We start from the raw sequence: 72,089 nt of genomic DNA, 5'->3' as shown, positions 1-72,089 counted from the left end.
GCCTAACCGCCTAACCTTACAAAGTTGTGGCGATTTGCTACGCGGCAGGCAAAACCCAAGTGGCACCAGCCAATCAGCCAAATGGGAAAATTCCTACTGGACCCCTGTCCCAAAAGCAGACAACCCATGACGGCATAGTAAGGTCATAGCAAGACCCTATATATAGGGAGGGTGGGCAGGTGATCCGATGTACGAGGCGCTAAGAGGAAGCTCGATGCAATGTGCAGTGATATAAATAGGTCCCCCGGCTGCAAATTCTTTCAACCCCATTGGCCAGAATTGCCCCAGCAACCGAGGGACCCAATCGGGTTGTTGTGGCTATCCAAACGATCCCACCCACACAGTGAGGTCAGTCTTGGTGATATCACCACAACACGTGCCCTCCGTGATGAGGACACGATCTTTCATTTACAAAAGGAGTGCTTGGGAGTCAAACCAGAGTTTTCGCAATACTAGGCAATGGTTACCTGGCACCCCAGCTATGAAATGAGCTCCTCCGCAAAATCAGGCAAGCTGACACATTATATGAGTTTTCAGTGACTGCAAGAATCATTTTTATTTCGTCAAGCCTTCGGGTAGTTGCAGGAGAAGGAAATTGCCTTTATCAAATCAGAAATGTACGTGTCTGCTTCACATATTGAATGTTTATACTTCTTCTTCCCTTTGCTTATAATCTGTTTTGATCCTACATGCTGCAACCCACCCTGTGACCTTAGGGTGAAGGTAATATAGGTGTTTGGTATTAAGAAACTGATAAGCCCAGGAGTTCTGTAAGATTGCCTGTCACAGGTCTAGGGAGGGATCATAGGAACACAAGGAGCTGAGTCAGATCTTTGGTTCATCCAGCTCAGTTCTCCTGATGCAAGTTGTTCCCAACCTTTTTAAAACACACACACACACACACACACACACACATCACAATTTCATAGACTTACAAAGGTTTCAAGACAAGCCTCCGCATCATTTGAGCCACCAGTGGCACAAACAGAATTAGGTGCTGTCTTAAAGTCCTTTGCAAAAGTTTGAAGGAGGGGGATAGGGACTTCAAAGACCACTTCTCCAAAGGGCCCTTCAAAGCAGCCATCTCCCCTTCTCCTTTAAACACTGGAATGAGCAGACAGACTGCAGGCGAGTCCTTAAAATCAATCTGTTGCCTAGGATGGAATGGATGCAGACTTCCCACCATGTTTAGAGCAGACCTACTGAAGCACTAAGTAATTTAAGTCCCAATAGCTCAGTTGGTTAGAGCATGGTGCTGATAATGCCAAGGTTGAAGGTTTGATCCCCATATGGGACAGCTGCATATTCCTGCATTGCAGGGAGTTGGATTACCGGTAAATGATTCTCAGGGTCCCTTTCAACTCTACAATTCTATGATTCTAGGCCTGATTTCAATGTGTTTACTCTAAGCATGGCTAAGTCTAGAGCCAGCAGCGAAGGAAGCCACTCGGGCACCTGGGGTGGCTTGCCCAGGGGTGGGGTGAGCTGCCTATAGGGGCAGGGTGCATGGCGGGACATCCAGAGTCTGCCTGCCTCCTTCCACTCAGCCGTCCTACAGCTGGGGGAGAGGCAACAGGCAGACCATTTGGGCAGCGTGGAGCCAGCACGTGCCCAAGCTACCGTATCTCTCCCAGGAGAGATGTGTGGCTCAGGTGCGCTGCAGGCCCCGCAGTGAGTGCCACCCAGCATTTTGTCACCCACCTCAGTGGTGACACCCGGGGCGGCCCTCACGCACCGCACCCCCCTTCTTCCGCCCCTGTCTAGAGCCAACCCATTGTGCTCCCTAATATACAGTGGTACCTTGGAAGTCAAATGGAATCCGTTCTGGAAGTCCATTTGACTTCCAAAACATTCGGAAACCAAGGCGCAGCTTCCGATTGGCTGCAGGAAGCTCCCGCAGCCAATCGGAAGCCACAGAAGTCGCATTTGACATTTGGGTTCAAAGAACATTCACCAACTGGAAAACTCACTTCCGGGTTTGCGGCATTTGGGAGCCAAAACATTCGACTTGCAAGGCATTCAGGATCCAAGGTACGACTGTACTGTTTTTTATACTTTCAGTGATTCTGAAAAGAGCGGGAGTTCTAGGTTTGTTTTTAACTGTAAATCAGTTTTATTCTTGGTTTTAGTACTGTTAATCTTTCATACTTGTAGTTGTTGTTTTTTTTAATTTCCTGTGAGCTGCTTTGGATTTGTTTTACCCAGAAAAGGACCATATAGATATTTAATAAAATAAATATTTCATGAAATAATATTTGATGTATATTGCGTTTGGTTGCATTTTAGATGAGTGTTTAATGCAACATGGATTGACAATGTGTTGATTGGTGTATTGCTTTTTTGTAACTGAAAAACTGTCAAACAAATAAGTTTTTGGGGGTTTTTTAAGGTGAGGTAAAATGAATATCAAGTGTTTCCATTTGTTCTGCGCATTTTGGGGAGTGTTCTACAGGTTGAGTTTTGTGAGGCAATTTCCCAGCCTTTCTAAAAGAACAAAAGCAAAAGCCAAATCTAATTTGTCCAAAAAAAGAAAACCCCGACTTCAGCAGAGTTCACTTGCAGATGTTATTTGCACCATTTATTTATCAAAAATAACTAGAAAATGTTTTTAAAGCATCATCCCAAATGGTACAAATAGAAATGTGACATGCTTGGCAAGGTTGTCTATTTTACTTATACTGCTTCACTGTTTCATATTCTGAGCAAACTGAGAGGCGATTTTCCCTCAAGGGTTCAGGAGGGCATATGGTTTCATTTCTTCAGAAAATTGTTTCTCGGGATTTCAATCTTTTTAGCTAGATATGACAAAACATAATATCAGGAACACTTATGCTTCTTATCAGTTCTGTTTTCGAACATAAATCATCGATCAGTATACATTTAAGTCAGGTGGCCAAGACAGATAAATGGACCCAAATATTTTAGCAAAACTGTTCCACCTCACATCCCTAGCATTAAGTGGCTGAACAAGCCTAATGTGTGAAATCTGAGCTAAGCTGAAAATATTCCCCCAATGTTGTTGTACTTTATTCAGATGGTGCAGAGTTGTTTTTTATATATATACATTTCTATGGCTGGTTTATGCATTGATCCACTTCATAAACTCTGTACGCATTAGGGTGCAAGGGGTATGGGCCAAACTAAATGTGACATTAATTGCGCATAAGCAATCACACACACACATATTCCATATAGAACCTGCTATGCAGTCAAGCACTTTTTTCACTCCTTGTGCAGTATGGACACCCTTCATTGCAGCAGACATATTGCGAGGCGAACTATATTCATGCACCAATGTAATCTCAAAGCCCCCCCCCCCCCCTTTTAGACTGGCAGCAGTCAACACAGAGATCGGCATAGTGGGGTAGGAGAGCTGAAAATAATGCCAATATATTTCATATCTGGCAACCAATAATATATATATATATATATCTGGCAACCAATGTGCCTCTTTGGTTTCAGGTAGTACATGGGTGTAAAAAGCCTGGGACACATGTTTTCACGGACCTCTGGTAGCTATGGTGGCTCATTTCCCAGCAATTTAGTGTTAACTCTGGAAGTGTACACTGGATTCTGACAAAATGTCTATTGTGCTCTCGGAGGCTTAATTTGGTCAGAATCAAGTCTACACTTCCAGAACTTTCAAACTGCGAGGTTGGCAAGAGCAGGGAGAGAGCAACAGGAGCTCACCCCGTCGTGGGGATTTGAACCACCGACCTTCTGCAAGCCCAAGATGCTCAGTGGTTTAGACCACAGCGCCACCCGCATGAAGGTAGGCAATGCTGTCACAATGAGCAGGTCTTTGGCCTGTTGTTGTTGTTGTTTTCCATCCAGAGGATGTGGCATGCCATGCGTGTACACAGTCTTTCTAATCTTTTCTCACGGGAAACCGTGGCAACACTTATTATGGATCAAATATGAAAATGGGTAATCTTATTTGAGTGTATAATTAGAACCCACTCCTTTATAGAGGTGACAGCTCTACAGTCAGGTACTACATAGGGAGCGGGTGGTGTTGTGGTCTCAACCACTGAGCCTCTTGGGCTTGCCGATCAGAAGGTCGGCAGTTCGAATCCCTGCAACGGAGTGAGCTCCTGTTGCTCTGTCCCAGCTCCTGCCAACCTAGCAGTTAGAAAGCACACCAGTAGATAAATAGTTCGAAAGCAGTTCGAAAGCACACCAGTAGATAAATAGGTACCACTGCAGCAGGAAGGTAAGCGGCATTTCCATGCACTCTGGTTTCCATCAGGGTGTTCCATTGCACCAGAAGCGGTTTACTCATGCTGGCAATGTGACTCGGAAAGCTGTCTGTGGACAAATGCCAGCTCCCTCAGCCTGAAAGCGAGATGAGTGCCACAACCCCATAGCTGCCTTTGACTGGACTTAACCGTCCAGGGGTCCTTTACTTTTTACCTGTATTACATAGGAAACTACCTTCTACTGAGACGGTCCGTCTAACTCAGCATTGTCTATGCTGACCAGCAGCAGATCTTCCAGAGGTCTATCTCAGATACTTTAACTGGAGGTGCCAGTTAATCAGCACATTCTGTCCCACTGAGAGAATGCCAGTGGTCCCTCAGGCTAGGATGCCAGTGCAAGCACAATGGCACATTGGGACACACCAGGATTGTTGCATCCACCTTTGAGTTTTACTTTGGGGGACACAGAATGGGGGATGGGGAGGACTGACCCATTGTGCAGAACAGCAATGGGCTTTGGCCAGTGCAATCCCAGTGGCTGGTTCTCCGGAGAGTTATCAGGAAGGAGGCATGCAGTGGGAGGGCTGAGAGCCAGCTAATTGTTGGCCCCAGGGGCAAGTTCAGTTAACTGATAAGGAATGGGGACTATAGCTCAGGGATAGAGAGCATGCTGCCTATGCTGAAGGTCTCCAACATCTCCATTTAAAAAAATAAAGGATCAGATTGTAAGAGATAGGAAAGAAAGTCTCTGCTGGTTGAAAGAGACAATATTAGCCTAGATGGAGAAATGTGTAGACCTGGTGCAAAGCGCTTCCTGTGTTCAAGGCCAGGATCACATGCAACTATACTCAAATCCAGACCCAGAGTGTACACGTGGTGATAAGGATGGGAAAATCTACCCATTTTGATTTCTTTCCATTTCTCATTTTTTTTCTAATCGTAAGTTCAGTCCTCCACATTTCCACAACAGTTTGCAAATTTATTTCTAAGCCATCATGAAAATTCATCAACATTTTAGTACGAATTTCTCCAAATATACATACTTCTGTATGCAGTTTTACCTAATACAGTATAAACATTTTTGCAAAGCCATTTCCCCTAATACAATGCACTTTGTATGTTAATTTCATGAATATATGCATTTCGATGCATACTTTACCCTAGTTTATACATTTTTGTACACATTACTTGGCTGGAGAACTGCATTTGGAGAATAAGGAATTCTGTAAGATGACTGTGTTTTGGTTCACTTTTTTGGGGCGGGGGGAAGCATGACTTAAGTAAGTTCACCTCCCAATGTAAACTATTTTATTTCCTTCCTACCCAATAAACCTTAAGGGTAGAAATGGAGCAGTTTGGCTGGTATCATTCTGAAGACTAAGTACAGGCATACATCTATTAACCTAGCATTTACATCAGGGCCAATCCAAATCACTTTAACTGCCTTCCAATCAGAGGAGCATTTATACATTTTGGAAAGTGGCTTGTCCGTTTGCTATGCATCTGGCAATCTCTTAAGTTGTTGTAACCAGATGAGCAGGGGTTTTTTTTTGCCTATGTTTGGATACTACCACTTTGAAACAAGACGGAACACTGATTTAAAAAACTGCACTGTTTTAGCTGGTTTGCTTGTTTCCTTAGAATTCCTGAGCAATGCCAGGTACAGTGGTGCCTCGCAAGACGAAATTAATTCGTTCTGCGAGTGCTGTCGTATAGCGAAAATTTCGTCTTGCGAAGCACCAACGGGGGAAGAGTGGTTTGACGGGGGGGGGGGATCACGAAAATTTTTCGACTTGCAAGGCAAGCCCATAGGAAAATTCGTCTTGCGAGTCAGCTTTTCGCTAGCGAATGCCTTTCGTCTAGCGAGTTTTTCGTCTAGCGAGGCATTCGGCTAGCGAGGTACCACTGTATGAGGATACAAGTGCCCCACAATATAGCTTGAACATGGTAGAATCTGATAGAGCTTCTTGGGTTAGGTCCCAGGCTCAGCTCCCAAGGCTCCTTAAGACTCACCGGCAGGAGCGTAGGAAGGGAGGGGCGGAGGGGGCGGTCCGCCCCGTGTTCCACTCTGGGAGGGATGACAAGATGGCCCCTGCCTCCCCCCAGCTGTAGAGTGGCTGAGGGCACACGCTCACACAGCAGCCTGTGTGGTCGCCATGCAAGTGGCAGGCCGTACAGAGTGCGCATGTGCGGCATTCCATACGGAGTGCGCACTCACGGGATGCCGCACATGCACAGTCCATACGGGATGCCGGAGAGGGTTCCTCCCCCACTGCTCCCCGGCACTTGTTCCTCCCTACTTCCCAAGCACAGGGTGTCCTTCAAATCTATTCTATCAATGTTAATGCTAATGCAAAAAGGATTGCTGTCAGCTACAGTGTTCTTTAGACAACTGCAGCAGCCATTTAAAATTGTACCATGTCTCAAAAATATTATTCCCTTTCTCACTATGGTGGTGGCAGTCTCCACAGAACAGAATTTCATAGGGGAACTATAATGCAACAAATGTCAAAACTGCAAAGGAGAACGTTCTTTTTCAACCAGGCCTTTGGCTGTTTAACATCCTATACCCTTTCAAAGGTGCTTGTGGGAGGGGTGAGGGTGGGGTTATTGTTTTGTTTTGGTTCTAGTTTTTATTATGTACTTTTAGGGTTGCCATATTTCCAGAGGTAAAAATCCAGACAAAGTTTTGCCCCACCCTCAGCCAGCCAGCCAGCCACTACCGCCAAGCCCGAAACAGAGCCAGGGCCTGAAACCCTAGTTGCCTGCGCACCCACACATTTTTTTTAACACCCCCCAAAAAAGTACATTTGCTTGCAATTGTAAAAATCCCCCTGGGTGGGCATGTATTTGTTGTTGTTCAGTCATTCAGTTGTGCCCGACTCTTCGTGACCCCATGGACCAGAGCATGCCAGGCACACCTATCTTTCACTGCCTCCCGCAGTTTGGCCAAACTCATGCTAGTCACTTCGAGAACACTGTCCAACCATCTCATCCTCTGTCGTCCCCTTCTCCTTGTGCCCTCCATCTTTCCCAACATCAGGGTCTTTTCTTGGGAGTCTTCTCTTCTCATGAGTTGGCCAAAGTACTGGAGCCTCAACTTCAGGATATTCCCACCCCACCCCCCAAAAAAAGAGGACGTGTCCAGGATTTCCCAGACTTGTGGCAACCCTAATTTTATGTCATGAATAGTCCTGAGATCCACAGATGAAGGGTGGCATGCAAATAATAATAATAATAATAATAATAATAATAATAATAATAATAATAATAGGAGTAGGAGTAGAAAAAACTCTTGTCCTTTTACTGAACTGTTAAGGAGAAAAATGTCTGCATGTGTTTCAAATAAGTGTGTAAATATGCAGAAAGAATATTCACGTCTGCAGTTTCATTATTTACATGCACAAAAACCCAAGACACATCCTTGTCTGTCTGTCTCTTACGTGTGTGTCTGTATATTACAGACACACACACACACACACACCACACACTTCTTTCCTTCTCCCTCTTTTTGGAAATAATTGCTTGCAAGATGGGAGCTAACACACAATCTCAACTTGTAGTAGAGGTAATTGCAGCACTTACTGCTCCTGTCATCTTGATGTATTACTATGTATCAAAGGTCACTGTTTTGTAGTCATACATTATCAAATTTGAAAGAGCAATATTTGATTCTGATCAGCCTTTAAACTGCCCGCAATGTACATGAAACGGATAGAGGAGTTTCTCAGCTTTAAGCATCACACAGCTGCAGCTGGTGGTAGCAGTGATGCTGGCGGCACCGGGAGATAAACCGATGTTTCGGAGGCTGAGGGGTCAATGAGCCGGCTTGACAGGGTTAGATGTCAGCACTATGAATCTAATGCAATGCATTGCAGTGATCACAAGCTAAAGTGGCTATACTAATGAAAATAAAACCACCTGAAAAATGACACGGGGCAGTACCAGGCGGGCAATAATGTAGAAATAAGGACATAAATCACCATTTAGAGACAATAAGCCTATAACAGCTCCCCTGAAATGTTTACATCTTCTACTGATAAGCTATCCCAGGACAAAAAGTCCACAGTTTCCCCATTTTGTGCACTTTTGTGAAGATGCAATTCTCAACATAAAACGAAGTAATCAAAATAGGATCCAACTACTGCCTGGTCTTGCCAGGCACCCTCCCCAGTACGACTTAATAGTCTTATTCCTTCTTGACCCTGGAGGACAGCTAGCTGCGCATACCATGATTTGAACATTTACGCAATCAGTTCCTCTATAGATAGGTTCTTATGTGCAGAGGAGGTGCAGACTGGATTCGTCTAATATGGGAGCTCGTGACATTAATTCAGTGATGGTTTCCACACCACCAGTATAACCTAAGTGGTAAAGGTAAAGGACCCCTGGACGGTTAGGTCCAGTCAAAGGCGACCATGGGGTTGCGGCGCTCATCTCGCCTTCAGGCCGAGGGAGCCGGCGTTTGTCCATAGACAGCTTTCTGGGTCATGTGGCCAGCATGACTAAACCGCTTCTGGCACAAAGCAACACCTTGACAATTGCCAGAGCGCACAGAAATGCCGTTTGCCGTCCCGCCACAGTGGTACCTGTTTATCTACTTGCACTTTGACGTGCTTTCAAACTGCTAGGTTCAGTTCCATATGTAGACAGAGGGCAAGGTTTTACCCCAGGTTTAACTTTAACAGAATTGTACACATTGCTATTTTTCTAGAAATAGAGGTGCCGGTACACTTATAATGTTCTCTTATAATGGTAATGGTGTCCATGTGAGAGGTGCCGGAACTGAGTTCCAGTTGAAAAAAAAAAGCCCTGGTTGTACATCGTTTCTGACTAAGAAAGTCCTGAAGTGACTCATGGTTGAAATGAATGAATGAATGAATGAATGAATGAATGAATGAATGAATGAATGATGCAATAATAAAATCATATAAGCATTTAGAAACAGATTGAACAATACAATCATGTCTACACCGAATGAAGCTGCACAGTACTCAGTTGGTTAAGTGTGTATGTATAAGATTGCAGCCTTAGTGTCATTGTCCCAGCTTCTGGGTAGCAAAAGAAAACAGACTGAGGCAGCTGGCAGGCAGGCAGGCTAAGTGTTCTCTCTCAGAGCAACTGTGCAGTGGCAGGCCTTAAGGTCTTAAATTTCAGCGGCACCCTGTGCAATGCCAAAATTCGCATCCCCACCTCTCGTGCTCCATTCTAAATCATAGTTGCGGCATCCCCTGCATCACACCCAAGGCTCCACGCCAGGGTGACTGAACCAGTCGTGCTCCTCTATATCTGCCTCTGCTGTGCCTCGCAGGGTGAAGTGGGGGAGCCAGTGTGCTGTAAGTGGTTAACATTAGTCTAGGACTCGGGAGACCAGAATTCGAATCCTCATTCATTCAAGAACTTCACTTGGGCTGATCACTGCCTCCCAGGCTATCCTAAGTTGTAAGGATAAAATGGAGAAGGGGAGTGGAGTGTACACCACTTTGGAGGAAGTGTGGACTGTATAAATGCACCACTTAATTTTGCAGGAGGTGGTGCTATTTATTTATTTATTTTACTGTTGGAGGGAGTGCTTTTGTGCAGGATAAGTAGAAAATGTGTGTGTCATGGGGGTAGGGCAGGTCCAACCCTAGCCTTATCTCTTCTGTGGTAATTTTGTTTGGTGCATTCCAAAAGCAAACATACCTAAAAGCAGGTTTTCCCCCATATATATATATATATATATATATATATATATATATATATTCTCATTTTCCTACTCATATTGAAATACTGCCCCTCAACGAGGCCAAACTTAGATTCACAAAATATTTTGGGGGTATGCGTACCCCTGCATCCCCCCAGGAAAAAAGCACTGCCTAAAATAGAATTTTAAAATGTAGTTAGAACTGATACTAGTGCTTTTTGGGGGTGGGGGAGGTGGGGAAACTCACCACGAAAGTTGTTTGTTGTTTATCGATTACAAATATGGGTGGATTTTTGGCTCAGGCATTGGGTGTATATCTGTTCCAGCCCCATCACCCCCGAAGCACACAAAAATAATTATTTAATTTTAAAAGGTAAGGGAACTCAGTTCCCCTGCGTTCCTGACGGACACTGCCCGTTTTCTACCCTTTCTTGTGTTACCTTTGCAGCACAGGGGCGATTGCAGCCAGTCCTGCACATTCCCACATGGCTCAGTCAGGTAGCACTGAGGAGCCCTGGACCACATGCAGTAATTGTGGCTCTAACCAGAGCTGTCAACCTTCCTTTTTTTTTGCAATGGGAAACGGCGCTGGAATAAGGGAATTTCCTGTAAAAAAAGGGAAAGTTGACAGCTATGGCTCTAACCCAGGCCACCATTGTCACGTTTTCTAGCAGGGATGATTTCAGCGTTGGGGGAAGATCTACCTTCCATTTCTTTCAATAGCCTGGAGCCTGACATTACCTTTGCAGTGTGGGAGCAGCTGTGCTGTGGCAGCTGCCCACCCAATGCTGTAAAGGTAATACACTCTAGCATTCGATGAACTTGTCACAGATTGTAAATCCCACTGGGGGGAAAAAACAGGGACAGGAGAAAAGCAGGAGAGGGGGGAAACAGAACCGGCAGACAACTGTTTATATAGGAGAGAGAGAAATATGCGGCTCTGTCACACAACCTGCGCTCCACAATAAATGTTACAGGTACACAACTGTGTGTTTCTAGAGGGGCATCCTTGTTAGATGTTGCAGCAAACACAGCAGCCTTGTGGCACCTTAAAAACTGCCATAAGCTTAGAGGTAAAGTGACCCCTGACCATTAGGTCCAGTCGTGTCCGACTCTGGGGTTGCGACGCTCATCTTGCTTTACTGGCTGAGGGAGCCGGCGTACAGCTTCCGGGTCATGTGGCCAGCATGACAAAGCCGCTTCTGGCGAACCAGAGCAGCACATGGAAACGCCGTTTACCTTCCTGCCAGAGTGGTACCTATTTATCTACTTGCACTTTGACGTGCTTTCAAACTGCTAGGTTGGCAGGAGCTGGGACCAAGCAACAGGAGCTCACCCCGTCGTGGGGATTCGAACCACCGACCTTCTAATCAGCAAGCCCTGGGTTCTGTGGTTTAACCCACAGCGCCACCCGCGTCCCATGCCATAAGCTTAAGGAGTAACAAATGTAGTCTTTTATTCAAGTGGGGATGTGTATCTGGTTTTGAGGGAGGGAGGGGAACTGGCATCTTGCCTTCACTCTTCCTCTTTTCCAAGACTCGCTTTTTATTCCGAGACACAGCCAAAGAAATTGGCCTCCGGAGGTCAAACACCTGTTAATTGACCTGCATGAAATGTGTGGACTTCAGCCAACTGCTGTTGGGCAAACCTCTGTCACCTCATCCATTTTGGTGAGGTCCAAATCTGACAGATCCTAGAAATAGAACCATCATAATCTTTCATGGATGTTATATCTCTATATCTACACACGTAGAGAAAGAGAAAAGTGAAAAATAAAATTATTGGGCTGTATCTAAATGGGGTCCCCCTCCACCGACGAAAAAAGTTATTTGATTCAACAGGTGCTTTTTTTCAGCATAATGGAGAAGGAGGCAATTTTGGCAAAACACCTCCTTCCTGCTGTCCTCTGTGTCCCAGGATTAGAATTACAGAATAGTTGGAAGGGACCACAAGGATCATCTAGTCCAACCTCCTGTAATGTAGGAATATTTCGCCCCACATGGATCCCTTGAAAATCTGCTTTGGGGCGTGGGGCTGTGGGGCTGAAGGGGGAGAAGGAATGTTCAAAAATCACCCTCCTTGACAGAAACTTCCACTAGTTCAAAAGGCATTCTATCTGCTGAGGGACACCAGGAGCATACAAACCATGGTTTTTATTTGTTGCAAAATGCCCAATTTTATTTATGTTCAGTATTTTTAAATGCCTGCCTTTCGGAGCAAAAGCCCTGTCAATGTGGCTCTCAGTCAAAACCATAAAACATGAATTACGCAGCAGGTAAGATGCACCCCAGTGCAGATAAACCAGATTAGGCAATTTAGCGTGCTTTAAAACACAGAAACGGCAACAATTTGCAGTCCAGCCTGGCACCATTAGCAAAAAAAAAAAAAAGGTTGCAATGATGAAGGTCTTTAAGGCCCGTTTGAAAGCAGATGAGGAAGGAGCCAAACATACATCCTTTGAGAGAGAATTCCACAAATACGAAGCCACCAACAAAAAGATCACATCTCTTATGCCTGCCAGTGTAATTTACTTTGGTGGCTGGCCTGCAAGTGAATCTTCTGCAACCAAGCAAGGGCTTATGAGTGCAGGTGGCCCTTCAGATAACCTGGCCCCAAAATGCTTAAGGCAAGCATCAGGAACTGGATCTGGCCAATGGGTTGGATCCTTAACTCCGCTCTGCCCCCAAAGGACAAGTTCAACAGGTTGGGTAAGGTTTAGTAGGAGTAACTGGAGGGTTTCGGAGGCGAGTGGAAAGAGGATGAATGAATTCAGCATTGTGCTATTGTAGACATTCTGCCTGTGCAAGAATGTTCTCCAGATCCCCTCTCCAGAGCCAATTTTGGGAGGTGAAGGCAGAGGAGAGGAGGGAGAATCCCTGTATCAGAAGCCCCTGAAAGCAGGGCTTCCACTGCTGCAATTTGTTAGGTGAATCTTAGCTGTTGTCTAGATGCCAAGTCTAACTGCGGATGGTGAGCAAGTCTAACCACTGATAGACAATGGATGGGTATGACCTTGGATACAAGTTTCCCAGAGGCCGTGTCTACCCAGGCCTCACAACTGGTCAGTCACTAGATCTACCAGAAATAATAGCTCTGCTCTCTAACACAGTGGAACCTCGGGTTACGTACCGTAACGAGCTCCGCTAACCCGGAAGTAGATGCCCCTAGTTGCGAACTTTGCCCCAGGATGTGAGCGGAAGTCACACGCCGGCGGCGCAGCAGCAGCAGGAGGCCCCATTAGTGAAAGTGCGCCTTATGTTAAGACGGTTTCGGCTTAAGAATGGACCTCCGGAACAAATTAAGTTCGTAACCGGAGGTACCACTGTACTAGCTATTTCTTATTTAGCAATAACAACAACAAAAAGGAGTGCTTACACTACTACTCCCCTGTAAAAATTACTGCGGATGCCTATGAGACCAAATGCTTTTCTCTCAACTCAAGTACACACCAGTACGCTTCCGGCGCCTGATGCAGTAGACCTTGCCCACAAAATCTTATGCCATAATAAATCTTAGTCTTTAAGGTGCCACAAGACTCTTCATTGCTTTGCTGCAAGAGATAAATGTGACTGCCACTCTGGAGGTTGTCATCATTTGGTTGTTATTCATATGGGCTGCAATCCTAAACACGCAATGGATTTAATGGGATTTATGCCTTAATTGCTAGGCACAGCTCCGAACTTTAGACAACCACTGGGAATAAAGGGAAACATGTCATCAGAGCAGACTTCCACTCATGCATTAAGACTTCCCCTCCCAATCCTCCCCTTAGCCCTCCTTTCACAGTAGATCTGCTCCAGAAGTTTTCCCAACCCTCCAAAGCAGATTTTGGAGTCTCCATTGTGCCAATGGTGTCTACCCCACTGGCCGATGAACGCCACTGGGTTTCAGCCAATGAGATCATGGCTCTCAGTTAAAACAACACTGGAACAGAGTTGCCGCCTTCTAATCTGGGAAAGTATGGACAACCTAGCAACTATTCATATCATCTATGAGCGCCTTGTGACCACAGAATAATCATGGATATCCAGTTGCCACCATTTAATGATTTGAATTATTAAATACGCAGTTGGAAAACAGGAACACTAATGGTCATTATAGCCCCTAATTAGCCGACACGGCAATTGGACATTTCCCAAGTGAGGTTGGTAAACAAAATGACTATTCTGCGGGTTAGATTTCTACAAAATGGTTACCCTTACAGTTTTTCAAACATACTTTTCAATGCTTTTGTTGCCTCCATGTATCCCACCCTGAACATAAAGTGGACAATCCAGTACCTTTCCTGTATGCAGTAATGAAGGGATAAACTCTGCACAATATTATGGAAAAAGCTGGAGAGCTCAGAGACTCACAATTGGGCTACGCTGGAGAAAGCCGATTACTCCAGTGCTGGTTCAACTGTACGGGCTGCCAGTTAATCTGGGCTCAGTCCACGGTGCTGGTTATTACTGATTATGAATTCAGTCTAGGTCTAGCATTCCTTAAGTAGAAGGTGCCTCCATCCATTCTCACACACAGGCTCCCCAGATTCTCTAACTGGAAAATCATACCTTTTTATCAGTCGCTGAATACTTAAAGCCAGATCCAACATTTGTGTCCATCTTCTGACAACCGCCACACACACACACACACATACACAGTTTCAGAACACAACATAAAAATGCTAAGCAGCCAAAGATGCCATAAGCTCCAGGTGGCCCTGACACACAAATTTAAATAAAAATTTATATACACAAATTTAAATAATACTAAATAATACTAATACACTCCACAGCACAGCATCCATGTGAATTTGTAGTCCTTTCAAAGGACACTGCCATTTAGGAGAGTGGTTCAGGGATGGGCTAGGCGGGTTACGGCTGAACCAAGTCCAAGAAGGATTAAGGGAGTGGAGTGGGATGGGAGAGGTCTTAATACGCAACTTAAGCTTATTAATCTCCCAAAGTTGGGTCTCCAGCTGTTTTTGGACTACAACTCCCATCATCCCTAGCTAGCAGGAGCAGTGGTCAGGGATGATGGGAACTGTAGTCGAAAAGCAGCTGGAGACTCAAGTTTGGCCAACACTGTTCCCAAAGTTCATTTTTTATTTAGGCTAAGACAGGGACACGGATGGCGCTGTGGTCTAAACCAGAGCCTAGGGCTTGCCGATCAGAAGGTCAGCGGTTCGAATCCCCGCGAAGGGGTGAGCTCCCATTGTTCTGTCAAAGCTCCTGCCCACCTAGCAGTTCGAAAGCACGTCAAAGTGCAAGCAGATAAATAGGTACCGCTCCGGCGGGAAGGTAAACGGCGCTTCCGTGCGCTGCTCTGGTTCGCCAGAAGCAGCTTAGTCATGGTGGCCACATGACCTGTAAGCTGTCTGCGGACAAACGGCAGCTCCCTCGGCCTATAGAGCGAGATGAGCGCTCAACTGCAGTGTCGTCCATGACTGGACCTACCATATTTTTCGCTCCATAGGACACTCCGGACCACAAGTCGCACTTACTGTAACGGCCAGGGGTACCTTTACCTTTTTAAGACAAGCCTAGCTACATCACCATTTCTCAGAAAGATGGAATTCTGTGGATCGCTATGTGCACCATAAGCAAGTCTTGTGCCATCATGTTACTCTTTTTCTCCTCCATCACCCCTTTATTTGTCGACAGTATTTATAGTTCACTCTATAAGTAGAGTTCAGGTCACACAGAGAGACAGATCTGCTAAGGGCGTGTATAGAGACAATGGGAGTAACAGAAATAAGGCTCAGAACAATGAGTAGTTAATTGTATTCCCCCAGGTAGCTACAAACAGGCAGAGATATGGCCACAATCAGCCCATGTTGTGAAGGCCTTTGACTGGCTACATGCCAACACAGAGAGAGAAGCAGTAGCCTTAACCCTGTGTTATAACATGTAGAGGACAGAGGACATCTCTAAAACAAAGAATGGCAATAATTAGTTAAACTAGTGATGGCTGCCGCATTAAACACTGCAGATGAGCACTGATCAATTTTGCATTTGCTTGCTTTTTGACATTTAAATTGCTTTTAATGTTCTGCTGCACTTAAATGTAGGTTTGTTTGCTTTTAACCAAGAGTATAAAATAATCCAGAAACAAGGGACCTGTCAACTGCCCCCATTGCTTGCTACGAATTGAGAGTGCAGCATCTGGAAAGCCACAGGTTTTTCTGTCCCCAGTGTAGACTGCCAGCGACAATGAGCTTTTCCCACAAACAGCTTCATATAAAGGGAAAAATCTGGTGTTGTTGTATTTATCCAAAGGTGTGGCATATACACACAAACCGTGTTGCTGTTTTGTTTTTTTTAATTCAGTGGTTTGTTTGGTTTTCTAAAATCGTTTTTATTAAAAGATTTTCATGGGTTACAAAATTACATGCATTGTCTCTATTTTCAGGTCGTTTTGAGCCAGCAGGTGAAGAAAGGAGGTAATATTGAGATATTTGAGATGCTGCTGTTTCATAACACTATTTATGTTGTGTTTATTAATCACTGCTAGGGATGGAAGGATCTGCTCATTTCAGTTTTCCAGTCTTAAATTCAGTTATCTGCAGAAATTTGAAATTTTTAAAGAAACCCACTGAAAATTCTTCAGCATTTTAGCACAAATTTCTCATTTTTTGTATTCAGTTTTGACTAATGTATACATTTTGGCAAGCTACTGGATGCACTTTTGTTTTCATTCGTTGTTATGCATATTTGCTCCTAAACAAAACAAAACAAAACAAAACAAAAATCCTTCCAGTAGCACCTTAGAGACCAACTACCGTAAGTTTGTTCTTGGTATGAGACCAACTAAGTTTGTTCTTGTTCTTTCGTGTGCATGCACTCGAAAGCTCATACCAAGAACAAACTTAGTTGGTCTCTAAGGTGCTACTGGAAGGATTTTTTTATTTTTTATTTTGTTTTGACTATGGCAGACCAACATGGCTACCTACCTGTAACTGGTTCCTTCAGGAAGTAAATATACCATTTGTATAGGTTTTGAAGAACTGAAATGAAGTTCTTTCTTTCCTCATTCTTTTATTTAAAAAAAGAAAAGTTAACTCCTTCACTAAACCCCCAGCTTCACAAAAACGTAAGTTTCCTCTGCACTGCAGCTGCATGTTAAACCAGCTTTGTTTTGTGGGATCCTGGCTTTATCTACTGCTCTGAAAGGCAAGAACATGCCACAAACATCCAGAAGTGATTTATGCATTGCTAAAGAACTAGTTAGAATGACAGCAACACAGGCACGAGGGTATCATGTAGCATTAGGACTTTTAACAGGAGATCTCATCTCGGGGCTCTTCTGCAGCTTAGCCAAAAATAAACCAGCATGGAACAAATACCAACCTTTGCATGGTATAAGGATCTTACAATGACTCCAGCAGTCCCACTGCACTTCAGCTACAAATCCTTCGGAAATAAAATAAAATAAAAATATTGTATTTCAAACACAAAGATGATCCAGCTCAATATAAGCCCTTTCAAGAATTGACTTTAATGAGGGAAATAATGAATTCTCTCATTACAAAAACAATGGAACTTCTAGTTTCCTTTTCCTGGTGGTGGGGTGGCTAAACAGTGGCCCCGCCAGATGATATTAAGGCTCCAATTTCTTCCCTCCCTCCTTTTTATTGCAAAATATTAAAACAATTACCAAGCATGAAGTGTTGTCTTCCAGGACAAATACATATACAGATGTTAAGTCTTGTATGTAGCCATCCACTTGGCATCAGGAGAGACTTGGAAAATCTTTTATGTTACAGATTAAGCTGTATCCACAGGGTATATTTCAATTCAGAGCGTTAAAATAATTTCTCCATAGTGGCTGCTGTGACTTCAGAGCAAATAGTGAGACGATTCATTCATTCATTCATTTATTGCATTCATTTCCCACCTGTGTCCATGGAGCATACATAGTTGTCCCCCTCCTCATTTAATCCCTGCAGCAACCCATAAGAGGCAGTGACTGGTCCAATGTCACCTATGAAGCTTCATGGCCGTCTTACGAAATGCTTGACTGCCGTAGTTGATTTGCTTACAGCATTCGCAACAGGACTTGGACTATTCACTGCCACATCTCAACATGAGAACCAGCCTTTAGGAAGAAATTTGCACCCATCTTTTTCATCGTCCAAATAACACCTGTGCCTTCCCCAAATGTACTGTACATCTATGTACAGCCTTCCCTTAGCTGGTACCCTCCAGGTGTTTTGTCCAAAACAACAGATTACCAGGCTGAAGAACGTTTGATCCAGACTGTAAACATAACCACACATACCAGGTTACAGATTCCGCTAACCCAGAAATAGTACCTCAGGTTAAGAACTTTCCTTCAGGATGAGAACAGAAATTGGGAGGCCCCATTAGCTAAAGTGGTACCTCAGGTTAAGAACAGTTTCAGGTTAAGAACGCACCTCCAGAACGAATTAAGTTCGTAACCCGAGGTACTACTGTATAAAGAGGGGTCTCAGTCTAAGCAAAGATATGAAACTTCTGCTTGTCAATCTTTCTTGAACCAAAGTGAGTTGGCACTAGGTTGCTCCCAACACTAGCATTTTTCTCTGGAATTGCCATCTGTTGTCTGCTCGCTCGCTTTGGAGGAAAATCTGGACAATGTTGCTAAATTACTGCAGGTCAGTGTTGCCTATGCTCTTCGTGCTGAACAGAAAAAGTGCTACTGAGGTTTTTTTTCCAGTTTCTGTGTCATTAACTAAAAGTTTCCTGTTTATGGGTCCTTCTCATTTTATTGCTTCCTCTTAATGATGAAGGGCTTCTATTGCCCCTTAGATAGCCTCTTTTAATTGCCCCATGTTAGCTTCTGTTCATTTAGGCCTATGGTAGGAGGAAAGCTTCAATTAGATTTCTTATTTTTCTTTTTCAAAAAAAAAGTATGGCAAAACAGCAGTATAACAATGAAAAGGGGAAAAAATGAACACAAGTAATTATTTAACACAGTGTTTTTCACATTTCTATACACATCCTTGAAACTGCCCGGTTTTTCACCCAAAAATTGAAACTGGCAAATATTTAGTACATCCCTAAACAGTTGTGCTTTAGTAATATTATAAACTAGAGTCTAACCACTATAATAATTTACTACTTTGGTGTTTCTGCTACTATGCACTCTGTAAAGATGGAAAAACAGGGGTTTGTATTTCAGATAATTGCATGAATCTTACAGGGATTCCTTGCTACTTATACTATTATGACGATTTCTGTTACTATTTGGACTACTGCAATGCGCTCTATGTGGGGCTACCTTTGAAGGTGACCCGGAAACTACAACTAATCCAGAATGCGGCAGCAAGACTGGTAACTGGGGGCAGCCGCTGAAACCATATAACACCAGTCCTGAAAGATCTCCATTGGCTCCCAGTACGTTTCCGAGCACAATTCAAAGTGTTGGTGTTGACCTTTAAAGCCCTTAACGGCCACGGTCCAGTATACCTGAAGGAGCGTCTCCACCCCCATCATTCTGCCCGGACACTGAGGTCCAGTGCCGAGGGCCTTCTGGCGGTTCCCTCACTGCGAGAAGCTAAACTACAGGGAACCAGGCAGAAGGCCTTCTCGGTAGTAGCACCCACCCTGTGGAACTCTCTCCCTTCAGATGTCAAAGAGATAGACAACTACCAGACATTTAGAGGACATCTGAAGGCAGCCCTGTTTAGGGAAGCTTTTAATGTGTGATATTTTAATGTATTTTGATTTTTGTTGGAAGCCACCCAGAGTGGCTGGGGAAATCCAGCCAGATGGGTGGGGTATAAATAATAAATATTATTATTATTATTTTGTATTTTGCTTGAACAGATGCACATAAAATATAAGTGACATAGCTCTTGTTTAGAGACCTTACAGTCCAAGAATCACTTTCCTTCCCCTATTTTATGTGGCCATTATTATTATTATTATTACCATTTTCAGCAAACCACCGCTTCTCAGCCTTTTGGCTGAGATCAAGTGACCATTTTCACCAAACCAATTAGGCAGCTGTCTTCAGCTGTGCTCTACTTTCTCAAGGATGCACAACCCCAATTGATTTGGTGGGCTTTGTTTTTTGTTTGAGTAAATACATAAAACCTTTAAAACATGTGATACTTTCCTTGGATGGCTTACGCTGAGAAGAAGCATGAGTCAGGGTTTGTTCCAAGCCATTGGCTTCTAACTGAAGTTTGTAACCTACACTAGTGCGCAACAAGAGCTGGGGTTACCCCCTTGGCAGCTGCGCAGGGCAGAATTTTTTCAGGAGCAGTATCCCTCTCCCTGCAGGACCTCTTCCCGATGGGGCAAAGCAATAAGGCAACAGCCCAGACCAGAGCCCCAAGCACAGGGGTGAGGAACCTGGTACCCTCCAGATGTTGCTGGAACTACAACCCCCATCATCCCTGACCATTTGGCAATGCTGGCTAGAGCCGATTGTGTTTATTGTAGTCCCTGGGAGCTTGGGAAAAGGACTCGTAAACAGGGGCATTGGCGAGAGCCTGGTGAAAGAGACTGAAAAGAGTGAGCTTGTGTCTTTTGGATTAAGGCTGCTTGCCTGTCTGGGCTATTTGGAGGCTTGATTGTGAGCTTGTCTGTGGATGTGGCCATGTTCTCTGCTGGAGCACATGGTCTGAAGGGGAGGAGCTACTGCTGGAAGGAAGCCAAGCTGACTGAAACACACATATTGCTAGGCAGAAGTTTTCCAATGAGTTATTAGTCCAGTAGAACTCACGCTTCCGTACATTAAAGCTATGGTTTTCCCAGTAGTAATGTACGGAAGTGAGAGCTGGACCATCAAGAAGGCTGATCGCCGAAGAATTGATGCTTTTGAATTATGGTGCTGGAGGAGACTCTTGAGAGTCCCATGGACTGCAAGAAGATCAAACCTATCCATTCTCAAGGAAATCGGCCCTGAGTGCTCACTAGAAGGACAGATCCTGAAGTTGAGGCTCCAGTACTTTGGCCACCTCATGAGAAGAGAAGACTCCCTGGAAAAGACCCTGATGTTGGGAAAGATGGAGGGCACAAGGAGAAGAGGACGACAAAGGATGAGATGGTTGGACAGTATTCTCGAAGCTACTAACATGAGTTTGGCCAAACTGCGGGAGGCAGTGAAGGATAGGCGTGCCTGGCGTGCTCTGGTCCAAGGGGTCACGAAGAGTCGGACACGACTGAACGACTGAACAACAACAACAAAGAACTCACGCTTTAGTAAGAAAAGGAAAAAAACAGGTAACATCTTTGATGTTGCTCAATGACAGGAACTGGTTTGCATATCATTTGAAGATGGGACACCAAGCAAACAAGCATGCCTGGATCCTTGCTCTAGTCTGAAATTGCCCCTGGCTGGATAAATTCTGTCTACAGTCTTCAGCACATGTGCCAGATGAAGTCTGAAGGATAGGTTTTCCATCATATTATGAGAGTCAAGCACATTACTTATTCATTATACTTATATTCTGTTCTTCTCATTAAGAAACTCGAATGATTTACACCTGGCACTGACTGGTGAGAGAGACTTTCTTAGATTTACGTAACACCTTTATGTGCTGTTGGCCTATTCTCCAGGCATATGTTCATAATGAAGTCTGCTGATGCACTGACCAGTTCTCAGGCGTTGTGAAAACCACCAAGCTTGAAAGGTTCACCGATCCTGAAAAGGTCTGGTTAAGTGCCAAAGAAATAATCCAGTACTCAGAAAGAGAAATCAAAGTAAATGCTTATATGAAAATAGTAACATGGACTGTCTAAACCTTAAAAGTACATGCAAAACAAGTACATAATGCTACAGTCTTTATTTTCCTTTAACAAAATACACAAAATTCACTTTTATAGTCATTATTGTACAGGTATAAATAATGCGCAGTATTCAAGTACAGTCAAGTGCGGATATTCCTACGCTTCATGTAAACACAAACTAGCTTTCTATTTCACATGCTGTTAGCTCATCTGCTGTGCATATAGCCCCAAAAGGATATATCATACTTTGGACAACCCTTTAACAACTTGCATTCTCTCAAAGGAAAATTAAAAAAGGGTTAGGAGTGACTAAGTTTTAGTTGTATTGACACTTTCGTACTGCTTATGATAAATACCTAAGCACCATTTGTCCTGTAAACATCTAGATATTCAAAATTCATTCAATACCTAAATATTACCCCCCCCAAAAAAAAACCTAAGTTTACTAAACCAAGAATTACACATCCTTTTAGTTATTTACAGCACTCTTTGTTCAATAACCAAATAATACTATATTTTAATTCACTTGTATGTAAAATACTCCGTTTAGGCATTTTAAGGTTGTCTTTTTAGAAAGTATGCAAAACCAAAAAAAAAGGAAGGAGACCTGTGCTTGGGTTTGACTTCAGCTAACTGGCACATTCTGAAGTACTTTCAACTTGCCCACACTCTTGCAACAAAATACCTCGTAGTACACTTAGCTTCAACATACAGTGGCAGTCTGAGCTCATGAGAGTGGCGACATTGCAGCTTTTGAAAGCAGCCCACCGGGGGGGGGGGGAAGTAACAGCTGAAAGAGCGTAGCTAAAAATAATTAGGCACTTTATTCTTCTGCTAGTGGTTCTTGTGGTTGGGAAGCTGGAACAGCAAACTCGGAGTCTGTAGTGTCCGTTTTGGCTTCGCTTCCTGGTTGCTCTTCAGCCACTGCCCCAACTACGTCACGGCTTTGGTCTTCAATCGTCAAAGCTTGGTCATCTTCCTGATTTGTCTCAGTAAGTTGGGTGGCTTCTTCCAAAGGGTCTGCATGAGACACAAAGTTTGATTACACTGATCATGTGATTCATTTCTGAGGAAAACAGCTTGTGGAATGTCAAGTTCACACAACTGATCCTTTCCCTCCTCCCCTCTGTAGCCCTTGAAAAGCCTCTCTGAAGACATCTCGACGGTGTACAATAAATGGTGGGCTGTGTCATACAGAGCTGCAGTGGGAAGGGAGAAATCACCCCAAATGAGACAATGGAATTTTGATTCCTCCTCCCTTCCTCCACATCCTCCCCCCTAAAAATCTACTCTTGGGGTCTGGGGGACTCTCTGGAAGAGGGTGGGATGAGGTGTTGCAGGGGGAAGGGGGGAAATTGGCAAACATCAGCCTCCTCCCCGCTTCTCCTAGTCAGATCCCTCTATTAAGATTGCTCTTTTGTTCACGGAAGGTAAAATCTGGATACATTGTGCTTTATTTTGTTTTCTTTTATTACAGGTAGCCTTGGAGACCTGTTACCAGGAAGAAAGGGTTATAAAAATAAAAGGAAAATTGATAACAGTTTGCATCAAATTGTAGAAGGTTACAAAGGTTTTCCACCACAAACCTTGTCATACGTGGGCATTACATGCCAGATTTGTTCATCTAAGAGCACTTGGTAGTATGATCATTTCTGGATATGCTCTCAAGAAATTTCTCTGTTTAGAGCCATCTACAAAAAGATGCTTTTACATACAACAAAATACTTTTAAGGAAATAAATACAGAGTGATAGTCTAAGCTACGTTCTTAGAATGCGGCATGCTCTTGTTAGCTGAACAGAAGGTGCTTACTGTATTTTCAAGCCTATAAACCATCTCAGAAGGAACTTTCTTAAATTAAAGTTGACAATTTGTCTTTGAACTACCCATTATTTTATTTATTTATTTTATTTTTTAAAGCCAAGTCAGTTTTACTAGATTTTCCTGCCCTGGGGAAAACAGCAAAACCAGCTTAACGAACAAAGGCAGGAACTTAAACCCCACCTCAACCCAATGACCTGGGGAAAACAATGAAATCTAACCATTCTGTGATCCAAATCCTTTAATTACACAGTGTAAATGCTAATATTGATACTAAAAAAAACCCTAAAAGTAGAAGAACCAGGGCTTTGTAAACAAAGAAAATTTAAGAGACCGATAGTCTTGCTAGATAGGATGGAAAGAATCTATTTTACAAAAAGAAAGTGAATTAAGTTTGGATTCTACTACAGCTGGGGGGGGGGGGCTGACTAAAAACAACCTTGGCAGCCAACTTCAAAAAACCAACAAGGCAAAATATACCATAGGATGGGCCCAAGATCATCCTATTCTTAGGAAATCAAGATGAGAAAAGATTTTCTGCACATGAGATATAGTATCGTAGTTGTTTTTGACTATGAGCAACCCTCTTCCTATCATATATAGCGAACATCCTCTGGCAAGATTGAATAAACAGCACTGCAAGGAAAAGCAAAATGCTTCAAATCCAATTGCCCCAATTACATTTTCTGGCAAATGTAGAGGACTCAATGCACACCTTCAGCCATTTGAATCTCTTCTAACTTTTCTTCCTCCGACAGCAGAGTTTCAGTCGTGCTCTGTACCTCTGTAGGCTGCTTCTTTTCAGCGCTGAAATCTGGAAGTCGCGGAGCTTGAGGTCTTGTTTTTCTTGCAGGATTCAGGAAAAAGCAGTAGGCACACCTAAATGCTGCAGAAAGGTTTTAATACAAGTGTATCCAGTTAGCTCACTGAACCTTAATGTGCTAACAGTGCAATGGCTGCAAGACGACTGAAGCATTAACTTGGAAAGGAAGAACAGCAAACTGATTTTTGTAGAAGCGGCACTGCACACTCTCACTTTCTCCCATTATCAATGACAACAACAAACAAAGAAGAGTGTCTTTCTTACAGTAGGGCAAGTCTTTTCTTGGATTTGAAATTTCTGATGCAGTTTTTCCAGAGAACTGTAGAGTTGGAAGGGACCCCAAGGGTCATCTAGTCCAACCCCCTGTAATGCAGGAATCTCAACACACAGTCCCATCATCCAAATTGAAACCATACAGGAGCCCGCTTAGCTTTGCAAAAGTGTTAGAAGTTCCATTGCTGCACCACTAGGAGGGCTATAATTTGAGTCTTCTGCTCAAAAATCTATGTGAATGTTCTTTTCTTTCACATTAAATTAATGCATAGGAGGCAAAAAAGACTGGAGAAGCTATATGTTTAAGGCAACATTTCTCTTTTTTATTATTGCAACTTCTGCAGCCTTCCTTTCCTCCAAGGAGCTCAAGGCAGTGTTCATGGTTATCCTCCTCCCTATTTTATCCTCACATTTTTATCAATAGTACTTCTCACTTTTGCCTCCCACTGGCTCCAGCTTTGGTGAAAGAAAGGTACAGGGGGAAAACATACAGGCTGCTGCAGCTGCAATTTATTTTACCATGTAGAAGTTGTGTAATAGGGAGTGCTGGTGAGGTTGGATATGCTTTGGGACCCACCAACAACACTGAAGAGGGAGAGAGGGCAGAGGGATAGGCCCAAACACCTGGTGCTTGGTTTGTGACTCCTTTGGCAACAGCAACTATCACCTGTTCCTTGCAGGTCAACCCCACTGCTTGTTCCTTGCTTACCTTGATCCACAAATTTGGGAAGAATGCCATGCTAAAAATCTGTATGGGGGGGGGAGAGATGGATAGCAACCCTACATGACGGGGTGTTTCCCTGAGTTTGGGAGCCTAGGTCTTAAGCAGTGAAAGCTTCACAGAACAAGTGCATCGATCCATCTTTAACTTTATTTTAACGATGGTCGGAAGTGCAAAAAGTGAAAGGCTAACATGCATCTCATGGGTTGTATCCAATGTTGTGTGAGCATAATTTTGCTTGTGCGGCAGAACTTTCCCTTCCTCACCCCCGTGCCACACACACACACCCCACCCAAATGCTCCAGGAGTCCTCCAGCTCTCTGGAGCAGATTTTGAAGGCATGTTGGGGATTGCAGAAGGGGAGAGGTTCCACTGAGCAGGACAGCAGTGTTGGATATGACCCTTGACTTTTAAGTGAACATTCAAAAACGGGAGTGAGATTTTGTTTCTCACTCAAATGTTTTGCATCACTCTTTGTAACTGACTCAAGTCAGTTGAGATTTTGTATTCTGAAAGAGAAAATATTCAGAAAAACTGCTTTCCTCCTTGCCAACCCTTTGCCGTTGCCTGAAGTCTGAAGAATCACCACTTCAACAGAGAGCACACGAACCCATTCTGTTTTCTTTGCAGGTCATTTAGTGCGTGTATGAATGGGGGAGGGGGGCAATCTATGCATGCGGATTTTGAACAGGCAAATTTAAGGATCAAAGTCACTGGTGTTACAAAAATTGTAATCCGTTTCCAAGAATTGCTATTGCACATTGTGGGTTACTATAGGCAGATGTAACAGTTTACATAGCAACCGGAGAGGGAAGGGAGAGAGAAAGAAGCATCCCATTGTATACTTCTGGAAAAGAGCTCAAAAGCTCTCTCCCTCATGCAGACACAAATCAAAGTGTCACAACACACAGGCAAACAACAGCCTATAAAATTTAGGCTACGTATCCAGTATAAACTTTCTGCCATTTATATGCAGTATGGCTACTGCCTCATGAATCGAGATCAATTTAGCTGGGGGCGGTGGGGAGGGGAGAGCTGTTCAGGAGAGATTAAACCAAACTTTGACCACACATGCGTAATACAGGTCTTGAAGGGTAAATGTATTAGCCCTCTGATAATACAAGAACACGTGAAAAAAATGGGTTATGGTGCCTCTCAGAGTCAAGAGCAAATGGGAAGACACGCCCAAATGTCTTGAGATAATTTCTCTCACATTACTTGCAGATTGATTTTTGTTTGCTGAGAGGCGGCAAAATAAACATCTGTGTTCAATGAAGAGCTGTGCCTGTCTTAAGTTATTGTCAGCCGTAAAACTCAAGAATAGCCCCCGGAGTTTGTTCCCACTTCATCTCCAATGTCTCCCACAGGTTTCTCTGTTACGATAAATTTTGTTGAAGTTCTGGTAAAGTGAGGATCCAGATTTAAAAACAAAAACAAAAACCTATTAGGGTGCAGTTTCCTAGCCAAGTGCAATCTTGAAAGCATGCAGAGAAAGCAGCTTATTTCTACAGCTCACTTTTGCACACATGTTCCTTGACCTGCATATTACAGAACTTTTTTTTTTAAGGATAATGGATTCTAAAAGGTATACATAAATGAATACCGTAACATATTATAAGTACACAAAATTGAATACAAAAAAAGAGTTATGAGTACTTAAAGCTTATTGATTTTAATGGCTCTGGCACTTTTAGGACACACTCCGATACAGAGTTAAGCAAGAACTAATATATTACATTCTGTAAATGCCTGAACGGACAATGGTGGCCAGGGAGACAGGAGGCTTTTTCAAGCAGCAGAATATATGCATTTGTTCTTACCAATATATTCAAATTCCTCCTTCAAAGCCATTCCATTATGTGAGGAACACTGTTGGCATATAAGTGCATATCTAAAGAAGATGAGATCAGAGGTTAAAAACATTGGTTTAGCCACTTAATTTTGGTCATTAATATAATTTAGTCGTACTACTGGATCACTTCAGGGACGCAGGTGGCGCTGTGGTCTAAACCACAGAGCCTAGGGCTTGCTGATCAGAAGGTCAGCAATTCGAATCCCTGCCACGGGGTGAGCTCCCGTTGCTCGGCCCCTGCTCCTGCCCACCTAGCAGTTCGAAAGCACGTCAAAATGCAAGTAGATAAATAGGTACCGCTCTGGCGGGAAGGTAAGTGGCATTTCTGTGCGCTGCTCTGGTTTCGCCAGAAGTGGCTTAGTCGTGCTGGCCACATGACCCGGAAGCTTCTGCGGACAAACGCCGGCTCCCTCAGCCAGTAAAGCGAGATGAGCGCCACAACTCCAGAGTCATCCGTGACTGGACTTAACAGTCAGGGGTCCCTTTACCGGATCACTTCAACTGGACTTGCACACCAGAAAGGGGGCATTGAAATACATGCAGTTTAAATGCATGGAGTGGGGAAGTGGACTGCTACTGCCCCTTTGGACATGATGTCATGCAGCCTTGCCCACATGCCCGGTGCAACATCAGAAAAGGGGAGCCCAGGCTTCCTCCCTGCACCCCCACAATGTGTTTAGCCTGCAAGCAGGCACCTGAGAGTATAACCTTTTATAAATTTATTTTCACAAACATACTTTACTGCAAATTTAAAAGCTGCCATCTGAGTATTTGGCTATTTGGTTTGAAGCAGCATCAATTTGAATTCAAATTACAGCTAGGTAAAGTTGGTAAGATTCAGAACGAGGCAAAGTACCAGTAATTGAAGAAGAAAAAATAGGAGGCAGAACATCTGAAAAGCCCGAAACAACTTAGGACCCAAATATCTGAAAGACCACCACAGACTGTCTTAGGTGCTGCGATCAGCAGTGAGGGCCCTCTTGGTAGTTCCTTCACCCTTAGAGAAGGGTGGTTGTGGCCCAGGAAAGGCATTCTCAGTGGTGGCCCCTACGCTGTAAAATTCCCTCCCTACAAAGCTGCATCTGGTACCTTCAATGTACAGCTTCTGGAGAATGCTGAAGACATTAACCTGGCTTTTGACACCTGAGGTGTGTATTTTTAGGATCCGTCTTATTTTTGTGATTGTAAGTTGTTTTAAGCAGTTTTTAATATTGTTTTTTAAATGCTCTAACCCACCCTGGGACCTGAGAGTAAAGGTTGGGTGAATGATGATAATAATGATAATAGCAGCTACAAATAACTCCTCCAATAAAACAATGCTTTATATAACTGATTTTATTCCAAGAACTGTCGGAAAGGCGCTTTAATTGACAGCCAATTAAAAGTGTGGTGATTAAGATTCTCTGAGCAATGACCGCTCACATAAGTTATTAGAAAGCTACAGTGTGGCTACAATCCTATACTTGCTCACATGGGAGTAAGTTCCACTGAACCTGGTGGGGCTTACTTCTAAGTAGACATGTATTGGATTGCACTGTAAGTGCTGCTTTTCACGTCACATTTATTACATGCCCCTCTTTCTGGAAGGAGCAATGCTACCAAGAGGAAAAGCAATAGCGTGGGCTCCTCCCATCTGGGTTTGGGTTTCCGCAATTACCAGAGTGATGCAAAGAAGAGACCGCAGGAAACCTGAGAAGCAACTCAGAGTTATAACTTCAGAATTCAACATAATAAGTAACGTTTAACCTGTTCTGTGGACCATCTCCAACTAAGTATTCAACAATTCTATCCAATGCTCCCCTTTCTCGAGGAAGAATAGGTCTTGCCAACGGAGGTCCTGGAGGATGAAGACCTGGAAGACCAAAATGGGATTGATAGCAACCTACTGACTTATTAAGGACATTTGCTTCCAGTCTGTTTGATACAAAATAGAATAAAGCACCCTAACATGTATTAGCAATTAGAATTATACTCTTGTGCATTTCAACCCCATTATCAGATTTAATTCCCTATGTCAGTTCCTCAGGGTTGTTTTTCTTGCGAACAAAAATACCACATGTAACAGGGAAATTGTCATCTTCTGTGAAGACAGACTTTGAAGGCTTTTTGCCTCCCTTGATAGCTGTTTACAGCAATGCTATTGCCCTGAGTATGCCATACTCTCTTTGTTTTGCCTGATATACACATTCCCTGAAACATACTGGATTTGTCACTTAGCAATCTACAAGTTATAACCTGTGCTTTGGTTCCCTCCAACCCAACCACGGAGCATGCAAAACCTATTTTTTTCGCCTCGATTTAGGACCTTAGTCAAATTTTAGATTTGTTATTTGAGACAAAACCAGGTGTCTATCTACACTGAGCACAGATTCACAGCACAAGCCTATACACATCTACTCACAAGTAAGTCCCACAGAATTCAATGTGACTTACTCCCAGGTAAGTTTGTATAGGATAGCAACCTACACTTTTTCTAGGGGCATGAACACTGTTGAGACTATTGTATTACTTTTTGATGTTCTTAATGCAATAGAGAACTAGCATGGGGCCATGGCTGGAATGCTGACTAGCACCAGAGAAACCAAGGTTCAAATCCATACTCATCATGAAGCTCAATGGGTGGCCTTACAGCTAGCCACTCTCTCAGCCTAAACTACCTAGCATGGAGGGCACATAATGGTTGTATGGAGAGGTCCCTGAAACACACAGGGAGGAGAGAAGGTGCTCTGCCTTAAATCATTATGGGCTGATTCACATAAACCATCGTTTTGCAATGTGTGAACCCTGCTGCACAGCATCTTAACTATAGTTTGCTGACTGCCAACAAATTACAGCATGAAGCCATGGTTTGTTGTTGGCTTACAAAGCCTTAAATGATGTGGCATTATGTGCGAGCACTTTTGCTTAACCATGGTTCGTTGGACCACCTCACCCTCATTGTTCACCAAAGGCGCAAAGCAAGAGCAGCCAGAAAACAAACCAAGCTTTGAAGAAACAAGCCAAGGTTTGCTTGATCACCTGTGGGACAACTTGCAGTTAACCTGTTGTTTGTTAAATCAACCATGGTCTAGCATTAAGGGCAAACCAGGCCTATGACAGGCATTCCAACAGTTCATATCTATATCATCATATTGTATAGGAGGTTTAGAACACTTGCACATATTATATATATTTTTGTCCCTTCTCTTCCTCCCCTCCCCAGCAAAAAAATACAATTCTGTGTGCTCAAATTCTCTCAGTACCATAGGACATATGATGCTCCAGATATTGGTGGACACCATCAACACCAGCCAGCATGGAAGATTGGAGTGGCCACAGATTGCTCACCCTACTTTTAAAAGTGTGGCAAATTGGGAGCTGGATACTGCAAAATTCATTAAGCTTTCAGTTCTATCCTAATTATCAGACATTTCAGATATTATTATTATTATTATTTGAATTTATATACAGTCGTACCTTGGAAGATGAACGGAATCCGTTCTGGAAGTCCGTTCGACTTCCAAAACGTTCAGAAACCAAAGCACGGCTTCTGATTGGGTGCAGGAAGTTCCAAGGTACGACTATACTGCCCTATACCCGGAGATTTTGGATGCAAACATATACACATTTTGCACAAGTAAATACATGACCTAAACAATTACTTTAAACCAATTACATGTAAAGGGAACACCATTACAAATAAGAAAGCCTTGGACTGGAATAAAACTGATTAAAAAAAAGATTACATGCAAAACAATCCAATGTCACATATAAATATTTTCAGTATAATTAAGCATGCACACTTAGGAGGCAATTTCAGTTCAAAACAACCATAGGGTCCATGGTAAAAGGGCTGCCTCACTAATCTTAAAGAAGCCTGAAACCTAAGACCATGTGCCCCAAGAACCTCTCCAATTACTTGGCACACTAACAATTCTCAAACCACGCATCTTATTCCTCATGCTGATATGGACAAGAGTAATTAATATGAACATCAAAAGCAATCATTGTGGGCAGACTGGCCATTTCTGCAAAGCTTGGCAAACTCTCAACTACCTGCTGGTTATTAATTTTTAGACATATGGAAGCTCTGTGGTAATACATGTTAAATTGATTCTCTTCCACAAAGTATAATGTAATGAAAAAATGAATTATCTTTTCCAGTTTAAAGATAATTAAGTGCAGTCATATGCACTTCGGCTGATGTTTCTCACAAGACAGGAAGAAATCTGCATAGCAAGAAACTTGACTTTTATATTCTATCATGTTGCTTGGAACTTCTAAGTAAGTTGCACTTGAAAGACTACACGGAGGCACACTGAAATTCCTGCACCAACAATAAACCTCCAAGTTTGTCATGACTTTTAACAGTATGCTACAGAACTGAATTAACACAGAGCGCTAGTTTCTTAATTAACATGTTATGGTTAAAAATTGCCACATTTGCCAAGAACTCTTAATTAAAATAAGTAACCACCATTAATTATGGTTTTAAAAGTGAATAATGAACCAAACATCTAGCCCTTGCCTCAAAATGTGCAGTACTATTTTCCCCCTCCCAAAAGCTATATAGCCTTCATATTTGCCTGAGACTGGTAAACACCTACACTGCAGGATCAAAATTTTAATACAAAACTGTAGTTATAATCCACACCTTTCTGAACTTTGGGAGACAGGTGTGAAGAGATTCTACACAGAAACGTATCAGCCATCCTGTTGCCTGAGAGTCCTACATGAAACTGCTACGCTGAGCACCCTAAAATGCACATGGTCATTCAGGATGAAGTTAAGGCCCTCTCATGCATCACAGTCGTACCTAGCTTTTTGAACGGAATCCGTTCCGGAAGTCCGTTTGACTTTCGATAATGCTTGAAAACCAAGAAGCAGCTTCTGATTGGCTGCAGGAGCTTCCTGCACTCAATCGGAAGCCGTGTTGGATGTTTGGCTTCCAAAAATAATTTGCAAACCGGAACACTCACTTCTGGGTTTGCGGTGCTCGGGATCCAATACGTTTGAGAACTAAGCTGTTCAAAAACCAAGGTACAACTGTATCTAGTAGCCTGCTCCTCCCTTGGAACCCAAGACTCCAACTCAGCCTAAGCCAGCATGACAATGGTCAGGATTGATCAGGCTGCTGCAAGGTCATAAGTGCCTTGTTCTCTCCATCCCTAACACAACACCAGGGTTTGCGGTTGCAGAGGGAACTCCAAATAGGTAATCATTTTAATGCAAGGAAAAGCAGGAAATTAAGACACAAGCTGAGTAAAAAAAGGCAGCTCCGACCTTCTCTCAAGAATCTGACCCTCCTATCTATAATTTCAACCCTAGGAGATTTGGAGGCAAAGGAAAGTGGGCAGGAGGCACAAAATGGCACACTGGGCACACGTGAAAAAAAAATTCATTAAGAGTTCGCTCACTACAGACTTTTACCACCCCATACACAACTGCACTGAAAAGTACATCTGTAAAACAGAAAATCAATCCAGCAATGAAAAGGGTTTAAAGTGCTTCTGAGTTTAGCTAGTTGTTTCAGCAGATACAAATTAGAAGTAAAATGTTTCAACAAGGTAACTGATGTTAACGCTCCCCCCATCCCTCGTTCATCAGCTTCCTACTTCAGAAAGCTATGCTATCTAATACGAAACCTCTTTAGTTATTAAATATTTTATGTTTTAATCTTTGCAGCGTGAACTTTTTGGGGGAGGGCTTAGAATAAGCATTTGAATAAATGTCACAATGAAAGTTAAAAAATATGTCCAGGGCTTTGTAAGAAGCATGAATGAATTCTAAAAGTGTTTTCTTATATACCTGATTTATCTAAGTCTGGAGGCTTGACTAAACCAAGAACATAAAAAGGTATGCTATATTGTTGACTACAGAATACTGCAAAGTTTTATTACCATTTAAACAAAGAAGCCATAACAGTTAAATGAGCTCAGGCAATAGGTTTCAGTATCATAAGGTGCCAGCTGTAAAGAGTTATGGCTAATTGAATATGGAACTCCTGCTTAATCAGATAACGGCTCCTCTACTTCCAAACAAAATGCCATTTCCATACTGTCTGAAAATGGCCTGTTTTATTGGTAACCAGAGGAAATAATATAAACTGTAAACAACATTAAGTGCTCTGTTTACCCATTCCAGGCACTGGAGTGGCACGGGACCCGGGATGTCTTGGTAGCACGTTTGGCTGCAAGGGTGATGTAACAGATCTCTCAGGAGGTCCGCCCGGTGCCGAAATCTCTCTCTGCAAGCCAGGAGTTGGAGGCGCTGGGCTTGGTCCTTTTGGAGATCCCTGTTTTGGTGAAACAGGGGTCGGGGGAGACACGTTGCCTCGCACTGGGGTCCGATGACGAAGTTCTGACAGAAGAGCCACACGTTAACACTTATTGCACCAAAATGACTCAAGACCTGGCAACATTGTAAGTTAACCAAGGTAAGGGAAGCATTTGTAAAGGCTACCCCCCACCCAACCACCCGCACACAAACCAGCTGAAGTGCAACAATACGTAGATCTGAGTTCTCAGATAGACCCCTTTCTTGTAATTTGAGCCTACCATCTGGTTTTTAAACTCCCTCAGAAGTGGCTCTCTCTTGAATGGCATTAATAAAACAGTTTAATTGTGTCTCTCAGCATTCTCTAACTAGCATAAAGGACCAGTTAATCTAGATTAGAATGTAAACAAATTAAATTATATTAGAACGTAAACAAAATGACCTTGAGGCCACTTATTAATTTTTCAAGCATTATCACACCATTCAGTCATTCTCATGCTATTAAGAACCACAGTTATTTTGCACAAGTCCCACACCATTTTGTTCCTTTATACTACATTACAATTTACTAAAGATTTGCATTTTCCAATAGGAAAATATGCAATGGGGTGGGTGTTTGAATGCACCACTTTCACTGGTTCATGGCTAGGCTTCCGTTGGAAAGAGTTGAATAGGTGTGCAAAAAGAACAGACACCTAGTTAGGAATGAGTTGTGTGTCATAAGAGTAGTTCAAGCCCAAAGGGAATTGTGAGTCTTGTTAAATCCTTCTCACATACACAGAACTGCCTTTGACTCTGGGGGAAATTGCCATAGGTAATGAGTACTGAAGTAGGCCTTAAGATGCTATCAATATGCTGATGGTGCCGCTCTGATCTGACCTTGATCCTGTAGTTTTTGCTGGTCGTGACTGGGGAACAGACATGAATGACCAACCCACTTGAAAAATATTCAGGACAACACTAAGATAATGATTGCTTGGCAGGCTCCAACCTCAAGATTGCATGCACACTTCTTATTGACTACCCACTCATTTATATTTGCAGGCTTCAGTGTACACCACTGTATCTAGAACCTTTCTGCTGAAAAAGCTGTAATTCACTCTCTCCATTTCAGATGCAGGGTTTTCATTCAGGTTCTCATAACCTGCAAGGTCCTAGCTGAAGAAAGCATCACTGGTTGCAGATTACGACAGCTGCCAATGAATGGTACGCAACACTAGTGCTCATAGGATCTGTGTGATTTTTATATCCTAATTCAAACAGGTAGCTCAGCCCTAAACACCTGAGAAACTGCTCTTTATCTACTTCCTTTAGGGGCCTCTTTAACAGTATTATCCATGCAGCATGGTCAAGCGGTAACAACACGTAGTAGGACAATCTTGACAGCCCAAAACTAAGAGCTTTCTTTTCCTGAAGATCTTCACAACTTAAAATACAACTCAACAGCCTCAGCCGCTTTCTTTCACTAAAGAATCATGCACTCAGCTGAAAAAAAATATTAATACTAAGGCAACATTATTTTCCCCATCCCTGACCCACTTCCACCCCCACCCCCCATATCTTCTGTTATATCTAGATCTAGTGGCTCATTTCATTTCAGTTCTACAACTCAGCGACCATCAGCATTAAAGCCCTTTGCAATTGTGAATACTTTGGGCCTTTTCAGTATACATGTTACTACTATATGTATTTTTATCTATCTTCTTTTTGCACATACTTTCCCTGACTTGTAATCCCAAGTGCCTCAAGAGTGTGTCTTCCAACGCCTGCGGGATACATTTTGTATGAGAATCCAGGTTTCTCACATCTTTGTGTTTCTGGTCCAGTGATGGTGGGGAGAATACAATTCCTTTTGCAGTAAAATCAATTTCACTGTCTTCTAGCAAGTCCTCGTGCATGGCATAGCGTAAAGTTAAAGATAGATATGAAGCAGTTGCAAACTGTCACATAGTCCATCCCTCAAATGAAATACGTGCAACCTCTCACACGTGTTGATGAAGCCAACAAAATCTTCAGATACGGTATAAAAAGCAACTTTTCCAACTCTAAAAAAAAAAGTATCTATTTCATTTCTACTTTGCCTCCCGTCTCGCCGAGTCGGCCCTATCCTCACGAAATGGGAACAAAAACCAAACCAGAAAGACTAATTGCGGTAAAGAAAGATACAAAAGGACTTGGAAGATCAAGTGTGCTGCTGCTGCAAGCAATCAAACCATTCTGACCAGGAAAAAAATATATATCCAGAACCGTAATTGTGTTTTGGAACCAATATATGAAAACATACAGCAAAGCCATATCCTGTTAGTGGTCACCACCACCACAAATGCATGGGTATTCCTGTCCTCTGAAGGGCATTGCTGGTCACAGTTCATTGGTGTGATACTGATGTCTTAAGATGGACTAGGCCTGCTGCCCCCACATGCCACTAGGTCAAGCTAGGAGACACTGAACTCACCCCGCTCTTCATTCTGAGGCCCAAGCAGATGTGAAGACCTCTGGGTATTTCTGCCCACCATCTCCATGGACCCTCCTCATCTACTAATGAAAGAGAATCAACCTCCTGCCCGCTTCCTGCATGCTTCCTTCTCTCACCGCAAATGACTGCTGATCCCGGTGAGCTGGCCGAGGGGACAACGTTGCCCTAATCAGCTCAAGAAGTTGGCCTACTACTAAATAAACTTCTAAAGAAATCAGATAGCACCATCCTCTCTTCCCCAAATTAAATTCCTGTTTAGGAACAGATATTTCATTTGTGGTGGGCCTGTGTTCTGAAATATTCCAAGCCTCTTGGAATGAAAATTAAATGGTGCAAATACAGTTTTCTTCACGAAAAGCAGCAGTTTTTATAGAGCTATTACCTTGGCCGGGTCTTGGAACTGCAGATGCTCCAGCAGATGGCGGTTCAACATCCTGTCAATTATAATAATATTACAAAGTGTTTTGCTCTGTGGTGCACTTTGTAGTAAATTAGTATAGAGATCAGATCCTACCTTTGCCTTCTTGGCTTCGGGATCAAACCTTTCAAGGATTAGTTTAGCAGCCTTGTAAGTTTCTTTTTCCATTACTTCTTCAAGCTAAAAATAAATTTAAAAAAATGTTTTACTGGTCAAGATAGGCCACTTTAGAATTTAAATTCCAAAGATTATTGGGGGAGGGCAATGCTTTTCTTTAATGGCATAAGATAAAGAAATCCACACACACATCACTTCACTGTGTTCAATGGAAATGAAATCTAGCTTTAAAAATCTTTTCTAACCTCTAATGCACTACTTGTGCTCAACAGCTTTATTGCAAGGAAACGCCAAATATTGCTAATTGTTTACATATAATGAGGAGAATAATTACATGCACCAACTTCAATAATGGAATGTGCAAAAATCTATCAGCCATCATTATTGGAAGTTATTAGACATGACAAGCAAATGACAGGCAATTCCTCAGATTTATTTCCTCATAGCACTTAATGCTATTAATTTAAAGAAGGTCGTTAGCCAAGTGCTTTACAGAATAAAGTCTCTGTGCCAATTAACTGCTGTCAGCATTGATTTTAGATTATTTATTAGCAGAAGCAATTAGCTTGCTGCAAATGCCATGAAAACTCACTAACTGGGAGAGCAGCCATGGAATTTGCTCAAATGGCTTTAAAGGCTAAAGAAACAGCCTTTATGGCTAGATTCAAACTGCCTTTCAGGAAAAAAATAGAACATGCTAAGAATTTAAATAAAAAATTTACCGAGTACTATGCATACTTTAGGGATTGTAATTAAAGCACTTCATTATTACTGCATTTTATTTACAATGCACTCAAGTGGCTTTATAGCTAATACATGGGCTTAATTAAAAAAGTAATCACTAGTAAAATATCATTTTAGCGGTTAATAGCCAGCATCAGAAGAAGTTTAACTATGAATATTTGTGTTCTAAAGTTATGACAGATGACTAACATGTACAAGGAATATAAAACATTTCACAGTACATTTTGATTTATTTCTCTCCAAGTTCTTCTTCTCAATGCTAGAAATCTCCCCCACCCTTCTATTAATACAGTAGCTTCTCTCTGGCTCTGTCTGTCTCTCTCTCACACACAGTTTGTTTAATAAATAGCTGGCATTTTTAAGGCCAAGAGATGCATGTTTTAAATTTCCCTCGTTCGTTGCTAAACAGGACTCACTCTAAACAGAGCAAGAACGATCAAACTGTTCCTCTGTGATGTAGGATAGGTGAAACTTTTAGTTGCTCACCTGCACCATAAGGGGAATGATATACCACCACAAGATATCCTCATACACATACAAACAGTAGATAATAAATAAAATTGACTTTCAAAGAAATGAAGTATTTATCTGACAGCTAATACTCAATGCTAAGAACCCTTTAAAGAGAAAGAAATAAAAATTGTCCACATTATCCATTAAGGACTATCAAAAACTACAAGGGACACCAGAACTCCCCAAAGAGAATTCTGAAGCAAAATTTTAAAAATGGTTAAAGCCCTTCTAGTCCTTAGCGTGTCTTGAGAGTCCATATCAAGCTAGGATAAGCAACTTGTACTCTACTTTCAGGTGTTAAGAACATTAAAGAAATCATGACCTATTAGTTGTGACCAAATTATAAATTTAAAAAAAAGGTTATGATTATTTACTACAATTTATGTACCACTCTTCAGCCCAAAGCCCCCACCCACCCCAAGTGGTAACAAGAGTATTGAAACAAAAGTACAGTAAGATGGCATCAATCTATTAGCAAGCAAAATAATACAAAAGCAAAGTCACAACACCAACGGTCAAAAAAAGATAAGCGACCCAGGTTTAAAAAGTGCTCTTACCAGCCCTGTGCTACACACACTTAGGAGCTAGAAACCTGGACAGAAAATGAGAAATACTAAAACAACATTAACCCTCTAGAAGAGTTAAGGGTGCTTTCACCATTACTCCATTGTAACTATTCAGGGTGTACATCTAATTTGTGTAAATAACTGCCAAAAGCAATAAAAAAAACAGGAACACTTAGAACATTAACAGCTGCCACAATAAGCCCAACACCCTAGTCTACGCTTTCCAGGCAAGTACAACCCCCGAGAAGCTTAAGCTAAAAAGGATCTACCTTTTCCCTTGCGCAGTGTAGGGCAGTGCCCATGCATAGAGGCCAGCAGTAGGGGTGCCAGAGAAAATGGCAGGTGGTGCCAACTGGTTATAATTCTGTCGCCATCCTTCTGCCTGCTGAGTTTTACATGGCTAAAGTTGAGGCTAAGGTGTCAGAAACTGGCAGGCAGTGCCCCACCCACCCCAGACTGGTTGTAAACTTGAAGGCAGGTAGGTTGGGGGTTGGCTAAGGACAAACTTGTTGGTGGTACAGAGCCCCATTTGCCCTAACGGACCAGTCTCCACTGCCTTGCTCTCATAGAATCACGGAGCAAATGTTGTCCGCAGGGACCTCATCTATTCTCCAATAATTCTCCAGATTACAGACAGAGGCTCCGAGATTACATTTGCAAGCTTCTTTAGCATCCTTGGGTGCAGCTCAAGGAGATCTGAATTCATTTAAAGTAGCGTCTTAGAGCAACACACAAGATAATCTAAAGAGGCCTTCAAGGACGATCTACCTGATGGTAAGTTATCTGCTTAAAAGAAGTTTCAAATATTCTAGGCAGCAATATTTAACTACTTAGGAAAACAAATGAGTAGCATTTTTGAACATGCATCTAGAATCACATTATTCTGGACTGGTGAGCCAGTCAGCAGATTAAGAAGCAGATTTCCTATGGTTTGGCTCTTGTGCCCTCCCTATTTATTCCTCCCCTTGCCCCACATCCACCTCCCAACTCAGTTAATTCTTCAGCACTTTCTCCTCACCTCCCCAACCCTGATATTTACATCTCTACCACACCTGTGCTTCTCTCTCCTCCAACTACCTTTCAAAACTCCCAAACCTAGAGTCAAACTTGTAATCCATTTTCTAACTGCCCAAACAAGCAAAAGGGAAAGCCTAAATCATTGTCTCCCAAGCAAAAATACATCTCACATTGCCCTAAACTGAAAGCAGCATCTCCACTGCCAAAGGAATTAAGAGAAATAAAGGATCTGTTCCAATCCCTACAACTGTACTGATGGCAACAGCAGCTACAGGAGTCGTCTTCTTCTTCTTTGGCGATCACTCCTAGCGTAGTGGTGTCCTCTCACATTACCAAGCACATTCCACTCGGAAGCTAAACTGCCTTGCCAAGTAGAGCAATCGGGGACGGGAGAAGGATATTTTCCTCTGCCTCCACCGCCACCTCCAACGCTTGCCCCAAACAGCAGCATCAACACTGTAGCTGGCATCACTGCTCCAGGATAGTAACATAGGAAGCTGCCTGATACACTGTCGGAAAAATGGTCCATCTACCTGGTAGCTCTGCAGTGTCTGCAATGACTGGCAGTGACTCTCCAAAGTTTAGAGAGAGGGCAGCTTCCCCAGTCCCAGCTGAAAACATTGGGGATTGAACCTGGGACCTCCTGAATGTAAAGCAGATGCTCTGCCATTGAGCTGCAGCCCTTCCTCTGCATGCTAATTACTAATATTATTATTAATAATAGTAACAATAGTAATAAATTACTTATACCCCACCCATTTGACTGGGTTGCCCCAGCCACTCCGAGTTGCTTCCTACAGCATATACAGGAAAACATCAGAAATTAAAAACTTCCCAATACACGGCTCCCTTCAGAAAGTAGTATAATTGTTTATCTCTGACATCTGATAGAAGAGCGTTCCACAGGGCGGGTGCCACTACCGAGAAGGCCTCTGTCTGGTTCCCTGTAGCTTCACTTCTCGCAGGGAGTGGCAGGGAGGGAACTGCCAGAAGGCCCTCGGGGCAGGATTTCAGTGTCTGAGCTGAACAATGGGAGTGGAGACGCTCCATTAGGTACACAGGGCTGAAGCCGTTTAGGGCTTTGAAAGTCAGTACCAAAACTTTCAATTGTGCTTGGAAATGTACTGGGAGCCAAGATAGATCTTTTAGGACCGGTGTAGAAGTGCATTGCCCGAATGGGCTTCTATTTCTTTGTCATGCCAGTAGAGCAGAGAATGAAGCCACTATCTAAATGATACACAACTTACATAAATCCAGAGACCATTACAGTAACAGCTGCCAATGCAGCAGCATCTGAAGTCTTCCCCTGGCAGCCACGAAGCCTACCTACTCAGTGACACCCCCCCCCCTAGTCATGAGGTGGTGAGAATGGTTACCTTCTTCACCCTTTAAAAGTACATAAAGCTGAAGGAGGGAGTTACTCACTTTCCTTTTTCAGCACTTATTTATCTTAAATTGCTTCTTTAAGTAGATTTTTTTATTTCCCGAAATGCACACATTTAAAAATCCACATCTGATCATGTACTTGTAAAGTGCTTGAGAGTTGTTGTTTTCAATAAACTAGTTGTTTTAAATTTTTATTAAATAAATAAATGTACTCGGTGCCCTTGCATTGACCATATATGTTGCCAAACAGATGGCTGTCACAATTCGCTTGAACAGTACCGAAGAAAGGATTTGTGGGGGAGCAACACAGTAAAATAATTCTAAAGGTGTACATACCGGTAATTCCCTCCCCACAAAATGAGCAATGGACATTCATGGCACACCACCTGCTGCTGCCCTCAACAATCTTTGGGCAAAAGTTGTATAATAATTATTGGCAGAGGAAAATATTTGGCACAAGTAACTAACTAGCATGTGGAAGACGCAAGTGCTACTTGAAAGCTAAACTTACATAAGAAAGGTCATAGAAAATTCATTGGCTCACAAACTGTATTTCCCTTGACCTTTTTACATAGGTTCTTATTCTTATAAGTTACAGAGAACATTTCTACAAAACATTTTTGCCCTTTCAAAACCCTTTATCGAAGACTAAACTAGCTGCTTTTTTCTAATCCCTTTTAAAGGCCACACAATCAGAAGTTACAACTGTAAGGAAAGCCTGTATTTGCCTACCCATCTCATTCCATTAAGATTCCCTCAATCAAATTGACATGTGCCATGGAGGCATCTCACCTGAATAAGTTTACACAGCAGGGTTTTGTGTATTCCCATGAAAAGTCCGCTCCACTTACCCGTGGGGCGGGGTTGTGATCGGCCATGCAGCCGCTCACTCTCCTCCGGGGCCGGGGGACGTTGTCCCATGTCGCCCGGAGGATCCCAGCCACATCATTGGCAGCCGGCCAATCGGCTGGCTGGGGGGGGGGGCATGGCCAGGTCCCATTTAAACGGGGGTGCGAGCCAAGGGTCTTCCTCAGGGACACACCACGAAAGGTTCTGTTACAACAGCCTTGCCCAACCTGGCTGTTTAGGACTCAGATGCCCATCAGCCCCAGCCAGCATAGTCAATGGAAAGGAATGATGGGAGTTGTATTCCAACAGCTACTGGAATCCACCAACAGTGGCACTCAGCCACCCTGCTCCCATTTGGGAGCCATCATCTGGAGAAGTGTATCTCTGGCAAGGCCTTGAACTCCTCCAACCAATCTCTCTGGGTGCAGGGTGTTCCCAACCTTGCATATACCTACTTCTCAAAGCTAAGTATTATTTCCAAAACAGTAACACCCATGGGAAGGCACTATTACACCAGTCCAGAGGACTTGAAACACAAGATATTTATTTATTTACGGAACACAACGAGATAGGAAAACTTCAGTAGAGAACACACAACTCACACAAACGAACAGGTAAAATACTTTTTAACTTTTCTACTAGTTCTGCCTTTGTGATATTGCAGTAATGACTCATCTACGCTAAACATTTAAAGTGGTACCATACCAATTTAAACAGCCGTGGCTTCTGCCAAAGAATCCTGGAAACTAGTTTGTTAAGGGTGCTGAGAGTGGTTGAGACCCTTATTCCCATTGGAGAGCTACAATGCCCAGACTTCCTGGGAAAAATGAATGACTTTTGAACAACTCTGAAAACTGTAGCTCTCTGAGGGAAATAAGGGTCTCCTAACATTCAGCATCCTTAACAAACTATAGCCTCTAAGATTAAGGGGTGTGCCCTTAACAAATATGTACATATTTGGCTCTAACAAGTGAGCAGATGGGCAAAAATGTGTTCTCCAGGCATTCCTTCCTGAAGCTGACAGCACCACCTCACATTTACTAATACATTTTTCAGATTTCTGCCCTGATCTACCTAGGGGCATATTATTTTTAAGCAGCATCAGATTTGCAGAAAGACGGGGTCTAAGTCCTAAGTAAATCAAGATTAAAACTTATATTAAAGTCCCTGATTAAACATTAATTCTGACATCCAACAGCCTACATGCATTCCTCCTACTAAAGTACCGGTACTAGTAAGAATTAATAAGTCTGTGCATGATCAACCAAATAAAAATACAAAGTATCCATGCACTGTTTAGATTTTTTTCTATTATTAAGTGCTCTGGAAATTCTCTGAAAATACATAAAAAATAACTTCTGCTATTGGAGCAACTTATTAACGGTGTCCAAGACTTACAAAGGTTAATGGACTGGGAGCGAGAAGTGCTTGGCCACACCCTACTCTCCAGTCTCTTAAAGCAAACCACCAGCAGAATGAATTGCAGACTCCAACTAATTTGCTTCCTCTAATAGTTTGAAGCAAGAGCCACCAACATGGAGCCTCCAGATGTTGCTAGTCTACAACTCCCATCATCCCAGATCGTTGCCCATGATGGCTAAGGCTAATGTTGTTGGGAGCCAAACAACATTTGAAGGGCAAAAACTTAACCCTGGTATACACTAAAAGAGCAACATTTGTTAACGGGTTAAAATGTTGGATATGGCTTAGAGATATGACTGAGATGACCAAACAGTTCAACCGAAAATATCTGACTAAAATTTACAGGTTCGCTGGTACCTGACCTAAAGTTCAGGGTGCATTTCTAACGCTGAAGTTCAATTATATTTTGCATCAGGACAGTTCAAGTCATAAGGAATAGGTGCCCTTCCACTGCCATTTATATACTTAAAAGTTTTCCAAGTGGTGGATAGCTGATTGGATGTAGTGATTTTAAAACTGCATATATGACTGAATAATAAAAGAGGTGATTGCTGCATTACTTGAAGCCACTGTGACAATCTTTACCTGGATCCATTTTTGGGAGGACCCAAGACTTAGGGTTGCTGGCTAGCTTGTATTCTTAGCTCTAATTCTACATACAGCTTTGTGTGGGTGTGTGAATTACTTCCACTATTGTTATTTTTCTCCTTTTCTACACCAAAAAAGTGGTGTAGCAAAAAGCAAAGCTTCTGTTTGAACACAAAGCATTTCTGCTTTGTTAGTATTCAGTTCAGGACCTGCACAATACAATCCTAGCCAGGTTCATATTATTTTACCTTTTAAAAACAGTTATCTGTAAAATTGCATGATAAAACACTGGAAAACAGAAAGTGGCTATCTGCCAAATTTTGAGCCCAACTATTGCATACCCAGCAGGGGGGGGCAGGGTATCTGTGCACTTGACTTCTGTTCACAGAGCAGAACCCAACCGCTTCTTATCCTACCCCTTCCAGCCTCCATGCCCCACAAATCTGCTCTGGAGATTTGAAGGAAATCTCATTGTGAGGGGGGAGGAGGCACTCACACAAAATTGGATTTCATCCATTCAGCCCAATCAAATCTGGTTAACTTATACAGTTTATTTGACGAGATATTACAGGTAAGATTTTGCCAAGCCATCTTTAGAAATATATACACTTACTATTTTTTTCTTCTCGGCTTTTAGAACTTCTAAAGCTTCATCTAAAGAAGAAGATTTAAATCAATATTTAATACCAAGGTGACATGTCAAATATGCATGCATATGCAATAAATAAAAACACTCATACTCTGAATTTGAATACAATATGTTGGCCAGCATTCGAGTATAACATTAGCAAACCCCCTGTCTCTTGGTTAATTAATGAAATAGTTTTTTTAAGATGCATCATCATTCACAAGCAGTTTACCATTTTTACTGCAACTGAATGTGGTGAATTATGAACCCTTTTAATGTAACACTTTATCAATCAAGCTGCTATTAGAACGAAAATTGTTTTGACCCATCATAAGAACTTCAATAAAAAAGGCAAAAATATTGATGTGAAGCTGTGGATGAAGGCATGCCACTTAATAAAGATGTGAATTTGGCTGAAGGTTAAGTAAGAGTATTGCAATGAGTTATACATATTAAACATGGGGCAACCTCCGAAGATGGTTTGGAAATTTCAGTTGGTACAGGATTCAGTGGCAAGGCTGCACACAAGGGCAGGGTGGTTTGAGCATATAACACCAATCCTGGCCCAACTGCACTGGCTGTCAACTAGTTTCCAGGCCCAATTCAAAGTGCTGGTTTTGATCTATAAAACCTTAAATGGCTCAGGACTGCAATACCTTAAGAACCACCTCTCTCCATATGAACTGACCCAGACTTTGAAATCATCATCCAAGGCCCTTATTCCTCCATAAGACGTCCAGAGAGTGTCAACATGAGAATGGGCCTTTTCTGTGGCGGCTTCCCATTCATGGAATGCTCTTCCCAGGTAGACTCACCTGGCGCCTTCACTATATACCTTTAGCCACCAGGCAAAAACATTCCTCTTCTCACAGGCCTTTGGCAAATTAATCTATGGCCTTTTAGACTGGGGGAGGGTGTTGTTTTGTCTGTTATGTTATATATTTTTGTGTTTTTATACAGCACACAGCTGTGATCATTTGATGGAGAGCAGTATATAAATTTCGTAAATAAAATACGAAAATAAAAATAAGCTTCTCAATATAAGCTGTTAAATTTCACCCCCAGAATTAGTGTGTCTTATCAGAGATTCCCAATTAATAAAATCTCTTTTTGCCTAAACAAGTTACTGCTAGTCAGATAGCCAGTCAACTGAGATATAATAAAAGAAACTCTATCACAGACTGTGTAAAAATGCAGTTTTAACACTTTGCTAAACCTCTTTTTTGGGGGGCAGGGGCGGGATGGAAAGGCATGTGGGATTTTTCATTAAGTTAACACCATTCCATTTTCAAACTCAATGTAGGAAACCACTATCAAAGTAGTAGTAATACAAATCTGTTGCAAGCCCTCCAGTGAGGGCTTAATTCTGTAAAGGGCCTAGCAAAGGCTATTATAAACCATTCGAACAAGGTCCTGGGCTGTTTGGAAATACTGTAGAGAGAGCTAATGCAACAAAGGGACTGGATGTTGCATGAAACTGGAAAAACCAGGTTGGCATCTTCACTGTGAAGCTTGCTAACTGGCCTTGGGTAAAATCACTCTCACTGGGTCGTTGCAGTTTTAAGCTCCAAGGAAGAAAGGCATAATAGAAGTGAACAAGTGACTTTTACAGTCACTTATGTTGCAAACAATGCTTACGCCTATGTGACTGTGAATACAGTAAAAGCACAACAGATTTCAGCCACAGCATGAGAGAGGCTGCATAAGAAATAACTCTCAAACCTGGGGTTCCTCTCATTTCCCTAGGAAGCCCATGGGCTCAGTCCACATTACCTCCAGGTAGATTTGCCTTAGCTAAGGAAAGATTTCATCTGCCATCTTCCTTTTTTAAAAAAAAAACCATTGAAATGAGAAAGGAAAAAAGCAACATCTGTAATGAAAAGCCACTGCTCCAATCATAACTGTCCATGCAAAAGCAACAACAAGTTCTTTGGTGCCATGGTAACCCTAAGTTTGGGGCAAAATTCATTAACGAGCAGAAGTTAAAAGTAGCATAAAGAGAGGAAGCTGCAATTAATTTTTTAACCTGCACTGCTGTCATGACATCAATACAGCCTTTGAGAGTCAATTCCACCACCTCAGTTCTAACTCACCTTTTAAAAGAATTTTATCAGTTGACCAACAAAGATTAAGTATAAGACTCTTTTATCAGATACTTGGGGAACTGAATCATGTTTAACAGTAGCTCATGGGATTCTAAACCAGACCCTTTTCTGCGGGCACAACTGAAACCAGGCACTCTTTAATAACCAAGGGAAGAAAAAGGTCGTCAGTTGGTTAACCTAGGACAGTCCTGCTTAAGCCACACCCAACTTCAAATTGAATCCATATTGTTGTTGTTATTGTTATTATTATACATCTCAACTTCCTTCCAAAATGAAGTTGGTTTCCATTCCTCTCACCATTTTAGCTTCACAACAATCCTGTGAGATACGTTAGACTGAGAAATAGTGTCAGAGCATATATTTCTCCAGTTCTCCAGTCCAACATTCTAAAAACCATTATTAGACCACACTGGCTGCTTCAAAACTTAGAACAAACACATACTTCCTTAATTCCAGTGATACTTTGATGTATATTGGGTACAATACACGAGTATCTAAAATACTGTGAATTTACCAAAGGATAAATTAGTCATAATTACTTTCTATTAATATAGCAAGATAAGTGTAATTAAATATCCTTTGCTATTCGGCTTTCAGACACATTTAAGTACCTAACAATTAATCCATTCATCTTCAAAACATTTTATATTCATTTTCCATTTTATAGCTGACTATAAGGTTGAGTAGATTTCCTGAAGTCTTAAAAGAAACTTACTCATAAATCTCACCTATAAAACCATCCACAAGGTATTTTAACATATGACAACTATAGGTTATGTAATTGTATCTATACAGTCCCATGCTTAGGTAAAGGAAAAGGGACCCCTGACCATTAGGTCCAGTTGCGGACAACTCTGGGGTTGCGGCACTCATCTCGCTTTACTGGTCGAGGAAGCCAGCATACAGCTTCTGGGTCATGTGGCCAGCATGACTAAGCCACTTCTGGCGAACCAGAGCAATGCACGGAAACGCCATTTACCTTCCCGCCTGGAGCAGTACCTATTTATCTACTTGCACTTTGATGCGCTTTCGAACTTGCTAGGTTGGCAGGAGCAGAGCTTAGGCAAACACAATTTGGGGGGGGGTGGATAAGGAAAAATACACTTACTGTTTCTTTCTGTTCTTTTAGAAAAGAAGAAAATGAGGAGTGTTCTTATGGACCAAATTCTGTGGGGAAAGAAAGAATTTCCACTATTAAAATCTAGGCAAAAGGAAACTGAATGTGCCATTCTTCACTATGGATGGAATTAACTTCCTCAGCAGACTTTAACATAACTTAATCTAAAACTTCACAATTAATGCTAGTCTCAAAAAGCAACTAGGGACAAATCAGCTTGCTTCACAGAAACCTCATTTAATATTAGCGGAATGAGTTCCTTACATGGATTGTTTTTAAAGTGTTTCAAAGAAAGAGTGTTCAAATTGCAAAATAAAATCCTTTGGGTGCAAAGTATGCATGCATGTGAATGATAACAGTGATCCAAACAAGCCCATGCCCCAACTTGGATATTTATACTGTCTAGACTTTCAGATCCCTTTCAGTTAACCCTAATTCCTTCCAAGGAAACAAGGTCCAGAGTGTGGCCTGCCACATGTGTTAGACCGATGACATGTTGAGAAATCCCCATGGTTGTCATGGCCGCCATAAAGTCCTGAGCCATCCCAAAGCCAACCACACTGGCATGAATGTTGAAGTCCCCCCAAAACCAGCAGTCTGAGAATCCTTAGGGAGGGCTGCTGGGCAGTGAGGTGGGTGGTAAACCAGCAGAAACCCTAATCTGTCCTGCTTACCCAGCGTCAGGAACAACCAACCTATTCTCTTACATTATGATATCAATTCTTTACTGCATTCATAGGTCTCCTTTCCCAATTGTCAAAACCACTCTGAACATTGAACACAGTTTTCCATAGGAGACCTGATCAATGCTGAACAGAGCAGCAGTTATAACCTTCTAAGTCATGGAAAAAAATGATCCTGCGGAAGCAACACCCTAGTTGTTAGACAGCACAAAGACCTACCGTATATACGTGAGTATAAGCCGACTTTTTCAGCCCATTTTTTGGGCTGAAAAAGCCGCCCTCGGCTTATACTAAGGTGAAGCGGGCGGCTGCAAAGGGACAAGCGGCAAGAAAGGGATCCTTTCTTGCTGCTTGTCTCCCCTGCCCTGCCGATCCCCCATCTGTGCATGCTCTCTGATCCCTCGTCCTGTGCCTGCTCTGTGCGAGGATCGCCTCCTCCTCCTCCTCCCGTCCCTTCTCCCCGAAGGGGAACAGAGGTAGCTACGGGGGCAGCGGGAGCAGGACAAGTATCGAGCAGGCGCGCGAGCCGGCTCAGCCCCAGAGAGCCTGTTGCTTTTGCCCCCATCCCATCCCAGCTCAGTCCGCCATAGAAACTGCCCACCCTGAAACTACCCACCCCTGAAACCTTCCCAGAAACTTCCCCCCTTAATTCCTCCCTGAATATGCCCCCTCCTCCTGAGCCCTCCCTGTAAAGAGACCCTTTCTTTCCAAGCCTTCCCTCTTAACCCCTGCCCATCCCAGCTCTGCCCACTGTAGAAACTGCGCTGAGACTCTATGATCCTGTGCCTGCTCTACCCCTGCCCATCCCAGCTCTGCCCACTGTAGAAACTGCGCTGAGACTCTATGATCCTGTGCCTGCTCTACCCCTGCCCATCCCAGCTCTGCCCACTGTAGAAACTGCGCTGAGACTCTATGATCCTGTGCCTGCTCTACCCCTGCCCATCCCAGCTCTGCCCACTAGAAACTGCGCTGAGACTCTATGATCCTGTGCCTGCTCTACCCCTGCCCATCCCAGCTCTGCCCACTGTAGAAACTGCGCTGAGACTCTATGATCCTGTGCCTGCTCTACCCCTGCCCATCCCAGCTCTGCCCACTGTAGAAACTGCGCTGAGACTCTATGATCCTGTGCCTGCTCTGCGCAACGCATCGGGGAGGGAAAAGTGGGGAGAAAGTGCTCCTCGATGCTTTTCCTCTCCTATGCCTTGCACAGAGCAGTCACTGCTCTGTGCGAGGATCGCCTCCTCCTCCTCCTCCCGTCCCTTCTCCCCGAAGGGGAACAGAGGTAGCGACGGGGGCAGCGGGAGCAGGAGGAGAAGTATCGAGCAGGCGCGCGAGCCGGCTCAGCCCCAGAGAGCCTGTTGCTTTTGCCCCCATCCCATCCCAGCTCAGTCCACCATAGAAACTGCCCACCCTGAAACTATCAACCCCTGAAACCTTCCCAGAACCTGCTCCCTTAATTCCTCCCTGAATATGCCCCCTCCCCCTGAGCCCTCCCTGTAAAGAGACCATTTCTTTCCAAGCCTTCCCTCTTAACCCCTTCCCCCATCCCAGCTCTGCCCACCCTAGAAACTACCCACCCTGAAACTTTCCCAGAATATGCCCCCTTGCCCTTGATGCCCTCCCTAAATATGCCCCAACCACCCCTGAAACATTCCCAGAATCAACCCCCTTCCCCCTTAATCCATTCCAGAATCTCCCCCCTTAATATGCCCCCTCCCCCTGAGCCCTCCCTGTAAAGAGACCCTTTCTTTCCAAGCCTTCCCTCTTAACCCCTGCCCATCCCAGCTCTGCCCACCCTAGAAACTGCCCACCTTGAAACTTTCCCAGAATATGCCCCCTTGCCTCTCATGCCCTCCCTAAATATGCCCCACCCACCCTGAAACCTACCCAGAATCTGCCCCCTTCCCCCTTAATCCATTCCAGAATATTCCCCTTGCCCCCTGAAATGTACCCACAATATGCCCCCTTACCCCCTGAGCCCTCCCTGTAAGAGACCCTTTCTTTCCAAGCCTTTTATTGGTATTTATTTTTATTTTTGAAATTTACCAGTAGCTGCTGCATTTCCCACCCTCGGCTTATACTTAAGTCAATAAGTTTTCCCAGTTTTTTGTGGTCAAATTAGGTGCCTCGGCTTATATTTGCGTCGGCTTATACTCGCGTATATACGGTAAGCACTTGAACTCCTGCCTTTTACCCCCTCCCCTTGCTGAAGTACTACAAAACTACTGTGTGAAAGACAGGCAAGGGGTCTCAGCAGGCCTTATGCTCAAATTGTTCTGAATTGAAGCTCTGTTCATTGTGAAGCAAACAACTTCACTATGAGTAGAACTCAGCCCATACCTACACTGTTATCAGTTTGACCATGACAGCCATATTACCATGAAAAAACCAGCAGCCTCAAACAGTCCTTTGACTTGGCCCTGACACAATACAGACTGACCAATACAATGAGGGATTTTTGAAAGTCACACTACATCAAGAGTTTTACAAGCAACACCTTTTGCACAAGATGCATGATCAAGGAAAATACTATTTAGGTGTAAGTTGAGAAGCATAAATGTTTTTGGCAATCACTTCTTTTTTTCCAAGAGATCAGCAGATCAGACAAGTATTAATGTTTTGATTACCATTTTAGTATGCAGAGTCAAAAATGAAGGTTTATTTTCAACAATTTATTCAAGAAAATCCTTGCATAATGAATTTGTACAATGTTTTAGATTTAAAGAAGTAAAACCATGTCGTTATTTTCTCAACTTTTCAAACAGGAATTGAAATGCAGGCATCTAGTTAGGCAAACTACATATTCCTGGAAGCCAGCTCATTTTGCCAGCACTAGTAACACAATCAGACCCTCGAGAGTAAGCCAAAACAGCAACAACTGTTGCTGAACAGGGAACAACTGCCAATTGGAAAAGGCAGACTTAATTTACTTGCTTAAGGATGAAAAACGTCTAGAACTAGTGCTGGGGATCACACCAGATGTACGGTGCAGCTCCACAACTTGACCACAAACAAAGACAAGCTGGCAACTGCTTACCATTCATTCATTTCCTGCAAGGAGGAAAGCTAAACTATTCTGGGGGCAGACGAAGAGTGGGACTGCATTTTTTGCAAGTCATGCAAGTCAAAATTTAAGTTCTGGGACAGATACCTACAAACATACCTGAACACTGAAATGCACTCAAAGATCCAGCACAAGTCTTGGCAAACAGCAGACACCAGTGTCTTGAACAGTGACAACACTCCCTTCGCATTAATTATCAACGTGGAAGTGTTCAGGGGAGAAGCTGTAGCATCTTGTTCCCTATATGCCGCCATTAACAATAAGTTCTGAAAGGTCTGTTTCAAAACAGATTGTTAACGAAAGTGTGCAAAACTATTGCATCATAAGGTGCTTTGCAATAAATTCTCTAGGAAACATACAAAAATTGAAAATAATAAAACCGCACTACAAGAGACAACCAGCATAAAAGACAAATGCAAAACCAGCACAACAATACAACAAATACAGCAGAAAATTAAAACAAGCTTCAAATGCACACTAAATTACCAAGCATCGCACAGGGACTTAGAAACAATTTCTTAAAAGGCCTACTAAGAGAACAGAAAAATCTTAACCTGGTGCAGAAAAGACAACTATGAGGGCACCAGGTTAGCTTCCTTGGGGAGAATATTTCATACCCAGAGGCAACCATTATAAAGGTCATCTAATATTAAATATAAATAAATTTGGCTTGGACCAGGCAGGGTAAGTAAAAATATGGATACACTCGAAATATAAATTTCCCAATAAATAGTTTCACTAGTAACAAGAGACTCAAAAAGCAACCAATTGTGTTACATAAGCATTAGATCCCTATGCATTAATAAGCCAAAGGGGTGTCCCTATGATCAGATTATCCAACTGGGTCAGTCTGAGTAGATTTTGCTAACTAATCACTTGCTGTTCATGGATGCTGGACTTTTCAAATTGCAATACAGATTTGCATTTGCCAAATCCTCAAACAAAGATGATCTGGGTCTGGCATATAACAAACAAAAAAATAGCTCATATAAAATAAAGTTGTCAAACAACTTAGAATACTGAATTATTAATTTTTAAACAATAGACTGCACTGAGGAAGCAAATTGTAGTGGCCAGTTTCTCAGAGTAACCTTTCCCCTTCGCTCTAGAACAGGATGCAACTTAACCTAATTTCATTTAAGTGGGGAAGTCTAAAGGGGGAAGGTTGGGGAAGCCAAAATTGACAAAACTCTGTAAAGGGTTGCCTCAGTGCCTATATTTTCTGCCCACACCAGTTGTATCTTCTTGAAGTCCATCAATCCAATATTCCGAACTGCTCTCATTATGTGTTTCAGTTAACTTTTATGCACAATGATGTTGCCGCTTGAAATGGGTTAACTTAAAAGCTATTCAGAAATCAAAATAATTACCTTATGCTTAAGAAATCTGCTCTTTCAGAAATATGCCTAGCAGTTTAGATTTCATTCACAGCCATCAACTCTGATGGCTTTAAAAGAGGATTAGACGAATTCATAGAGGACCTTAGAAAATGGCAACATAATTCTGCTTACCAGTTTCTGGGGTACCCAAACAGGAGAGTGCTATTGCCCTCATATCCTGCTTGTGGACTCCCAAAAGACAACATGGAAGACAAGATGCTGTGCTGGAAAGGCTTTTGGTCTGATCCACAGGTCTCTTCTTTTGTAGAGATATTCTGCTACATTAACCTTTCCAAAAGCAGCCTGTAAATTATGACAACTCTAAAACTGTGAAATATATACACCCTGTACTACAACTCACTAAGTATCACCGCTAGAAAAAAGGAGCTTGCAAAGAAGTCATGTTTTACTTACATCAGCGGAAATGCAAACAGTGGAAGAGTCATGACGAACCTTGCTGTCCACTCATCAGGCAGATACCACAAATAGATAATTAGACAGCTAATAAGGTAGAGAACAGATGAATAGAGGATAAACCTTCCAACCCATAGCTTCTGCTGCCTCTGGTTTTTCTCTCTAAACTCTTCTAGCGCCTGGATATCCTGTAAATTAAAAACAAATCTTTTGAGCATTTAACCTCATGTGCCAAGATTGCACATTCCAGCACGGGGGAGCAGGGAGAAGCATAGGGGATCCTATGATTGGGAGGAAGATGAATGAAATTATGCTGGCCTTATCAACCCAAGGCTTTCACTGGATAACACAATATGCCTGGGACAATTATAGAAACAAGGAAAGTGTGAAGTTTTAGCTTTCATGTGAGGTTATTGTCCAGATTCGCTGTGGACTGAGGACACCAAATGGCCAATATTCCCTGTCCCCATGTAACATCCTGATCCTAACCATTTTTACTTTGAAGCCGTTTCCATAAATTTTGATGGAACATCCCTCCTAGGAAGTATCGTTGGCTGCCATATAAGGCTTGTAAATTGCCAGTTACTTCGAGTAACCAACGATCAAGTAAGCATTTGTAAATTAAAAGGAGAGTTGACTGTTCTTCTAAGTATTGACTGTGCCAACAATTACTATGAGGGTGGGCAGGCATGGTCTTAAATCAGGCATAGAAAAACTAGGCCCTCCAGATGTTTTGGGACTACAACTCCCATCATCCCTGACCACTGGTCCTGTTAGCTAGGGATGATGGGAGTTGTAGTGTCAAAACATCTGGAGGGCCGAGTTTGCCTATGCCTGTCTTAAATTGTTGGCATTTGGAACAAGGGTGGCAGGGACAGCATCCAAAACACCAGTTGGTTTGCTGTTTCCCTGCACACATTTTTTCCCTTATTTGAATCATTGTCAGTGTCTACAATGACATGCACCCACATAACGTATGTTGTAAACATCGGCCCAGTTTGTACATAACTTTAGACAATAGCTAATTTTTAAACAATGGCTTAAGCAGCAGCATGTCTCAGTCTGCTGCTCATTCACATTAAACCATATTTAATGAACTGCATGTTTAATGCAACAATCAAAACAGTTCTTCCTAAACCGATTTTCAGACCCCTTACAACTGATTATATGAGAAGGTACCACTGATATCAAGTATATTTAACTTTGTGATCTATTTGCCATTCCTTCATAGAGCCAGCCTTAATGTATTGACAGTGTCCAATTCCAACCATAACAGGCAACTGCTGACACTTGAAAGAATGTTAAGATTAGAGATCAAACGTACCTTATCTATTTTTTCCAATACTTCTATTGTGGAAGACTTTGTCTGCTTACAAGGGAAAGAAAAAAAGCTGTGAAAATTTGCCCTCAGTATCTAAGTACAGTAATAATAAACATGTAGCCAATAACTGAATTATCAGATTTGTAGGAAAATGTAATGATTAGCACTACATATTTTCAAACCTCATTTTGAATATTACCATCCCAAGTTCCTCAGTCACATCATGCCAACATGATATATACCACAAGTGAGAAACAATAGCATATTAGAGAAGCATTTAAAACATGATTTTTCCAATAATCAAATATCCCTCCCTCAGATTATATGAGGAAAGAAATGCAATATGAAGACCATCATCAACATTTACAGAGTAGTGGAGGAATTTCAAGAGTAGCACATTCTATACCATACACACATAGAACAGCATTGGTCTTATGGAACAAAGCTGTGGTGCACAAATGCAGTAGATCAGTTAAGGATACAGTATGTGAAAGTTCACCAGGAAGTGAAAGAAATTTTAAAACTGAAACTGTATGAACAAATGAAGAAAGGGGGAAAGAAAAGAAATAAGCACAGGGAAATATTTTATTGATTCTCATATTTGAAAGGAGTCTTTATATAATTAAACCATGGCATATCTGTTTTTCAAAGTCTGTTCTCTCATCCCTGCTTATTCAAATTTAGCAAACACACTGCCATGCTGCAAATAAGCAGCTGAAAGGAGGAACCTGGTAAACCTTCCCTGAAATTGTTTGAATGTCCTTAGGTCTTTCAAAAAAAAATGTGGTTTTTGGCTCAATACTCCAGACAGGAAGGTGAAAATAAACTTGAGAAGAACACAATGGACTATTTGAAGATAAAATGTACCTGCCTGATCTTAATCTATAAAAAAGCAAAAAGAGAGAGAACATGAGACTATTGTTGGAGACAGATTTGCACTGGCAGAAAGAGCTAAGAGACTATGGACACTCCAGCAGGAGGAATGGGCTGGAGGGGTGACTTGCACCATTTCCTCCTTCCCCTCGGCAGCTCCTCTTACCCTCTGAAGCAGCTTTTCAGGGGAACAAGGATCTACGGGGGGAATCAGGGGAAATGGTTTCACCTGCTTCTACAGCAAAATATCTCATGGGCAGGGACATCCATGCACAAACTTGGACCCTAGCCAACTATAGGTGTGCATAACTATGTACACACATGCATTCTGGTATCCCCTTCTCTCTCAGTGATCTTTATAATAGTTAAAAGGAGATAAACTGGATTGAGGAACAGGTAACTTGTAGTGTTTGGAAAATATTTAAAGTTCTGCTAAACTGCATCATGATCTTGCACACAAGCGTAGAAAAGAAAAAGTGATTGGGTCCTATGCCTTAACACACTAACAAATGAGGAAGGGATATTGGCAGCATGACTGTTCGGTGGTAAGTTTCTTGACATTCCTACAATAAAAAGTGCTGAGGGTAATTTTTGGTAAGATAAATTTCTCGTGTAATCAACAGGGCAACAAAATACAATGACTGCAGTAATTGAAGATTCTTTCTCCAAGGTGATAGCCAGCGCTATAGAGTGGCAATGCTCTGGGCTAGGGAGACTTGGGTTCAAATCTCAGCTCAGCCAACTTTAGTTTCCCAGATGCCCTAGAGTATGTCAGTATCATTTGCAGTGTTCAGAACAAGAACCAAGTGGTATAACACTATGTGTATAGTTATGATTCTGTAGGCTTGAGCTTCTTCAGGGAAGAGGGGGAAGCAAATATAGCAAATATGTACACATGTATCAATCCATGTACAAATTCTCACATACAACAGTGTTAACACCTTCTTGGTACAGTGGTGCCTCGCAAGACGAAATTAATTCATTCCGCAAGACTTTTCGTCTTGCGGAAATTTCGTCTTGCGAGGCACCGTTTCCCATAGGAACCCATTAAAATTTAATTAATGCGTTCATATGGGGGGGAAGTCCGGGGGCGCCGGTCGGAAGGGGCGCCAGCCGATCGCGCCCGCCATCTTGCAGCGCTGCTGTTCGCTTGCTGCAGCTTTAAAACGCGGCGCGGCGCAGTCCAGTGCCGGCTTACAGTGGTACCTCGCCAGACGAATTTGTCTTGCGAAAAACAGCCATAGACGAATTCATCTCGCAAGTCAACTAAAAACTCGCAAAACCCTTTCGTTTTGCGAGTTTTTCGTTGTGCAAGGCATTCGTCTTGCGGGGTACCACTATACCTTAGTAAAAATACTTTTTTCCTTCATGCATGAAGGAGCCTCATTCCTTATTTAAGCCAATGAGTCTTTTCCAGAGTAAGTGAAGTATGAAATTTGCTCACTTAGGTAAACATACACCACATATACAAAATACACCTGCAAACCAACAGCACAATGTTCTCTATATGACTAGAAAGAAGGCTGTTGTCTTATGTCCAAGCATAAAAAGAATTGTAATATATTATTTATATATTTCAATGCTCAAGGCAGCATCTGTAAGCCACAAGTATCTTAACCAAGGTACACATAGCTTTCACTTAATTACATTTTCAATCTCAGTGCCAAAGAAAACTTACTTATTTGTTTATAAAGAATGCTTATATAGCCCAGAGATGCTCTCAAAGTGTGTGGCACAAGGAACAGCAATAACATAGCCATATGCTATAGGCTGTAGCTCAGTGATAGAGCATCTGCTTTGCATGCAAAAGGTCCCAGGTTCAATCCCTGGCATTTCCAGGTAGGACTGGCAATGTCCCCGGTCTAAAACCCTAGAGAGCCACTGCCAACCAGCATGGATCTCCGCCTTCTATTGCAGTAGTATGCACTGATGACCCAAACAGAGGGAGTGGGGCCAAGCAGCTGGAACTTGCTCAGCTCATGATGGAGGCAAACCTTTCCTTTCTTGAACTGAGAAACAGGCTACTTTCCAATGATATTTATGGGTTTACCTATGCCGGTTCAATGCTATCTTATTCACAATTCAAGTGAACACCAAGGGTGCTCTCAACAGGCCATCACCTTGACTAATTTTAGCAGGATTGGGACTTAGCAACTCTAATCCGAGCTACTGTCCTCGCAGCCAGAGCTCTCCTTCCCCTTCTTTGATCTGTAACACGAGGGTGATGATAATGGCCTACTTTACAGGGTTTTTATAAAGCTGACTGATAATATATATTCTGAATACTAAGCAAGTACTATTTTTTGTTCATGGTTCTAAAACAGTTAAATGTGATCCAAAACAAATAAAGGTGGGCTTCTCATTAACAGAAAAGTCATGCTGCTCCACAGGCTATTTTTCAGAGGTCACAAAACTGGCTAACGAATACTCAGCAGATTTCATGCCAGCAAATACTTTTTTTATAAACAATGAACAGTTACTTGATTAGTGCTTAACTGTTGATGGCATACTCTTCCAGATCTTCTGCCCAAGGCATCTCCTCCAAATAGAACTAAATACAATCCCAACAAAATAAAAAATATACTTAAGCCCACTGACTTCAACTTACAAAGAGTGCAATCCTATCCCTTGTCAGGCAGTGGTATAACAGCAATGTGGCAGCTGTGCCACTAAGCTGGCCAGGGTGGAAGTGGGGGGGGGGCAGATAAATCCCCTGCTCCACACTAGGCCCACTCGAAGCTGGCATAACAATCAGGCCTGATGCTATTCGGTGGTGACAATGGGGACACCCAGGGTCCAGCAGATCCCAAACCAGCTCAGTCCCACCCTCTCCCCTGGAACACCTCGTTTTGGTACTTTCCATGGGCTACTGTCAGTGGGAACCCAACTGGCAGGCACAACCGGGAGCTCTGCATCAGAGGAGTGACAACAGCCTCGCTCCATGGCTGGAGGCTGATGGAGCTATTTTGGGCTGGGTGGAGGCAGACGTCTATTCTATTCTACCCTATCCTTTCCCAGCACAGCAGATTATGTTTTGCAACTGCAGCTCAAGTACAGGTAACTTTATAATGCATTCTTGCCACCGTTCAGGAAAAGATGGCTACTTTGGTCACATTTTGAGACCTGTGAGAAGTCATTCTGCAATGTCAAAATTCCGGTCTCATGTTTTGTTTTGAAGGCACACCATTCAAACAGAAACAAGAGTACCTTAAGACTGAGCAAGTACACTGATAAAGTACATTATGTGCGATGAATCTAAGACAAATTTCTTGACCTAGGCACACCGAACAAGTTCTGTACTCTGCTCTGCATCACAGCAAATTACTTACAAACAGCATTTGAGACAGTCTTCTTGCATTACAAAAATGTGCACCTCTAGTTGAGAAGATTTACTTACCCGCCATCTGGAAATGATTCCACCCATTTCTATATTTGTGAAGACAGGTCGTTTTGGTAACTTATAACCAATCTTGTAATGGAATTCACAGCTAGAATTAAAGCATTTGTGTTTAATTAAAAATACACCAGCGGTGTAATCCAAGAAGTATAAAGATATTTCAAACAGCATTCTATTCACACACACAATTACATGACAAAACATACACGGCCTACAGTTTCCATATTTTCCATCACATTCTAACTTCACATACATGTGTTTCACGTTATGCTTCAGATTGTATATTCTGTTTTGCAAATCTGAAGTCATTAGAAAACCCACACCCTACAATACCACATAGCCAGAGAAGCACTATACAATTCTACTCCATAAATTATAAGCAAATCTTAAAATTAAAAACACATTACCAATCAGTTAGGTGACTAGGATTAGTAACTGCAGATCTACAATGAGATGTCTAAGAAATGAACAATATTTTGCAAGAATTTCAATATTAATTTTATTATGAACTTTGTGCAAGTATCAGAGAAATGTTATTGAAATTCAAGACTTCCATTAATGCAAATATGGTGTAAGACAACTCAAATTAATTCACTTGCCTCAAAGTATTTTTAATGGTACTTCAATTTCTTGGCATAATGGCCAAGAGAATCTAGAATACCTGTCAATGCAAATTGTGGAACAGGGTTTCTGACATGGGAGTTTCTCTGCAAGCTGGACAGAAAGCACCATATCGTATCATAATAGCCTACACATGCCACTCAAAAGGCTGTAATCATAAACACACTTACCTGAGAGTAAGCCAAATAAATGGGGCTTACCTCTGAGTAGACATGTGTAGAATAGAGCTGTCAGTCAGTCACTAACTAATAGGATCAGAGCAATTATTTGTGTTTCCACAATAGAAACCAGTGGTCTTATTGCCAGCAGGAATGAAAAGAAAGAAAAGCTTCCCAGATGGTGTCAAAGAAATTAACATTTTTAACTTTTATAAGTTAAGGTAATTTTAAAAACAAATCTATGCAGGTTTATTCCGATAAAGCTACCAAAACTTATTCATATGCTAGAAAACAACACAATATCAATCATGGATGCTTCAAGGCTAGTAATTATTTTCTTAGACATGAGGAGAGGGGTTAATGTTACACCAACATTAACCTTTACCCCAAAAAATGAAAACAGGTATTTTATAATAATTACTTGTACTACTCAGAAATATAAGCTTAAACTAAATCATCATAATCCATATAACAAAATGAGTTCTTTCCTATGTAAAAATAATAATACAACGTAGGCCCAGGCTATCTGAAGGACCTGCCCAGGCTCTGAGATGTTCAGTAGAGGCCCTTCTCCCGCCACCTTCATAGGCACATTTGGTGGGAAGATGAGAGAAGAAGACCTTCTTGGTGGCTGTTCCCAACTTTGGAACTTCCTTCTTAAAGAAGCTATACGGGCTCCCTCTTTGCTGTCCTTCCACTGGCAGGTGAAGACTGTTTTATTCTGACAGGATTGGGGGAACTGGCTGTTTTTAAGGAAAGAACATTCATTCATTCATTCATTGAATTTATATACTCCCCTATACCCAGAGGTCTCAGGGCGGTTCACAGAATAAAATCTAAATATAAAACCACAAAATACATAATCAAAATAAAAACAACCCAATAACCCCCCCAAAAACACATTTTAAAAGGGCTGTACTGTTTTTACTATCTGTATGTTCACAGATTTGCTTTTACAGTATATATAGCTTTAGTTCTATAATAGTTTAACTACTTCTTAACCATCATCGTTTATATATTTTTAGCTTTTTTATTTTATCCATGTTGTTTGAATTTTTGTAAGCTGCCTTGAGTCCCAGTTTGGGGAAAGGGCGGAATATAAATAAAATTAATTAAATAACAAACAAACAAACAAAAGGAGAGTTTATCCTTTCTGAAGTTCAGGCTACAGTCCTATACACTCTCACGTCTAAGCAAGCCCCACTGAACCCAACAGAGCTTGCTTCTTAACAAATATGTATAGAATTGCATTGCATGAATTATGACACACTAAACCATATATGGCACACTTGTTACTGGACTCAGGAATCAACAGATCATCATCAAGGCTGCTACCCTAAACTGAGGGCCAAACTACATTGTTTCCCAACCATACTTCTGTTTCAGTGTATCTGAAGAAGTGTGCATGCACACGAAAGCTCATACCAAGAACAAACTTAGTTGGTCTCTAAGGTGCTACTAGAAGGAATTTTTTTTGTTGTTGTTTTGACCATACATAGTTTATCACGAAAATGTATTTACAAAATGTAGCCATGGAGGCTGCAAACTAAAGCAACTATACAGCTGAGGAGCAGTGGATAGTTTTAGCACATACTGTAGTTTTCCTTCATATCCACTAGCCTACATTTTTATCTTCAAGTTGCAACACTTGCAACATTTACTTCATCATCAGGGAGCATTCCTTGTGAGGTCAGAAACAGTTTGGGATGCTGAAGAAAACATTATTTGAGTATTTAAATCACTGCCAAGCCACAATTTCAGCAAAAATACATCTGGGCAATTACTGAAAAAACATGTAAGCTTTGAAGTGGGTAAATTACTAACCCAAAGGAACAATGCCAGAAGCAGAAGAAAATGATATATTTAAGCTATTATAACATGTCTAATTCCAGAGTGGACACCAAATGCCTGTACTTGTTCTCAAAGACATGACAGATACGATAGTTATAGACTGAAAATTAATAAGATGCTATTAGAGGTACTATCTTAAAATCACACAGGGTGACAAAGAAGCAAAATGGTGGGGTTGCTTTGGGCCTAGCCAGTAGAGTGGGAAGAACAAGTCGTTTTTTTTCTCACCAACAAAGGCAGAAAGCCCAAACAGGATGAATTCTCCTGGTTCCTCCACCACCAAACACCCCCAATAAAAAATCAGTGACTTGTTTCAGCCATTAACGAAATACACTTTTAAGGTCCCCTAACTATTGTTTCATACTTGACAGCAGCTAATCCAAAATATGAATCCTTTTGAATCAGTCCCAAGACCAGAAAAATCAAATGTTGCCCTCATGCTTAAGGCACCAGAATTAGGTCTAGAGCACATAAAATGAATGAGATATAGGGGTGGGGGTGCCTATGTAGTGCATACTTTGTCACAACCAGAATCCTTCCTTACACAACTTTCCTCCCCTCACTGCATCACATTTACACAAAATAAATAAACTGTGAAACACCCCAAATCATTTTAAATTTGACAGAAGTGTGCAAGGCCATATATACACATATAGGTATGTTCACTCTCTCAAAGTCCAGACTTTCCATTTAAGGCCAAAATTGCTCTAGAGAAGACACTGTGTATATGTATGAGTGTGTGTGTGTGTGTGTGTGTCTATATATATATATATATATATGGACACACACACACTGATTCCATCGCCTTTAAAACATAAGTAGGAGGGAGAAATTCAGGTAGTTATTGTGACCCATTAGGAAAACTCCCCCAAGCAACTGTAGCATAGGCCGCATGCTGTTTTGGGGTTTAAATTAAAACACGATCACGAAGGATGCCTCACCCTGGCCCAAAATCGATTTTCAAAACCAGGCCTGCGATATTATTAAAAACCACGCCTGTAAACATGCAAAGAGTTCCTGTCACCGCCCCCCCCTCTCCCCCAGATTTTACTCCTACTGAATTCAATGGGTCTTGCTCCCAGGTAAACTGGGTTAGGGCTGCTGGGCTAACGTTGTTCCCACGTATTTAGGATTAAAGAACAGGACAGGCGGTGGCGGGGGGAAAGGTATTTATACTCTGGCAAATCTCTCTCACTCACACTCACTCTGGACGTGGATGGTCTAACTTAACATGTTCACTGGGCCGAATTCTGACGAGCTGACTGAACCAACTCCCCTTGTTTTGCTTTCCTGAGCCCCTGCCCCCTTTTCTCTCCCCCCCCCCCCGCCCTTGAGCTCCTCCACAGGCCGCCTTCGGCTACTACTTTTACCAGATTCCCACACGACCTCCCCCTGCCTCTCTCCCCCTCCGAATTTCCCCTCAGCCAGGCTCGTTCCTCCTACAGACGCCACACACACACACACGAACACACCTCTTTCTCTGCGCCTGGGTTTTGAACGCGCACCTTCTTCCCCGCCCCGCTTGAAGCTGCACTGCCGCGAGGAGGAGGAGGAGGAAGACGGGGCTGGTTGCCGCCTCGTCTGGCCCCCCCGGCCCGCCCCTAACTTCCTCCACGTCCCTCAAATCCAGGAACGACGTGTGAGCGTTGGCAACGCCCGCAGCGCGGCCATCTTGGAAAAGGGCGGTGTGTAGTAGAGACCGCCCTACCCGCGGGGGAAACGGGCGCAGAGCGGCCATCTTGGAAAAGGGAAAAGGGTCGATTGCTTTTCGCCCCGCCTCCACCGCTGCGGTCGGGCTAATAAAAACACCTGCTTTTGGAATGCAACGCGCGCTGTGCGTGTTTTGTTTTTGTTTAAGACGCCCGCGTCTGCTCTGGAGGCCAAGCTGAAGCTGCCTTCGGAAGCGGGCAAAGAGACAAGTCGAGCTTGATTCTGAGCGGGAGGGCAGAGTAACCAACGTAACAAGCAGGATTGGGAGGAAGGCGGGGCGAAGGTAAACAGGGGGAGAATAATAAGACGATTGCCTGTCGCTTCCTCGTTGCTGCTATTGTCAGCCGTCCAGATCAGGCTCCGCCCCTTTGCCGGTAGTTGAGTTTGAGCGGGAGGACGGGACGGGGCACTGCTGGATGTTGCGCGGGAGTTTTGAGAGCGCGCGTCTAGCTGGAGGTGGAAGGAAGGAGTGAAATAATGTTCTCCGAAGGCGCTTTTTTTATTGCTGACTAGCTAGAAATGCGTGCTTTCCAAGCAAAACACTTATTCCGAGCCAGCAGGGAATGGAAAGTGACTCCTTATTACTGTACTGGGGTCACTTGTCGGGCAGGGCAAATACGTTAAGTAATCCGTTTCCTAATGCAAGTCATTATTTCAGCTCCAAAGTATGTTGTGTTGGAAACCATGGGGGAGAATTCCCCAAGTGGTCAGGACTGGTTATTTGGCAAGTACACCCTATAAGACTCGCTGACATGACTATATTCTTTGCAAACGGCTCAATAAATTTTTCTGTTACAATCAAGCAGTATGTAAGTTTTATGAAGCAATAGTAAGATATGGTAGTGCCCCATCTACAGTATCACTGGACTATTGGTTTACCAGCACATACCACACCTTTAGAACACACTGGAAAAAACATTCCACACACACACACACCCAAAAAAATAATATTGGCAACAGTAGTGTGCTAATAAGGGTGCAGGGAATTTTAGGTCTATTGGGAGTGAACTGTGGTTCCCATAATTATTTGGGGGGGGGGGTGCTTTAAAGTTTGGTGTGGATGCAGATCCCAGAACGTTTTCTTGCCCCTTCTCTGCAATTGTTACTACACATTGCTAAAAAGCTCTTCCCCATGTTGTAGTCATTTTGTAACCACGTTGTAACAGCAGCTGCTGGTGTTCCTAAACTGACCACAACAGTTCTTTGGTTTCAGCCAAATATATTCTTACAGCTGATCACCTGATTCCATAGAATAGTTTAAATATTTATTATCAGAACGAAGAGGTGGAAGTGTGTGTGAAAAGGAAGCAATGTACTTATCTCCAGTCTTATCCAAGACTCCAAGGTGCAAAAAAAAAAAGCAACATCATAGGAGCAACTTGCAGTCCTTTTGGTACAAAGTTGAAATTTGCATGTAGGACACAATATCTGCTCATGATAAATTACTAATTTATCAAAGGTAGGCACATCTGAAGATAGAACACTATTAATTATGGTCGCATCCACATTTATCCAGAAGTAATCGACAATGGGTCATACTTACAAAAAAAAATTCGAAAAAATATTTGCAAAAATTAGGATTTCTGGCAATTGGCTGAATAGGAGAAGATCCTGGTAAATAGAAGAAGCCTTGCTTCTTAACTATTGATTAGCTCCCCTAACTTGAAGAAATCTTCCTTACAATATATGTGTATATTCAGATTAAAAGAACAGGGGAAAGGGTTGGGTATGAGGAGGCAATGAATGGAAATTGGCATGACACCAGTTTTGATGGTGTGAAACAATCACTCTGATCCAGATAGTACAGTGGTACCTTGGTTCTCAAACTTAATCCGTTCCAGAAGTCCGTTCCAAAACTAAAGCATTCCAAAACAAGGCACATTTTTCCATAGAAAATAATGCAAAACAGATTAATCCATTCCAGACTTTTAAAAACAACCATTGATCCATAAAATGAAAGCAATAAACAATGTACTGCAGTCACTCAATCAATCAATCAGTAGCTGAACTGGGTTACACACAGTCGCAAAAACAAAACAAAAAAGCCACAAAAACGCAAAATAAATAGCAAAAACAGACAGACCTCAGCATAACACTCAAAACAGAAGCGTAACACTCAAAACGGAGCATGTTTGGCTTCTGAAAAAAGTTCACAAACCAGAACACTTACTTTCATGTTTGCATTGTTTGGGTTCCAAGTTGTTTGAGTACCAAGGCATTTGAGAACCAAAGTACCACAGTATTTGCATATTGGGCTCCTATACCTGCATAAGTTTCTCTACACACTTGAGTGACATGGATAGCTCTGTGTTTTCTTGTTTGTTCGGTTGCTGTAACCGCTTACCCACCTTCTTTTTTCAGCAAATGAATAAGCGCACCAGAGACCACAGAACCTTGGATCAGTGCATAATGGAACAGTGGGCATTGGCCTATGAAAACCATCCAAACTAAACAGATTTTAGCTTTATCCTATGGGCTTGCAAGTACTGTGAAGCTTATAAAACTGCAGACTGCCATCAATACTGATTGAATGTCTCGCTTTATCATCAGTGTAGGTGAATGTAGACAGCCATTTATCAGACTGGTAACTTACCACAATGTGCATGTATCTGCTTTGTCAGGCAGCTGCCTCTATTAACCTGCCATGCATTTTGAAGATCATTTTTCCACATAGCAATCAGAAATTCATAGAATCAAGGGAGTGGTAAAATTATCCTCACCGTTTGGCAGGTTGCAGACTGAACTCTAGTCAGTTATGAGGGTCAGATGGTATGAGGGCGGCAACTGCCCACAAAATAAATGATCCAGTTGGGGTCAGCCAGGCCAGGAGTGATTTAGCATAAGTTTCAGTTGTATGAATATTAAAATATACTGCCTTGCAATAGGGCCACATTCATAACATATATTTAAAGCAATATCAGGTGTTAGAAGAAGGATAGGGCCTCTGGTGGGGGACACATCATGCTCCTTCTGGGGTAGCTTGTCCACCTTTGGTCCCCACCCTGCACTCAACTATCGCCTGTGGTTCCTAGAAGTTGTCAGCATGCAACAGTGGCCATACCCCGGGAACTGCTTCGGCTGGCCAGCTAAACCAGGTGAGGGTAGCCCATGGGTCTCAACCCCCCTGCAAGTTAGGAGCTTCCCCTGTATGTGAAGAAGACAGTCTCCAGCGGATTGAGCAGATGAGACAATAGTAGGTCCAATAGTCAAGAAGGCAGTTTTTGCATGTGCTGCAGAGGAAAGTGAGGGGCAGATGGGGCTCGTCAACTTGGGAAGGTAGCCCATATAGGAGAAGGAAAACTCTGACTCTGCTGCCTTGCGTGATATCTTTGGGAGAAGAAAATGCTAAGGTGTAAACCCTACAAAAATCCAGAGTGGACTCCCTAGGACAGTTGAGTGATGCCTTGTATGCCTCTTTTCGGCAACTCCTGCAGCCAATCTGGTGCCTAACATTTTGCTCTCCTTTGGAGCACATTGGCAAGGCCGAGTGGGGGGTATTGTCATCTGGGCAGCCCAAGACCTCCATACATAATGCCCAGGCTTGTGCCTTGGGAAGGTCACTTTGGTGCTGCTAAGACTTCGCCCCCAAAGGTGCAGTCCATTGTGGTCTCCTGAGACAGGCAGATGCCAACAATGATACCACTTTATAAACAGCCATGACTTCCCCTCAAGACCTCTGGATGTTGTGAGTTTTTAGGGAGTGCTACAGATTGCAGAGTGATTTAACAATCAATCCCTCTTCACAGATAAACCCTGAAAACTGTAGCTCTGTGAAGGGAATAGAGGCCTTCTCACTACGCCCAGCACCCTTAACAGACTACAGCTCCCAGAATTCTTTGGAGGAAGTCATGGCTGTTTAAATTGGCACCATAAGGCTTATTACATGTATGTAGTGAACATGGACCAGGTCTGCAACAAAATGTAGTATATCCCCCCCCCACCGCCGCCCCTGAAAGTGCTTTTTTTTCCCCAAGAGTGTTATATTGCTGATAAGTAGGGGTTGAGAAGAGGTGAAGGGGAAAATTCTATTTTTCTTTCTTCTTAGGCCCCGGTGAGGCCTTTCCCAGCTGTGCCTGTCCTGAACTTGCACATTTCATTGCTATATTTAGGAGAGGTGGGGTGCTGACTCTACAGTTTGGGGAAAGCAGCAAATGCCCCCCCACACACACACTCTCTCTTGAGCTCTTCCCCCTCCTGCTGACACCCTCAACTGCTCCCAGGCACAGAGTAGATAGAAGAACATGTAAGGATCTTACAGAGGTCAGATCCCTCATATATAAACTCTTATGTGAGAGAGAGCCCCACCCTCTCAGATGGGTCATTTTTATCTGGTTTACAGCTCCCCATTAATTTAAGGGTGAAGATTTAACTGTTAGGCATTTGAATGTGCGTGCATATTCCATCCGTTTCCCTCTCACCCACCCACCCAGCCCCAACCACTGGCAACCCACGCTACGCCACTAGGACGCATTGCCATTGTGCTCATCCATACTCTGCACCCACAAGGTATTTACAGTCACCATTGAGCAACACTTGCCCATCTTCAAAAGTGTTCATTTTACACAGCAATGGTCATTTCAGCTCAAATTCTATCCTTTAATGTACCAGATCTAAAGCTGTCTTAGGGATTTAACAGACCACACAGATTATGGGCAAGCAAGGCAGCTTTCCCAAAAAGCAAGCACACAAACCAGTTGCCCAAAATGCAGCAGGAAAAAGGTATCCTAAGCATGCTTCACTAGAAATCAGAATTTTTTATTATTATTCTGGACTACCTGATATCTACAGTCATTCAAATATAATTTAAATTTAGTATGAGTGTATTTTTAATAATTTATTTACATTTAATATGGGTGAATGCATTCTATAGATGTGTGGTTACAGATTGTCATGTATATCTGTGGATTTTCTTATTTAGACCCTCAGCAGTATAAACGGCCTGTGGAGTCATTTCCGTTCTAGAATCTTCTCCCTAGTAATGTGTTTAGGCTAGAAGTCATAATATTCTCATCATATTCATACTTTGCTCATGTCTGTGATATTAGAAACAGTAACTAATTAGGCATGGTTAATACCCAATGCAGTGCATACAGTTTCTCTTCTTATAACTATTTAATTAAGTTTGGGTTATGGTATTATTAAAAGACTACAAATTAAACTACAAACATAGTAATTATATATAATGCATCATATATATTTCTATTGTTTAGTTGTATATCAAGTATCACAGCTTTTCAGCCAAAGCAAAGCACTGGTTTTGTTGTTGTTTAAAGGTAAAGGTAAAGGGACCCCTGACCATTAGGTCCAGTCGAGGATGACTCTGGGGTTGCAGCGCTCATCTCGCGTTACTGGCCAAGGGAGCCGGCGTACAGCTTCCGGGTCATGTGGCCAGCACGACTAAGCTGCTTCTGGCGAACCAGAGCAGCGCACAGAAACGCCGTTTACCTTCCTGCCAGAGCGGTACCTATTTATCTACTTGCTCTTTGGCTTGCTTTCGAACTGCTAGGTGGGCAGGTATAACTTCCGAGTGGCCAGTCTGTGGGAAAAGCCCTATTTGGACACATAATTAAAAAGTATAATTGATTCAAACTTCTCTGGAGGAGCTAGCAATACATTTGGTCAGTGAATGAACACAAGAGTTGACCCTCAAATAATTGAAACCTGATAGATCCATGAGAACAAATAATGAGAGTACAGAGAATAAGCAGGAATATGCCAATTGGCTTATCATATATCATACCATCCTAGGCGATTTCACTTGGGTTGAGTTCAATGGGACCTACTCCTAAGTATTAATAGGATTGCAGCCTTAAATGGTTATGTTCTCGGCTATAGTTTTAATGTTTAAAACTTTTAGAAACTGGGAGGTCTGGGGCTTTTTGTGCGTTTTACACAGTTTCATGCAGAACTACATGTTAGCTTGCAAAGCGGTACTAAACACGCGCGTAATTGTTTTCAGTAAAATAATGTGAACTAGTTCTGCTAATAAGATTGTGGCTTCCAACCAAGACAATGAACAGTAGGAGCACCAGAATGCAGAAATAAGACAATAAATATTTTTGGCACTGTTTCAAGGCTTCTCAAGGCCAGACGCGGACATGTAAAAAGCAATGGCAAGAACTACAAAGATTATAAATGATATAAAATCGCAGTTCGTAATTCCTACGATCATGTTAAATAGAAGGCATATAAAGTGATTCGTGTAACAAGATCCACATGTAAAAATATTGCTATGTTCCAGTTAAAAATAAAAATGTGACTTAAATGCACTCTTTTATTTTTTTAAAAAAATAGCATTTCTTTAAATTATATTATCTCGTTTGCATGCCCACATACAGACAAAATCCATTTTCATGGTGGAAGTATTGAGGACAATTCAATTGTTCTGGACCATGTTTGGGCCTGGTGATATTTATGGTAACTTACGGCCCAGCCTTGCATGCTTTTCAAATGCACTGTTTCTGCAACAAGACGTTTTACCAGGTTGAGCTCCTGCCATGTGAGCAGCAGCTACTGTGTGCCCAAGGCAGAATTGAGCCCTTGAAGTGGAAGGCGGCTCTAGTTCCCTTGTAAAAATAAAACGGGTTGTGTGTGTTTTTTCTTCTTATTAAACTCCAGCAAGAAAGTAGACAAGGTGAGGCATTCCCTCCGCCAACAGGTTATAATTTGAATCATCACCTGTTTTTGAATGCCAGGCCTAGAGAGCAAAGTTTGAGTGGAGAACATTATGGTAGAAGAGTCATCTCAGGAGAAAAGAGCGTTGGAATGATACCGGTAAATTGATTCCCCCCCCACACACACACACAAAACCAAACCCTCCAAGGGTTCTACTCATCTCTGCTTTCAGGCTGAGGAAGCAGGAGTTTGTTTGCAGACAGCTTTTCCTGGTCATGTGGCCAGCATGACTATACCACTTCTGCTGCGTGGAATACCGTGACGGAAGCCAGAGCTACTTTTCCGCCTTAGCAGTACCTGTTTATCTACTCGCACTGGTATGCTTTCAAACTGCTAGATACAGATGTACCTCTGTGTGGGGATTAGAGTGAGTGAGCAAGGCTGGGATGGTTGAGAATCCAGTCAACAGTGTAGCTAGCCGCTCAGGTGCCTAGGGTGGCACATGCACCCTGCACCCAGGGGTGAAGCGATCCGCCCATGGGGGCAGGGCGAGCCAGGGCAGGGCACACTGCACAAAGCCTCTTCGCCGCCTCCCCCTCAGCTGCAGACACAAGCCACACGCTGTCGTTTCAGGCAGCGTGGAGCCTGCAGGCACCCAAGCCACCACGTCACTCCCGGGAGAGACGCGTGGCTTGGGCACGCTGCAGACCCCACAGTAAGTGCCAGGCCCTGTGGTGTGGTGCCCAGTGCCAGCCACGTTTCATTGCATTTGTTGACTGAACTAAAAAGTTTTGTGAGGCCCCTTTTTTAAAAAAAAAAAAAACCCCTCATATTTTTGCCATTTTGTCACCCCCCTCAGTGATGACACCCAAGGCAGACCCCACCCGCCGCACCCCCTTCCTACGCCACTGAATCCAGTTGTCAGTTTCAGGAAGGAAAAGGTGCTCTGGAATAGCACTCATAAAACACCTGTTACAGTGGTGCCTCGCAAGACGAAAATAATTCGTTCTGCGAGTGTCTCCGTGTAACGAATTTTTCGTCTTGCAGAGCACCAAGGCAGAATAGCGGTTTTCGTGAAGAATTTTTTTTTTCGTCTTGCGAGGCAAGCCCATTGACTTTTTCGTCTTGTGGGGCAGCCTTCCGCTAGCGAATGCCTTTCATCTAGCAAGTTTTTCGTCTAGCAAGGCATTCGTCTAGCGGGGCACCACTGTATTTGACACACCTGCCTTTGTTGCACCTCTAGGCCTGGGGTGGGACACCAGTGGCTCACCAGCTGTTGACTGACTACAACTCCCATCACCCCTGACTATTGGCCATGCTGGCTGGGGCTGATGGGAGTTGAAGTTCAACATCTGGAGGACCACGGTTCCCCATCCCTGGTCTTGCCAGTACGCCAGGCCTGCGGAATTTAGGCTGCATTTAGCTTGCCGGGGCCTATCAGTTCCCTTGTAAAAATAAGCCAGCTGTTTGTGCTATCTGAATAGGACTGCAAATATGGAAGTGGAGATGTCAGGCACTTGGCAAGCCACCGTATGTAGCTGGCAGGAGTAATAAAAACGCTAGTAGGAGTTAGGAGTGTGGCGAGGGACCATAGCTGAGTGATGGAGTACATGCTTTGCATGCAGAAGTTCTCAGAATCAGTCCCCTGGTATAACCAGTGAAAAGAACTTGAGCTGCGTACACACAATACCTTTCACATTGTACACATTGTGTTTTTTTATTGTTAATTATTAAATGTGGAGATAGCAATATAAACATGATAATAAGTGCCTGGGTCATTGGTGGAGGGGAGGGGGGATAGGCACTGCATAACAAAACATCTATGAAGACATTCTTCCCAACTTGTAATTAGATTAGACTGGTAACGAGTTTGCCAAAAACACAGAACCTTATATGAAACTAGCAGGCTATATACAAACAAAGAACAGTGTGTGCATTAGATTCAAAGTAACCCCAGACTAGTAAACAAATAGTCTTTGATTCCGAATCTTTATAATGCAAGAAGGAAGAATGCATCATAAAGCTGACTTAGGCAGACAGATTGGCATTTCGCTTGGTTCATCTTTCAGTTAAACACAATTCAAATGTCCCTGGGGAGGACAATGCTAATACCAAACATAACTGTATACGCTTTGCATATGAAATTCAATTTTAGCTTTAGTAGGGCCCATAAAATTGAAAACTGTACTATAAGGCCAATAACCTTTAATCAAATTTTATTGCTCATGGAGGGAGATGGGCATTTTGGCTTTGTGCATTTTGCCCATCCTCTCCCTTGCAAATCTCCAGTCCTAAAACAGTTATGTTTTTCTGTTGGTGTTTTTATGCAGTTTCGCAGAATGCTTGATAGATGTCATCACTTTTCCTTTATTAGAAAAAGGGGCTATATTAACTGGGAAAGTGCCTCACTGGTTGCAGCTGACACCAAGCATTTAACAACAATAAAGTCTGCCTCTCTCTGCATTTCCAATAATAGCAAAAATTACTTTCTTTATGGATTGGATTCTTTTGCCATGCCAGTGGGGGCATGATCCTTGCCTTCCGCGAGAACATGGACCTTCACTCCTAAATATAATGGCCAGGATTTTTATTTTGAACTGCTAAATTGTATTGCAATCACAATAAGACGCCAGACTTGTGCTGTTGTTGCTGTTTCTTAAGCAGCTCCCTCACCCGCTTGTACCACACTCCCAGGAGTGATGAAAAGTTCCAGGAACAGTGCTTCC

The 72,089-nt window shown here is 42.6% G+C and overlaps 1 protein-coding gene across 4 annotated transcripts; it reads right to left on the bottom strand.

Annotated features, from left to right (window-relative positions):
- Nucleotides 1–21,628: 21,628 nt before the first annotated feature.
- Nucleotides 21,629–62,605, bottom strand: LNPK (lunapark, ER junction formation factor). Of its 4 annotated transcripts, none has more exons than XM_033167691.1 (13): nt 62,511–62,605; nt 58,409–58,499; nt 54,142–54,186; nt 52,818–53,005; nt 47,269–47,327; nt 44,041–44,081; nt 36,322–36,405; nt 36,190–36,241; nt 33,191–33,415; nt 28,823–28,928; nt 27,045–27,115; nt 24,123–24,293; nt 21,629–22,607 (listed from the first exon to the last, which is right to left on the bottom strand). In XM_033167691.1, exons 2-13 carry the CDS (start codon nt 58,433–58,435, stop codon nt 22,411–22,413), a joined length of 1,266 nt encoding a protein of 421 aa, XP_033023582.1. In that variant the 5' UTR covers nt 58,436–58,499; nt 62,511–62,605; the 3' UTR covers nt 21,629–22,410. The 4 variants fall into 4 exon arrangements, with proteins under 4 accessions (XP_033023582.1, XP_033023597.1, XP_033023590.1 ...); XM_033167706.1 differs by having other exon boundaries at nt 54,142–54,183; XM_033167699.1 differs by lacking the exon at nt 62,511–62,605 and adding an exon at nt 60,820–61,109.
- Nucleotides 62,606–72,089: the final 9,484 nt, after the last annotated feature.

This window comes from Lacerta agilis, chromosome 1 (genome assembly GCF_009819535.1).
Source record: "Lacerta agilis isolate rLacAgi1 chromosome 1, rLacAgi1.pri, whole genome shotgun sequence".
In the NCBI taxonomy this organism is placed as follows: domain Eukaryota; kingdom Metazoa; phylum Chordata; class Lepidosauria; order Squamata; family Lacertidae; genus Lacerta; species Lacerta agilis.
Note: the sequence above shows the minus strand (reverse complement) of the source record. Positions and strands in the feature narration are given on the sequence as shown.

What these genes read in the sequence shown, in the direction of transcription:
- LNPK (XM_033167691.1), bottom strand. Translation starts at nt 58,435, where the DNA reads ATGGGTGGAATCATTTCCAGATGGCGG. An exon ending in GGAGATGGTCCACAGAACAG is followed by an intron (nt 27,116 to 28,822) that starts GTTAAACGTTAC and finishes CATCTTCTTTAG; the next exon opens with ATATGCACTTATATGCCAAC. An exon ending in GGAGGAATTTGAATATATTG is followed by an intron (nt 24,294 to 27,044) that starts GTAAGAACAAAT and finishes ACCTTTCTGCAG; the next exon opens with CATTTAGGTGTGCCTACTGC.